At 33.9% G+C, this 61,423-nt stretch overlaps 4 protein-coding genes and 1 pseudogene across 4 annotated transcripts; 2 read left to right on the top strand and 3 right to left on the bottom strand.

Annotated features, from left to right (window-relative positions):
• The first annotated feature begins 6,425 nt into the window (after positions 1 to 6,425).
• LOC110683201 lies at positions 6,426 to 8,368 on the top strand. The gene is made up of 5 exons (XM_021859548.1): positions 6,426 to 6,889; positions 6,988 to 7,099; positions 7,294 to 7,656; positions 7,755 to 7,887; positions 8,013 to 8,368. Exons 1-5 carry the CDS (start codon positions 6,426 to 6,428, stop codon positions 8,366 to 8,368), a joined length of 1,428 nt encoding a protein of 475 aa, XP_021715240.1.
• A 14,376-nt stretch (positions 8,369 to 22,744) lies between these two features.
• On the bottom strand, positions 22,745 to 24,679 carry LOC110683154 (ethylene-responsive transcription factor TINY-like). Its single transcript, XM_021859498.1, has one exon. The coding sequence runs from the start codon at positions 24,302 to 24,304 to the stop codon at positions 23,531 to 23,533; it is 774 nt and encodes a 257-aa protein (XP_021715190.1). The 5' UTR covers positions 24,305 to 24,679; the 3' UTR covers positions 22,745 to 23,530.
• Positions 24,680 to 32,409: 7,730 nt separating this feature from the next.
• LOC110683153 lies at positions 32,410 to 43,243 on the bottom strand. The gene is made up of 4 exons (XM_021859497.1): positions 42,674 to 43,243; positions 42,323 to 42,421; positions 42,160 to 42,230; positions 32,410 to 33,826 (listed from the first exon to the last, which is right to left on the bottom strand). Exons 1-4 carry the CDS (start codon positions 42,833 to 42,835, stop codon positions 33,586 to 33,588), a joined length of 573 nt encoding a protein of 190 aa, XP_021715189.1. The 5' UTR covers positions 42,836 to 43,243; the 3' UTR covers positions 32,410 to 33,585.
• Positions 43,244 to 45,116: 1,873 nt separating this feature from the next.
• On the top strand, positions 45,117 to 49,023 carry LOC110683200 (zinc finger MYM-type protein 1-like). The gene is made up of 2 exons (XM_021859547.1): positions 45,117 to 45,406; positions 47,892 to 49,023. The coding sequence occupies exons 1-2, from the start codon at positions 45,117 to 45,119 to the stop codon at positions 49,021 to 49,023; spliced, it is 1,422 nt and encodes a 473-aa protein (XP_021715239.1).
• An 8,822-nt stretch (positions 49,024 to 57,845) lies between these two features.
• Positions 57,846 to 61,423, bottom strand: part of LOC110683152 — a 5,393-nt pseudogene continuing 1,815 nt past the window's right edge.

Here is a 61,423-nt window from a genome sequence, read left to right as displayed (position 1 = left end):
TATTTTCATGAATAACGAGGGTCTGAGCATTTTACAAAGTGAAATTTTTTATGGAGCACTAATCTATTTATACAATTTTTTGTCTTTTTATAATTTATTATACAATTATCTATCTCAATAGAGATACTAACTTGTTTTAATTAATGTTTGGTGATATTTGGAATTTTGGATATCGAATAGAGTGTATGTTCATAAACATGTTATTTATAACATGCATACATACCTAATTATAACTGTATTAGTTTTTTTTATTTTATTTTATTTTTTTTCTTAAAAAGAAAACGACTCATCGTGTAAACATCATACGCTTATAAATAATCATGATCATGAGTTTGATTTGATTTATTTTGAATAGTTCACGTTTTAAACGTATTCCATATATAACTATATCATATGTTATTTCTGTTTCGATTGATTATACATATTAATGATATAGTAATTTGAGCCAATAAGCTAATCGAGGACTAAATCTAGACAAAGAAAATATGTATTCAGAATTACTCGGAGTAACTAGTAATTTCCTACTTCGCATCAGAGAAGTGGCCATAAGGATTAAGGATGAAACTCAAGACTTCATAAAGCCATAAACATGATTAATTAATTAAATATTTACCGAATAGGATGATATTCAAGTGAATTGGATGGTTCACGTACTTAAGCTTGCGTACCACCCATTAATTGTACAAATTCGACATCCGATCCATACTTACCTATCTAGTAGCTTAGGCCAGTATAAAGCCAAGTCTATACCTAAGTGGATATTCAATACGACAATACCGTACCCTCCAATTACAACAATTTTGAGCCCTCAAGAACGTTGATTGTTGAGGTATAGTCTTTTCAAACAACACATCACATGTAAGTATATATCTCACATTGTTAAAAGAAGAGAGTTATATACATGTGCTTTATAAGACTAATTAAGGGGATAGATATTCCTCATATTGTCATGTGGTTTTGAAATGGATTTTTCTTAGACTTATAAAGTGGACTCTTTTTTTTATGGTGACAGGTGCGACCCCGTCCTGAATTTAACATGGTATTAGAGTTAGACCCACAATTAAGACCTTTAATGCATGGCTCGCTCACTTCCTATCCGTTGAAGTCATATCTATACGCATTTCAACTAATACAATCAAAGCAAGATTGCACTAAATCATACCTACTTACCATTAATTACAACATTATTGTATTAATATATAATTAGTAAACTACCATGTCTTGTCAAATTTTTTTTACCATGTCTACCATCACCATAGAATTCCTAGAAATATAGGAGGCATCATTGTTTCCACTTTCCAACTTTAGTATGATTATATTCTACATTATCTACCAAAGAAAAGAAGGACTAAAAAAAAGGAACCAACCTACATCATAATAATAAGTTGATTAATTGACCAAGTTTCCCCTTAAATTAACTTTGATGTGGGGGAGCTAATACTTTCATTTTCAACTTTACAAGTCTCATTTTCTTTTCTTTTTGTTAGGAGACAATTAGCAATATGCATTCGTATCTTGTGACATCATAAAATCCTTCAAAACTAGTATAAAATTATCACCTTTTCTAACTTTAATACTCAAATTATATATGAATGTGACTTTTCTATTACTGTATGATTAAGATTCTAGCCCATTGTTTCCTCTTTGGAATCAACCCTTTTTTTTTAATAGATTTTCTTAATCAAATTTTCTTTCTTGATCAATTGTTAGCACAATAATTGCACGGCCGTTTACTTTTTCTTTTTGCCCTTTTTTTTTTCCTACCGACTTCCTTTTTTTGGCTTGACTGGTCACACCTCTCGATGGTTTATGATTGTTTGTGTTTACTATTTTGGGAAATTATCCTTTTATAATATGCATATTGAAGCATAATTAACACACCATTAGCAAATAAATTAAGAAGGTTTACACCATAAAGAAACTATAATCGTTCCCTTCAAAATAAAAAGAAACTATAATTGTTTATTTAGCTATAGTTAATCTTAATTAACAAGTAGTGTATACTCACATTCCATTAACATTTGTTATTTAAAAAATATTAATAATTGGAGTGTATAATCTAAGAAACTAACACCTGAATCAATTTTTTATGTATATAATTTTAGTGTCACTTTCAAGACGAACTTATTGTCGTTATTGAACTATCAATAAAGACAACCTGGTCCATCCCTTTTATGAACGTAAGCGAAGTTTCTACAATTTTGATATAATATAAAACTCTATAAATAATACTCGTATTTAATTTAATTTTTTTTTTCTTAAAAAAAACAACTTTCATAATTCAATTCAATGATTGTTATCACATCATTCGTTAGTAGAACAAATGTTCTCTAGAAATTTGATGATACATATAATCAAATGTAAAACAAATTAAAATACATGATAGAATTTTGACTATTAATATCATTGTAAAAAGAGTGCATGTATGCATGAGAATTTTCTTATTAATTACGAATTTACGAGTACTTGATTAAAATTCAAGCTAAGTAAAATTTCTTACAACATTTAAAGTCGGATATTTTAATTTTCCTTCAATTCAGTTACAATAGCTCTTTTAAAAAAAATCAACCTTCAAAAATTGTATGATGAGCACTTTAACAAAAATTGAGGAAAGTTCAGCATATCCTTTCTATGCTAGTTTTTTTTTTTTTTTTTTTTTTTTTTTTTTTTTTTTTTTTTTTTGACAATGAAAACCTATACAATAATGGACCAATACCTATTTGAATTGAAACAAATTTATATGAGTCTTTTTAGGTTAAATTATCAATAGTCATTTGATTAAATACTTACTAGTGTGTCATTATTATTGAAATTTCTTAGCTTAAGGGTGTATTTTTGTCAACTTATTATTACTTATTTTAAAATTAATAAGTTCAAGCAAACTTAATGATCTTACAAAATTAGTCAAAAAGAAAAACTCAAATCAATACAGATATTTCAATTTTAGATAAATACATATTTTATATATACAGGTAATTCAAAATAAACCGAAGAGCAGTTAGCAATTTATAAGGGTGAAGGGCGATTTAGATCAAAAAAAATCTATTTAAGGCATCGGATTAAAAGGTCCTTAATTTGTTAAAGATGAACCCCACAAATTAAAAAAATGCAACTATGACAAGATTGGATAGATTTGGGTTAGAAAGAGAAATAGGGTATTGATAGATTTTTGACATGACTAATAAGTTTGAAGACATAGGGAACTTTAACCAAAATTTTGGAACTATGTGTTAAAAATTTGATAAAATTATTAAATCATGGAAAATGTATGTAGCACTATATAACACTCTATAAAGTTCTCTTTTGAGCCTTTTCCATTATCAATTTTGGGTCGTCAATTACTTATGTTTGTATTGCTAAAAGTTGATAATATTGAAGATAGGACCACGGGATTTGATATATCGGTTGTTTTTTGATATGACATTTCTAGAGCATCAACTTGCTTGGTAACGTAGGTGTAGACAAGATTATTATTGTATGCTTCGTTAGATAGAAAAATCATACTATTTAAAAATAAAAGTGGTGTAATATTTTTCCACGAAAAAACCTATATAATGTCGAAAAAAAACAAATTATATCAAAAATAGTTATATATCGGGGTCATATATACGTCATGAGGTGCATAATTGCATGATTTGTTTCCATAATTTTGACATTTTTGGTCACTTTTAAATTCATAAATATCTCCATTCTTATAATGATTTTCCCTAGATTTTAAATGAATATAATATATACACCACATATTATAACTTTTAAAAAATATTCTCCTATAAACCAAAAAGAGTTGTTTCCTCTTTTACTATAATTAAATATGCTAAATATTTAATTTAATATGAAATATCTTTAAATGATCTGTCACTTTTAATTTAACTAGGTTAGTTCACGTGCCATGCACGGTAATTTTCAATAACCATTATTAAACTACGATTATAATTAGTTTTTTTTTATAAACATTCTAAATATATAGTTGACAAATTATGATTATAATAAAGGATCACAAAAGATATGTTAGATATAAAATGATGTAGAATGATTAAAATTATGTTAATAATTTTTTTATAGCTATATAAATATTTGTGTTAAACATATGCCAAATCTTTTTTTATTTTCAGTAATTATATTGTATAGGATTAGGAAATTATTTTTGTATAAGATTTGTTTCTTTAATTGAATTTTATTCAGCCAAAAAAAAAAAAAAAAAAAAACACACACAACTAAGGACACACCAGAAGATGACACGTGTCATTGCTGGTGTGTCTTTTCGTGTGTGTGTATATATATATGTATGTATGTATGTATGTATATGTATAAACTTCTAACTTCTTTGTATTCGATCTCACTCTACCTGTTTGGTTGACAATAATAATAAATGGCCATACATCATAATAAGAAACTTGTATTTATTTGGACATCCCATATCAATTCCGTGGGGATGTAACTATGTAACTCTACATCAAGTTTCGACACATACAAATTTCCATTATTACAAGATAAAATAAATAATAATTAATATGAAGAAACACAAATACATATTTAGATTGAAAAATATAATAAACATATTATAATGTCAATCATGAGGCTAATTTGATGAAAACTTACTAATTAAACTCATGGACACGATGACCTATCTACAATTACCGCTTGGGAATAGCTCAATTGGTTAGAGCTTTCCTCCAGTCCCATGAGATCTAGGGATCGATTTTCATCCCCTGCTTCTGTGGCTCTTTATTAAACACCAACAAAAAAAAAAAAAAAACTACAATTATCGCCTTACTAAACATTGATGTTAATTAGGCGGTATGATTCATGTGTCAATGTTTATTAATAATATGTATACGTAATGCATGCTTTTTAATTTAATACTTACCTCTGTTTCTTTTTAGTTGACACGTATTCCTTTTTAGGAAGTTTTTTTTTTAGTTGATACATTTCCTTTTTGAGTAAGTTTTATACTTTGCATTTACTAGCTACCCCACTTGCTTTATCATTCTCTCTCACTCTCTCTTCTCTCCTTAATATGTGTGCCTAAATTAAACGTGTCAACTAAATAGAAACGGAGAAAGTATGTTAAGCTAACCAAAAACCCAAATTTCTGTATCATGGTTCGATTATTTAGCTATTAGTTTTCAATCCGAGATCGAGCTAAACATCTTGACCCAAGATAATCCTTGCCTGAGGTGACCCAACCCTAACTTGATATAGTCTTCAATTTAACAACACGTACCAAATGTCTGTATGATAATTTAATTTTATTATCTCTTAATTAATTAAGAAGAAATAATACTTCATATATATACTCAGTACATGAAAGATATGTAGAATACATACACACACACACAAGATCATTGTATGTATGTGACCCAAAGGCATGGATCACCTTTCTCACGGTTCTCTTTCCTCCACCTCACTTTCCTTAAGTCTGACCCAACTCTAGCTAACTAGTCCATTAACCACATTTCTCTTGACCTTCATTTGCTAGGCTCGAATGTAAGTCCCACATGATTTTTAAATTTAATCGCATAGAGAAACTCGTTAGTATCTAATTAAAAAAAAATATATGAATTTTGCATATATGTAAGTTTTCTCCAAATGGTTATTCAAAAAAATAAATAAATAAATAAATAAATAAATAAATAAATAAATAAAAGTAAATGGGTATTGATTTATTGAATAATCTAATTTCAAAAGCCGTTACTATATTTATCTATGTGTCTTTTTTTTTCCATAAAAAGCTATATGCATATCTCTAATAAAACAATGTAGCCGTCATTTGGATATAAATTAATATTAGAATGATGGCAATGATCTACCAACCAAAGAGACACATATTCTTTCTAAAGCATTAATTAGTAAAAAAAATATTAATTAAGAATTACAATAATTGGAAGAAAAACAAAATTACAACATATACAAAAAAAAAAAAAAAAAAAATCCAAACACTAAGATCAAAGTGGAAATGGCCATTTTTTTTTTGTGATCCCTAAAAATGTTATGGATATGTTTAAGAGTTGAAGTATTTTGGTGGGACAATAATTTTCTTATTGGTGTTAGGTATTGGCCCTAACCCCCAAGTGCCTTTAATTTTCTTGTATTGGTTGCATTTATTTATTTCCTAAATTATACAAGTATCATATTTTATATAGTCCACAAAAAATACAATAATTAAGAAAGCAACTCGTCAATTGTTTATCTGTTTGCCACCAAACAATGGTCTTGTTTTTATGGATACAAACAATATGAATACAAAACCTCTAAAAATTATAAATAAATAAATTTAGTCAAATAGAGGAAGTCCAAGTAGTGATATAATTAACTTGTATTATAATTAAGTTGATTTTTTGGCATAAAATTAGTGTATTTTATAATTACTCAATACTGGTAGACAATTTGTCCAAAAGGGCATATGGAAAAATCTCACAAGAAATATGATTAGTTTTCCTGACTTATTAAAGTCTTGTGGTACTATAGCAGATATCCTTTCTAGATTCGGGAAGGCGTCTGGTCAACAGATTAACTTTGCTAAATCCTTCATTAAATTTAGCCCTTCTGTGTCACTGAAGTTAGCAAATTCTTTCAAATCTATCCTCCGAGTTCCCATTATTGATAACATGGGGAAGCACTTGGGAGTTCCTATCGATCTATCTGGGAGGAAAGCTTCTTTCTTCGTGGATCTTGTTGAATGTGTTAAGAAGAAAATTATGTCCTGGGCTCACTGCAAGCTTTCGGAAAGTGCCAAGCTCATACTTATTAACTCTGTCCTTTTGGGTATGGTGGCTCATGTTATGAAGACCTGCAAGCTTCCGATGTCCATCTCCAACAAACTGGACTCCCTAATCACTAGATTTTGGTGGGCCAAAAGTGGAGAGAAAGACATTCATTGGATAAACAGGCAACGAGTTCAACTTCCTAAAGGCATGGGCGGTTTGGGGATACGCTCAATTCAACTAGCATTTACAATGAGGCCTTGTTATTTTAAAATATCCACAGAATGCATACGAATCCTCAACTACTTGCTGCTAGGATTTTTAATGCGAAATCTGACTGTATCCTTTGTCCATCTAATGACTTGTGTAAGCCACCTCCAGCTTCTTTTTCTTGGGTTAGAAGGACGATGCACTCCCTAGAAATTAAATATGGAAGGGTTTCGCGTGGAAAATTGGGTCTAGTAATAATGTGTTAGTTTCAAGCTCTCCCTGGGTCAATAATAAAGTTCCAGTGGTGAATTCGGACCAGAACCTCAGACAAAGTGCCTTATGGAAAGTAAGTGATTTTATCACTCCTACTCGTTCCTAGAATGTGGGAGTTGTTAGAGATCGATTTGAGTGGGATAGTGCACAGGAGATTTTAACTATCGATCTTCCGAAGGAAGAAGAGGAGGACTTCTTATATTGGCCTTGGCATAAAGCAGGAACCTATACTGTTAAAATTAAACAGGGTATGCCTTTCTTGCTAACCTTGGAGGAGGGAGAGAGTCCCCTCATAGAAAATAAATCTATGATTTCTATAGGATTTTATGGCACCTGGATATTCCCCCCAAATGGCGTATCTTCATCTGGAAGCTTGCTGTCAATGGAATCCCTCTCAGAGCTAATCTTCGAACAAGAGGAATTATCACTAACACCTTATGTGGCTATTGCGGTGTCAAGGAGGAGGATGGTTTTCACCTTTTTCTTGACTATTCTATAGCTCGGTATGCTTGGGACAATTGCCAAATTCCAAACTACAAGAAACCTACCGGTTCCAATTCTCTTCAGGATTGGATCCGAAGTCAAATTCTGCTGTTTCATAGCCAGGATGGAATCCGAAGTCACTGCATTCAGGCTCTAGTGGCTACTCTGTGGGCTATATGGATTACAAGGAATAAGCGTATTTTTCAAGGAGAAAATGGTACGTGAGATGTTACTTTGGAAATCTTAAAGAAGTTTTTCTCCTGTTACATGACTTCACTAGGTCGGATACTAGGCTGCAGGACTTGGGACATCCTATTGATTTGACCTTTACCCCCCCTCCAGGGTTTTTACAGGGCTCGTTAGGACAACTGGATCATGTCCTACTTTTTAACGACTCATTAGCTCTAAGTACTATACGAGTTGATGGCTCATGGCATAAGGCTAGTAAACACTATGGGGTCGGATGGACGATCGAGCTACAAAACCATGGTGAAATGGAGGCTGGAGGTTTCTCTGGAATTGCGGCATCAGCTCTGCAAACTGAGTTTTGGGCTTGCCTTTACGCTTTAAGGTGGGCAAGTGATAATGGCTATCGGTCAATAAAAGTTTTTACTGACTCTGCATTACTTGTCACGGCTATTAGAAACAAGAGTCCCTCAGATATTCACCTTTTTTTGGAATTTAAAGGAGATTATTAAGATCGGAAGCACCTTTCAACATCGCGTCATCCTCAAGGTTGATAGAGCGGAAGTCCATATCCCCCATCAAATAGCTATCCAGTGTCGGGTTACTTTGAATAGTTTCTCCAGTTCGGCTGTTTTTGATGTTTTTAAGTTGTTTTATTTTTTCCTTTGTTTCTGCTGTTATAAAAAAAAAATAAAAAAAAATAAAAAATCTAGTGAGATGATGATATGAGCAACGTAATAGTCGTTATATATTAATAATATTATTCTCTCCTAACATGTGCCCATCTAAATGACTCGTTATTTTGTAAGTTGAGTAGTAGATATTTAACGGTTTATTATTAATTATATATTAATTATATTAGCAAATATAATTATTAATTGTGTAGAAAGTTGACGAAATTAAGGGCTTTGAATCATTTCATGAATTTTCTTCACTAAGCTAGTTGAGAAAGAATATGTATGATCGACATAAAAATTGGGCGACTTTGGTTGATAATGCATCTATTAATTTGCGCGTATAATTAAATGTTTAGATTAGATTTAATTTGCTTAATTAAATTAAGATATTTGCATATTGCAAAAGGTTTATGTGGAACAATTGTGATCATAATGCATGGAGAAAATATTAATTAAGCATTGTTTTAGGCTAGGCAGAATATGAGACAGCTGAAAATTGATTAGCATGTCATGCAATGGATTAATTAATTAGGTGTTGTTTGGTTGACAATTAAAAACATGGGAAGTTGAAATTCCTAAAAATTGAAATTGTTTGGAGTTGTTTGGTTGACAAATTCATGGAAAGTAGAAATTCCCGTGAATTCCCACTTCCCACAAAATGGAGGAAGTAAATTACATAGGGGGACCTAGGTAAGTGGAACTTCCCATGGGAATTTCCACTTTACTAGGTGTTTCAAACACTTTTTAGAATTTTCTAGGAAGTTCAATTCTATGGGAAATCAAATTTCCAAGGAATTTGCAATTCCTACATTCAACCAAACAGGCCCTAAGAGTTGATCGTGACTATCTTAATCCGATCCGATTCATCTTTTTTTTTTCCCCCCCTCGGTGCGGGGGCTAGTTTCACGGGGATGCAACTCTAGCTACATGAATACACTCTCTCTCTTAAAAAAAATAATAAAAATAAATAAATATTTAAAAAAAAAAAAAAAACTCTACATCATGAATATCCTCTGTTTCAATATTTTTAATTTTTTTTTTTTTTTTTTTTTTTTAAGGGGACGCTTAAAATGGGGGTAATATAAGTCAAACTAGGTAAATTATAGTTGATTAGAGGTATTATTGTAGAGAGACAAGGTGTTTATGAATGAATTAAGGTTGTGGTGACATAAGGAAAAGAGAGGGGTGGAGGAATCATTACCCTAAAAAATGAGGGTAATAGGTTACCCCCCTAGTGTAATCTATTACCCCCAAAATAAGGGTAATAGTTCCCTTTCTTCACTTATCACCACACCATCACTTTATAAATCTTCTTACAATCACATCACCATTAGCTCCCCCTCTCCTATGTTTACTTTAATTTTGCTTGGTTTGACTTTTATTACCCCTTAATTTAATACTCCCAATCCAAACGTCCCCTAAATCTTAGCTTACAAGTATAGTATTACATAAATTCAAAATGGTGTTCAATAAAATAACAATATGTTCCTTTATTTTTAACTTCCTCTGTTTTCACAACATTATTGCAACGTGAGAATTATGTGTTTTTAGAAAGCGGATAGAAAGAGGGGTAACAAAATGGTGAGTAAAATTAAAGAGGAACGAACGGAGAAAATATTTAAGTTTAGATGTGTAGATTAAAACGTAAAATATTTAAGTTTAGATGTGTACATTAAAACGTTAACTATTCAATTGTGATTGAAACATGAACTATAAAATGAACCGAAAAAGTAATACTCCGTATACTAATGGGTTAATACAATCAAATTAAATTTGTCAATTAAATTAAGTTGATTGAGACGAATAAATTAAAAAAAACGTGTTGAATAATGCTATATGTAGCTCTTAGAACTAAAAATAAATATGTAATATCTTTTTTTAATTTGACATTAATTTTAAAATACATGACAAAATCATGCGTAAATCAATGTAATTAATATTACATTGTCATTTTTTTATTTTTTATTTTTAATATATAGCCCATGTATAGCATATTTCAAAAGAAAATAGAAAGAATTGAAATGGGAGAAGTAAGGTTAAAAGTGGACCAGCAGCAATGATATTTAAAAAGAGATGAATAAAAATCACGTTGTGAAAAATATACGTTGTTTAGCATGCAGTATATATAGCCCTATGGATAACGGAGAATGTAAGGAATTAAGGATTAACTCTCTTGTTTTTTTTTTTTTTTTTTTTTTTTTTTTTTGAATAAAACTATAACTAGAATGTACTTCCTCTGTTTCAAATTAGATAACACGTTTTGACTTTTGACACTATTCATTAAATTTGATTTAATTTGAGTAAATATTTGTGATTTATAGATATAAAAAAACATAATTATGTGGGATCTTGTTAGTATTTTTTACAATAATATAATCAAAGATGTTTTCGATTGAACTTTTACATTGACAAACGAGATAAAAGAAACGTGTCATCTAATTTGAAGCGGAGCAAGTAATTAATTATGTGAAAGTTTCCCCCATCAATTGAACATACATAGCACTTGTATGTTTAATGTAAAATTTGCATTATTTTTGTTAAGTTTTTATTTATTCCCTAACTTTATCTAAACTTGCTTGAACTTATAGTCTTGTAACCTGTATATATAAACTTATGTTAAGGGTGTAGTCTATTTACATCGATTTTACCTTTTTAAAGTTAAATTATATGATTTGATCTTAACTAGTAGATTTTACGAAGTTCAATAGTCTAGTGGTAAATTGATTTTTCTTTCTATTTTTTTTATTGAGACAATGGTACATTGAATTTGAATATTTATAGTTTTTATTCATTAAACAACGGACATAATCCTTGTCATAACTTATTTGATATCATTTTTTTTTTTTTTTGAATAGAACTTATTTGTATCATTATTCCTAAACTTTTCTTTTATTAACTTTTATCCCTAATAATCTAGACTTATTATTCCTAAAAAGAACCAAACAAAACTAACTTACTAGATTGAATTAAAAAAAAAAAAAAAAAAAAAAAAAGGTTTGCTAGATTGAATTGAACCAGGCTATTACAAATTTACAAGTAGCTCTTTTTAACCAATATTTAAACTTATATATTTAACGTGGACTTATCTTATATGAACTTTATTTCTCTTACAAAAATAAATAAAATTATGGTAAATGTTATGTGTAGGGCGTTAAAGTGTGCATATGTAAAAAGAACAACGAAATACTTTATATCTTTGTTTCTTTTTTAATACTCCCTTCGTCCCCTTTTGTTTATCACTTTTGCCATTTTGGGTGGCCATAAATGTTTGTCACATTTCATATTTTCATAATTATTAAGATACATAAAAAAAAAAAAAAAAAACCTTTTATACCCTCATTTTTTTTGTCCTAATTAAGTCCTCTTCCTATTTTACTCTAACATTTGCCATAAAAATTGTGCCAACTTATGACTAATTTAATGTTTTACACTCTTGAATCTCTCAATTTCTCTTTCTCATGTACTTTAATTACTTTTTTAATTGGAAATGTCTCTTTCCCATGCACTTTTATTACTTTATTGGTTGGGAATTTCACTTTCCTTTATACTTTCATTACTTCACATTCTCCACCTTAATTCCCGTGATTTTCCTTCAAAAGTGACAAACAAAAGGGGACAGAGGGAGTATCTTATTTAACTTTTTGCACAATTTCCATCAAATGTATTAAAACATAATCTTTATCAAATACATACATATCATAATTCATAAAAACCTATACAAAGTTAATAGCAAGTCATGCAAAATTAGTAAATTATGTTGGAAAAATACCTGTTGAAATCAAGAACGAAGACAAGAAATACCGTTATAATTGATCAAGATCTGTCCTCCTTCGCTTGTTCCATGGTTTGGAACCCACTGCCTTAGAAGCATAATACGCCACCACCGGTACAGATATCCAGTGACGCACGCCCCCCAAATTTTACACAACGACCTCCGCAATCCGTTTACCCGAACTCGAAGGTTGGAATTGCTCAAGAACTGTTCAGATCTTAAAGGGTAGGTTTGTGTTTTTGGTTTCGTATGAATGAATGAATGAAAGAAAGAAGATACCACTCGTATTTATATGAGTCCCAAAATAGGATACAATAAACAAATCGACCTTCCCCAGGAAAAGAGGCGCGCCCGGCCGGGCATCCAGCCACCCGGACGGGCCGAAGCGAAATCTCTCTCTCACAAGCAATCGCGCCGAGCGAGCCACCAGGCGGACCTTGGCCGCCGGGCTCGTAACTCTCATCGTTTCGTCGCCCGGTCGGGCGCGACAACACAAGAATTCTGGGTCGTCAGTTCGCCCGGTCGGGAGGTGCCCGCCGGGCCGGGCGCGAATGTACCTACAAAATGCGTGTTAAATCCGCCCGGTCGAGCGCAGCTCGCCCGACCGAGGCACGAGTGTGGATCGTAATGGCTTTGCAATTCATCCGATTGCATTACCATTTCCAACAATCCCCCACTAATGCAAGCGGATTGACGACATGAGATCTGAACAGTAAATGAAAGTCTTAGTACTTAAATGCTAGTATCCGAAGATTTTGACTAACACATTAGTGCACAAGGTTTTCAACACTTCCCTAGTGAGTATCCTAAGATTTGAACTCCTAGGAGCAAGGAAGGGACCTTGTAAACACATACCTTGACTTTAGAGCTTAAGCAACTCCGCAAAATTTGGCTACTCTTGGGAACTAATGAGTACTTCAAGAGAACCATACTTGTTCTCCCTAGAAGAGCGCCACTCTTCGTACTCACGCAGGTGTTGCCGTGTGAACCACTTCACACACTCCTGCAAATCCGAGAACTATTCATGCAAATATGTGCAGCTCACAGTACTTTGCAAATTCAAGGACTATTCATGCATCAGAATTTCAACATTAAGAACAATTAAGTTCATCCTCTTTCAATATTTTTGGTGCACCTATCCTGATCAGCGAGCCATGGACTAGGCATAGCATTAAAGGCTAAACCCAACCTCTTCTCTTCGGTATCTCTCACATTCCCTACTCAAGCAGTCTATAGTCCAGGTCACTTAAGACCACTATCACTCTCTACTCTTGAGTTACCGGATAGAGGTATTAAGAGCTATACTCAACCTGCTTCTTGAATCTACCTGGTTAACAACCACTCAAACAGAGTCCTTAGATTTAAACTAAATGTAAGTATAATCAATAAGCAATAAATCTAGCTAATTTTCTCAATCAAACAATAACCAGCAGGTTAGGATTTATTCCTATCATAACAAATTAAAATGTTTAATCAATACTTACAAAGATCACATCTGTTCAACATAAGGTTTCAAACCCATTCCTGTTGACGATTCAATTACCATTCTCTTGCATAGACCCTTTGTAAAAGGATCAGCTAGATTTTTCTTTGTCCGAACATAGTCCAAAGAAACAACCCCATTCACAATAAATTGTCTCACTGACTTCTTCCTAACATGTATGTGTCGCTTCTTGCCATTGTAGACACTATTTTTAGCAACACATATAGCAGCCTGTGAATCACAATGCATAGAGACCGGTGGTGTTGGTTTCCCCCACAGTGGGATGTCAGCGGATAAGTTTCTCAACCAGTCGGCTTCCTAGGTAGCAAGATCCAAAGCTATGAACTCTGCTTCCATTGTTGACCTGGCAATACATGACTACTTTGCAGACTTCCATGATATAGCACTACCACAAGGAATAAAGACATACCCACTAGTAGAGTTCACTTCATCACTGGAACTTACTCAATTAGCATCACAATACCCTTCTAGAACCAAAGGACGACCAACAAAGTCTAAACCCCTACTCATGGTTCCTCGAAGATATCTCAGTACACGTCTCAGAGCTCCCCAATGTTCGTCACTTGGGCAATGAGTGTACCTGCTAAGCCTGCTCACAGCAAATGCAATGTCTGGGCGAGTGTAATTCATCAAGAACATCAAGCTCCCTATTACCTTGGCATACTCTTCCTGAGAAACAGCTTTTCCCAGATTCTTCTCTAGAGTTATACTACTGTCACAGGGAGTTTGGCACAATATCAAAGCAATCAAACTTTTGCAACACTTTCTCTACATAATGAGACTGATTCAGAAAATAGCCTTTCTTAGTCTTTAAAACCTTAACACCAAGAATCACATCTACTTCTCCCAAATCCTTCATCTCAAACTTAGAGGAAAGAAATTTCTTAGTTTCAGTTATAGCACTCAAATCAGCACTTAACAACAACATGTCATCCATATACAAGCATATGATCACACAATGATTACCAAACAATTTAGAGTAAACACATGCATCACTACCATTGACAACAAAATCGAAACTAAGAATTATACTATGTAAAATTTTCATACCACTGCTTTGGTGCCTGCTTCAGTCCATGCAAGGACTTCTTGAGTCTGCAGACTTTATTCTCCATCCCAGGAACTAAAAACCCTGGAGGTTGTTCCATATAAATTTCCTCTTCCAAATCACCATTCAAGAAAGCTGCCTTGACATCCATCTGATGCACAAACAAGTTAAATGATGATGCTAAGGCAAATAAAGTACAGATAGTAGCAATCTTAGTCACCGGAGAATAAGTATAGAAATAATCAATGCCATATTTCTGAGTGAACCCTCTAATCACAACCTTTCTACAGTGCCGTTTATCCTCATTTTCTTCTTGAAAATCCACTTGTACCCTATAGGTCTGCTTCCCTTTGGCAAATCAACAAGTTCCCAATAACATTCTGCATGATGGACTCAAGTTCATTATCAACAGCTTCCTTCCAAAGGCTTGCATCAACCGAGCTCATTGCTTCTTCGAACGTTTTGGGATCTTCATCTACAACCTGAAGACGAACCATGACCTCATCCAGACCATCATCACCTTCCATCTCAGTTAGGAACGTCGTAAGGAAATCAGGGCCAAAAGTTGCTTCTGTTCTCTGCCGTTTACTTCTCCTAGGCTAAGTTAACTCCTTAGTCCTGGGACAAGTTTCAACCTGCTCTATAGACAAAGGAATTGAAAAAATATTGTTAGTAAAATCATTTTTCTTCAAAGGAAACACTTGTTCGAAGAACTCTGCATCACGGGACTCGCTAATGACATTGTCACCCAGACTCATAAACCTGTAGGCAGGACTATTCTCAGCATACCCAATAAACACCGCATCAAACATTCTCAAACCAATTGTCGATCGTTTGAAGGAAGGATATCCCACCTTTTCTAGACACCCCCACACTTTCGTGTAACTCAGATTCGGGGCATAACCTTTCCATAGCTCGTATGGAGTCTTGTCAGACCTTTTGTGAGTAACTCTATTCTGAACAAAACTAGCCTTTTAGCCCGTGCAATGCATGGATTATTTATAGGTATATAATATAAATTTCTAATTTATAATATATTTTTTTTGGAAAATGAATAGTTTATAAAGGAGAAGATCGAAGAGGTGAAAATTGAATGTAATTATAGAAGATATTAAGTTAGGGGAAAGTGAACCAAACATTCATACATGTATTGAATTAAAGCTAGTGTATTTTTTTAAATATAAGAAAGGTTAAATGAGGTGACATGTGGCATTGGTGAAAATTAAAATTTACATGTGGCATGATGAGGATGATGGTTTTTGTTTTTTAATACTAAGTATAAATTTGCTGACAGTATAGCTTCCCCCCCCCCCCACATGTTGTTTGGCAACCCAAAATTCAAGAGCATTGCATTCATCATCTCCTTCAGAATCCTATTTTCCTCTCTGCGATCCCATTTTGTTGTGGTGTGTTCGGACCTGAGACATCATTAATAATTCCCTCAAATTCACACATGCCCTTAAGGAAAGTTGAGTCGTACTCTCCTCCTCTATAAGATCAAACCCTTTTAATTTTCCGACCCAACTGATTTTCAACTTCTGCTTTATACACAAGAAACTTGGACTCAGCTTCATCCTTTGACCTCAAAAGATAAACCCTGCAGTATCTGGAGTAATCATCAACGAAAGTAACATAGTATCGTTTGCCACCTCTACTCTCCAAGTTCTTAAAGTCAGCTAATCAGTGTGAATTAGCTCTAGGAATGCAGTTTCCCTTTTTGTGACAGACTTGTAAGGCTTCTTCACAAACTTAGTCTCTGCACATACTTCACATTTTTCTTGTCCATCTAATGACATATTTGGGAGCAAATTTAAACGCTTCATACGTTTCAGTTTGGTAGCACTAATATGACCTAATCTAGCATGCCATAAATCAAAGGACTCAACAATATAAGCAGAAGAAGAATTCTTATTAATCGAAGATTCAGTTACAATATCAAGAACAAAAAGACCCCCACTAAGGTACCCTTTACCAACATATTCCCCATTGCGGGTTAATACAAGTTTATTAGCATCAAAAACTAACTTAACTCCTACTTTGTTAAGCAAAGCACCAGAAATAAGGTTCCTGCGAAGAGAAGGAACATACAGTACATTGTGCAGGGCCAGAGTCTTCCCATAAGTCAGCTTTAGAGTCACCTTTCCTCTCCCTAGCACTTTAGAGCTGCTAGAGTTGCCCATGTAGACTTGTTCACCTTCCTTGGCTTCCTCCATACTAGCAAATAAATCTTTGTTGGCACAAAAGTGTTTGAAAGCTCTTGTGTCCACAATCCATTCAATGTCATTCTCTACCAAGTTAAGCTCAGAGATTACCGCAGCGATCACATCATCATCCTCATCCTTAGCCAAATGAGCCTGATTCTTGAATTTTCCTTTCTTCCCATCGTTGGATTTCTGATCTTTCTTGCCCTTCACTTTGCAGTCCACAGCGAAGTGCCTTTGTCACAGTTCCAACATCTAGTTTTGGCCTTATCAATCTTGCTTCTGGGCTTGAGGTTACCCTTATATTTTTCAGATTTCCCCTTAATAGCACGATTGTTATCAGATTTCTTATAATTGTCAGAATTAAGTTCTACCAGATTAGCTTTCACAGCTAGCTCATTTTTCGACTTGGAGTTTGAATCCTTAAGACGATTAGCTTCTTCAACTTTCATGTGGCTCACCAATTCTTCGAGGGTAAGATCTATTTTCTTATGCTTGAGATGATTTCTATAATCAGACCAGGATTAAGGTAATTTCTCAATCAAAACATTAGCCTGTTGGATCTCACACATCTTCATGCCTTGAGCAAGAATTTCAGCAGCATAATTCTCATACACATAGACTTGATCCATGATAGTTTTCGAATTAACCAACTTAAAGTTCAACCGATTTCCGGTCACATACTTCTTTTTCCTGGCATCATCAGCACCATATTTCTTTTCTAAAGACACCCACATCTCCTTAGCAGATTTCATATTAACATACAAATCAAATATGTTGTTTTCTCACGTGGTTCAGAAGATGACCCCTAACAAACTTATTATCACGATCGATCAAATTTCTTGATTTCAGAGTCATTAACAATAACAGTAGTGGTGCTCTAGCTAGGGTCAGATTCTTTATTCCTAGCAACAGGAGTACTAGGAATTTCAATCATAGCATTGGTTTGAACAATAGGTTTTGGAGCATCATTAAACAAGACATAATCAACTTCTACTCGTTCAAAAGCAATCAACATTCTTTGTGACCATCTCTTGTAATTAATACCAACAAGAGACTTAACCTTAGACAGATCTAGGTATAAACGAGTTTGAGAATTGCTATTCATAATGTCAACAGATCTAATAATATTATTACGCTTCTAAATTGTTGGAAAAATTATACCTATTGAAATCAAGAACGAAGACAAGAAATACTATTATAATTGATCAAGATCCGTCCTCCTTCAATTATGCCGTGCGTGGTTTGGAACCCACTGCCTTAGAAGCGTAATACGCCACCACCGATATAGATATCCCAGTGACGCACGCCCCCAAGTTTTACACAACGACCTCCGCATTCCGATCCGTGTACCCGAATTCGAAGGTTGGAATTGCTCAAGAATTGTTCATATCTCAAAGGGTAGGTTTGTATTTTTGGTTTCGTATGGATGAATGAAAGAAAGAAGATACCACTCGTATTTATATAAGTCCCAAAATAGGAAACAATAAACAAACCGACCCTCTCCTGGAAAAGGCGCGTCAGGCCGGGCCTGAGCGAAATCTCCTTCTCACAAGCAATCGCGCCCGGTCGGGCCGCGATTGCCCGGTCGGGCAAGAATCTTTCACTCGACGCGAAATCCCGGGCGAGCCACCGGGCGGACCTCGCCCGCCGGGCTTGTAACTCTCATTGTTTTGCCGCCCGATTGGGAGAATCACCGCTCGATTGGGCGCGAGAACACAAGATTTTTGAACCGTTAGTTCGCCCGGACGGGCGGTGCTTGCCCAGCCGGGTGCGAGTGTACCCGCAAACTGCGTGTTAAATTCGCCCGGCCAGGCGCAGCTTGCTCGACCGGGCACGAGTGTGGATCGTAATAGCTTTGCAATTCATCCCATTGCAATACCATTTCCAACAAATTACACATCTAGGCAAATCAAATTGGACCTCACATGTGTACATGAGATTTATACTAAGTATATATATTTACCGAAAAGTATAAATTGTCATTTACAATATATAGAGTTGTTATATATATAGATTCCAAATTGAACAATTATAACATACTAGAGGATACGTATCATGATTTTTTGTCCTGTCTTAAAAGTTTGAAACAAATTAATGTCAATTTAGTTTAAAGATATTTTTCTTTTTTTAAAAAAAAAGGTGAGAAATTATGATTTTGTGGCATGATTGGCATCTATTAAAAACTTAATTTTTTTTTTTTTTTTAATGGCATAATGTTAAAAGGCAAAATTCAACAGTCATATTCATAGAGGTCGGCAGTGGAGGACCCCCCAAAAGCAATGTTCTGTCTGCTACTTTAATTGGGGTGTACCACCCTTCAGAGAAGGGAAATGTTACATCCACTAATATTTGGCCACTTTGGTTGTTTTTGTCAGAGTATAAAATCCTAAGTTATGATTTGTGTACTTTGTTGTTTGTCTTAGCTCTAATTATGACTAATTGAAGTTCTTTTTTCCCTTGCTAATTTGTAAGTAGTTAGGGAGTAGGCCATATCAAACAATGTTTAACTCAATCAATAAGGTTTTTATTTTGAAACAACACCTACAGATTTGGGGTTTAAATTCTATCAAATAAAGGTGTTTTTTTTTTTTTTTTTTTAATAATAGAAAAAGGCTCTAATCAAATCTCAACCATTATAGTTAAATGAAATAAATAAGTTAAATAAACATATGTTAGAGAGATAATATAAGTTAATTAACTTCACAAAATATTGTGGAATTCTGTAAAAATAATACGAGGAAAATCTACATAAACAGGACAAATTATGTTCCAAAACATGGTGATATATTTATATATTGGTTTTTTTTTTTTCTTTTGTATTGAAAATTTCATGCTAAAAGTTATTTTCTGATTGATCAAATGGACTTATGGAGGAGTAAAAATTTAGAAGGTACGAAAAAAGAGTTAGTTTTGAAATTTCTTATCAAAAAATGCATTGTTTGGATTGTAAATGTAGGAACGAGGTCAACAAAGTAACCAAGATATGTGATTACTCATAATTATGCTCAAGAATAATCAAGATTTGGAATATAAGATAGAAGTACATGATTTAGACAAGGCAAATCACTATCAATGTAAAACTTTCATAATTATTTTATCACACTATACATTGATAGTTATTGTTTATTGATTTTGTTTCACTTACAATTATTTGCAAGCTAAGCTAAATACTTGCTTTCTGATTATGTAAGTCATACTTTAAATGTTTTTTTTTTATTTTTTTTTTTATTATTATTATTTTTATTTTCACAATTTTTGTAACTAGTCAATTACTCGATGACTTTTAAAGTACTCCACACACTTATTTACTTTGTGAAATTAAGGAAATTTATGTATAGATTCAGAGTATAAGCTAAGAGCTGAGGTACAAGTTTTGTTGTAAACGATTATAATTTTATTGGACCATACAAAAGCTCACATCACAATATAGTCTGGTCAAATATAAATCCATTATATAACTTCATTTTAAAATAAGTTCACTAATCTTATAACACTATTAATTAGTTGATTATGTAAGATAATGTCGCATAAAATTTCTAGGCTTTAACAATTATTGTGTATTATTAATGGATGGGATTGATGAAGTTGAGCATATTAGTGGACCAATATAAAAAGATAATTTTGTTTGTATCATGAAAAAAAAGTTAGAAAAGTTGTCACTTCTGGAACCACAAATCTAAAATAGTAAAATGGCATACGTTGAGCTAGACACCAAATTACCTACACAATCTAAAATATCCTTAACTTTGCATTAATATTAGAAAAAAAAATGTGTCTAATTAGATTCCCCAACACAATATAAAGTAATGCCTCTCTAATTTCTGTTGTTAATTAAATTGGTTTTTTTTTTTTTTTTTTTTTTTTTTTTTTTTTTTTTTTAAATAATATAAAAAATGGTACGTCGTGATTCATGTTTCCTAGACTAAAATAGACTTTAGCATATACAATGCTCAATCACATTAGTGCAGTACTTTATGCTTATTACTGTAAATTATACATACAGTATCACTTTTGACAACAAAAAGGGCAATCTTAAAGATAAATAATAATTAGCTTTTTTTTTTCGTTTAATACAATTTTTGTCCTGAATTTGTTGTTGATTCTCTTTCTCAGATACTGCTAAGATTAATCACTGCATGAACAAGAGGGAGTGGATACTTAGTGATTGGATAACAACATCATATGTAACTATACTCAGGCGCTAACTAGAAAATCATACTTCCTCCGTTCTAGTAATATTGTAACAACTGGATTTTTGCACTATTCATCATGCTTGTTTGATCATAAATTATGATTTATACGTAAAGTAAAATATAGTCACGTGAGGTCTTGTTAGATTCGTCTCAAAAAATACTTTCACAGTATCAACTTTTATAATTTTTACTCTTATATAATTATAGATATTTAACATATAAAATGTGCTTTGGGATGCGTAATTTCATCCTAGTTGCAATACTTGTGGAACAGAGGAAGTATCATGGATTAGAATATAGTTATTTGTATTATTGTATTAGAATATGCCTTGAATCGATTTGTTTCTTGCGAACAACGCAGCATAGGATTTGCTAGGTCTTAAGACTCTTAACCTAGCCAATGTTGTAGATCAATAAAAACATCCGATATTCGTAATTGTTTGATGTAAAAGTAAATAATGGAGTGTTCATAAACTACGTATATTTAATGTGTGTATGTGTTCTTTTTTGTTGATCTTCAATAATCTTTACTTTGTTGCATCTCTTACGACATTATTTTATTTAGGTTATTTAATTTGTATAATTGCTAGCTCAAGAGCTTGTATATATTGAAAGATGGCATGCATGCATGAGCTGATTTGCCACCTAAAATCACATAATAAAACAATTTCGTTATTTTATTTTAACGTAATAATTTAAGGTTAATTTATCACTCTATAATATATTATAATACAATTTACAATATATTATTAGTAAATCATCATAAACAAGACTTACTACAAAGATAATTACTAAACAAACACGCGCGCACACACACAAAAAATGACTAAGGTTATGGACTTTATGGTTAGCTATTGCAAGTTGCTAGCTAGCATAATTGAAGTACTGAAAATTGATTTTGTCACACCCAAATTTAATTTTAACACACGTTTACTTTTCTCACATCAATTTAAGTCTTTAAGGTGTGTCAAAATTAATTTTCCCATAATACTTGGATAATGACAAATATGCAATGATGACATTCATGAGGATGTTATTACTCCGTAGCAATTATTTAGCATGTACTCGTACCAATTTTTGTACCTCATCAAACGTAATCATGGTAATTGATTAAAAGCTTTTAGGAATAGTTACAAATTTACTGCAATTATTCCCTGTGTCTGTTTGCAGCCGTTTGAATTTTTATCAAGAGTGGACATTTTGTCAAATTATCATTGACTACAGTCTAAAGTTACTACAGAAATTCTCCATAAAGAAAGTGCGAGCAGTAAAAAGTAAATATATTTGTAGTAAATATTTTGAAAAAAATATGACACTAAATTAACGTTTTTTTTTTTTTTTTTTGATGATGAACTTATATTGTTTTAAACAAATGATGTAATCTATTAATCTGTACTGTAATCTATACTTAATAATAAATTAAAGAAACAAAGGTGGTACTCCTTAATATATAAATGTATTTTTGTTAGAAAAATGTTTTTTTTTATTTATTTATTTATTTTTTTGGGTGCTTAAGTATAGTCTTAAAAGAATATAAGTATATTAAGAAGATTTTAGAAGATTTAATTTCATGTTTTTATTATTTGGTCCACCTGAGTAGGGTCAAGGTTTGAAATTTAGAAACGAACCATCTCGATCAAAAGAGTTAATGAAAGTGAGACATATGCAATATGGGGTACTAAAATTTTCAATTCTTACCTTTAACTGAAAAATAAATTGATTTTGATCACTTTTCTAAATTGGCTAGTTGAATACATCGACTTTCATATGACAATTAAACTAATTTCACGAGTGGATAAAGTTCGGTTAAACATAACATGTACAACTCACAATTAGTATAATTCACAAAATATCCTTCGCAACTGGTACCTTATTTCATCTTTCAAATTTAATTATATTTAAATTCCGTACTTTGCAGACTAAAAATTTGTGTATATACTAGTATAGTCTTCAATTTTCCATAAAAAAAAAAAAAGAAAAAAATTAAAATTAAAACTTCCATGAACGAACATCTAAATTTATTGAGAATTTTGGGAGGAGAACCAAATTATTAAAAAGGGAAAAGTAAAAGGAAAAAAAAAAAAAAACATAAGGAAAGTTCTAAATTAGCTCTCCAAACAAAAAGGGGAGAACTAATATGTTTTTTTTTTTTTAATAATTCACAAAGAAAAAATAAGAATTAAAGGAAAAAAAAGGAGAGAGAATTATACACACAAAATTCATCAAAATTCACACTTACAAAAGAAATAAAATAAAAAAAGCAGCTAAGTTAACAGTCACATATAATCCCACAACAAACCTTCAAAAGTGGTTGAAATAACATTTTCAGGCACCACTGCAAAATCCCCCATACACTGCATCATCCATGGTGGATTATGATATATCCAGCCATTATTATCCCCATTATCAAAATCATACACTAACTCGCTCCCCATCAAGTCCCCTGAGTTTCCTACCGGCCCGAGGCTCGGTAATTCCACTATCTCGCTCAACTCGTCCGAGTTCCCTATCTCCATTGCTGACACCATTGATGATAGGGACGAGCACGGTGATAAAGATGGCGACAAAGACAATGAGCTGGAAGATGAAGATGATGATATATTATTATTGTTAGTAATACAGTCGATGTTTTCCATAGCTGCTGCTTTAGCAGCAGCAGCTTGCACGTCACGCGGATTTTGTGACACGGGCCGGGGTAATAACCCGGCGAGTTCGGGGAAGTTTAGGATGGCGGAATCACCCTTGATGCTAAGAGCAGCTACGTCGTGTGCTCGGGCTGCCATTTCGGGGTTAGGAAAAGTCCCCAGCCAAATGCGGGACTTTTTCCTAGGTTCCCGAATTTCTGACACCCATTTGCCCCATGTCCGCATTCGGACCCCGCGGTATACTGGGTGTTTCCCGCCGGAGTCTCGGGCTCGCTTCGGCGTCTTCGCGGGGTCCGAATTCGGAATAGAAGTGGTAGTCGTAGTATCATCTCTACCACTTCTATTGATACCAGTAACATTATTATTGTTAATGTTACTACTCATAGGTATTTGAATTTCCATCATTTTTTCTTTCCCTTACCCAATTTCAACACACTTTGGGTACTATAATTGGTGTTTATGATCTTCCCAATTGGGGAAAAACGGAGGAGATTTATGGGTTCTTTTGATTACTTGTATAGAAGTGGAAAATAGAAGCAAGAAAAATGAGAGAGGAAAGATTTTAGTGGAATACCAAAACCATATAATTTGGCAATGACTATAACAAAATGGACGACGAGTTATATTATAAGGGGGTAGGGGAGGAGAGAGAAAGAGTGGGACCCAAGGAAAAAGAAAAGTGGGGCCAGAGTAGTAGGGTAAGCTTTCCTCAAATAGAGAACCACGCAACCTCCAATTATAAACACTGTCATTCAGAAAGATGAATAGTGACATCAATATTATGTCTTTCTATAATATAATTTTTATTTTAATCTCTGTCACTGCATGTTTTGCCGTTGGTTGTACTATTGAATTATCCTCCTCTTCTCTGCTGCTCTTCTTTACTGCTAGAGTACTAGTAGTAGAGTTTACTTAATCTTTGATTCATGCAATTATGCATTTTTCAACTTATGTCGTCTTTAAAAGATTGTCTCATTCTATAAATATGTGGACACGTGAGATTACAATTATTGTGTTATATGTACGGAGTATTATTATTCATCTCTTTAAATTTCTCTATAATTGATTTTGTGTAATTGATTGAAACTTAACGAGTAAAGGCAAACAATTAGAGACGAATGAAATGGTAACAGTAGACAATAGTAGCAGGATGTACTAGTGGGTATATAATCTACAATCTTAGCTTGAGACGACATTAAATTTGTACACATGCCCCTATGACAATGACCACTACTACTACCTTCCACCTCTTTGGTCTGGATTTCCTCCTGTTTTCTTCCATATTTGATGTACTACTGTGTGCTGCCTTAATGAGGTTGGAAATACAAGCCAAGGGAAAAACTATTTAGGATAATGTAAGTTTTTTTATTTTCTCATTGGGATCGAAGCCGGAAAGGTGAATTTTAAAATGAAAATCATTACTCTCTTGTATATCTATGTATCTGCATAAACTGGCGTGAAAAAGATTGGTAATTCGTTACGTACGTGATACTTATTTGTTTATTACAAAGTATACAGTACTATAGAAGATTTTTACAATTACTTTCGTCTTAATATATTGTTTTGAATTGGAGATCCTTTATAAAAAAATCGTTCAGTCTCTCATACATATACTCTGATCCACTCTTTTGAATTAGAAAGCATGAAAGATTTGTCGACAATTTGTCACCCATTCGTTCGAATTTTTCAATGATCATTCGGTCATTCCGCATAGTAGGAATATGCTTTGTATAGTGATTTAATAACTTTAGTCTTACTTTTATATGGGCTAGAGCTAGAAAGTAATTCCAATTAATAGGAAAATCACCCTCAAGGAGTGGAAAGATCCATAAGACACTCACCTATTAGAATAACCTTTTAACGCACGCAGTAGTAATTAATCTTCTACAGCATGTTGGAGAAAGAACTATTCAATTGAAAGTTAGACTAGGGCATACTGTTAGGGATAATGGATTGGAATTGAAGAGGGGAAAAGGGTGTGAAAGACTATATAATTTTTTTTTAATTCAACTACCTTATTGATCAATATGGGAATAGGAAGCCAATAGTTGATTTAAATAAAAAATTCAACTCACTCATACATCTCTATATATGTATCAAATTAATTAACTTGTGTCTTCGAAAGTAGATAATATAATCAATACTTTATTTGACTTAATTTGAGTGGAGTTTTGACCACAATTTCTAAATTATAGAGGGTGTTAGAGACTTCCAATGGCCCAATCAAAATAAAATAAGAGTATTAATTTATGCCGAAATAATTAACCACTATAATGATACATTAATTAAGTTTGTATCATAAATATTTATTTTAAGGATTGAACTATACATTTAAATTGTGAATTTTAATATGAGAATGAGAGTATGAGAATTATTGCTTCAACTATCACACACGCTATTATTGGTGTCTAGAATGTCTATATGCTCCTCGATTTCTCTCTATCGTTCTCTTTGTGTGTGTGTGCGCGTTGGATATATAAGTGTTTCTTCCTCCTTATATTAATTTATTTAGGAGAGTAATTAATTCTGTAACATGCTTTTGATATTTATATTAGGCTTTAAGTTAGTAAAGCAGCTAAAGCCAATCAATAATAATCAATTAATGATCGATTCTACATTTCTACTTACTTGGTGTGTACGTGACCTTGTAGATACATTGTACGAGTATAATAATAGCAGGCCTATTAACTTAGTTAAACCTATAAGTTATAATTAATTCCAATCAAAAATGTATAACCACCTAATAAATTAACGTCATTGGTCAAATATGTCTCACTATCTTTAATTCTATTCGATAATTGAGTTTATTTGTTCACATAATTCCAACAATTTAAACACATTTTTACAAATACAAAACTATATATTAGTATTACAATTTTATAGAAAGTATTCAATATTCATTAATTTCATTTTGCTAAAAATAGTGAGTATTGTCTCATATCTTTCCCATGCATTAATAACCCTCTTTGAGCCACTGTTGTTTTTGTCCATTGTTGCATTATATTGGCCCTTAATAAATCAACCTAGCTAGACATATACGGAGTAGAAGTTAATAGAGTATTTTAAAACTAATTACTAATATGAACAATATTGATTTACAACTTAAAACCCTAAGTCCCTAAGCTAATTAAGGCAACACCTTTTATGCGAATAAATACAAATATTTATTCAAAATGGACCCTCAACATTTGATATTTCCCTTAGAAGCTAGTGGATATATACATCTGGTTGGTATGCGAAATCTTTCATTTTTTCCGTATAAGTTTACGTATTAGACATAATCATTCACGATCAACAGTACCCATTTAGAATGGAGATACCTTTACCTTTCTCCTCCTCAAGGGACTTTGCTCGCTAATTCGGACTGATTTAATCTGTGAGAGGTTCCAATTCGGTAAGACGCTTTTTCCTGACATACCATAAAAAAATTTTAGTTCTCCACCAATAAAAATGAAAACAACACTCCTTGCGTAACAATATACTTTGATTAATAATCGTGTTTGATTAATATGTAATTGTGTTTAATTACACCTAAGTGTCAGGGCATCGAAGGGTGAACCGTTATATATTATCTACACATGATATTAGAGCCAAAAAGTTCTTTTCTACATCTGATAAACTCTATTACATTGCACACTTTTACATTTTTTTTCTTCATGTTTTTGTTATATATAAGTGCCAAGACTCCCGATTAGGATAAGCCATTATATTATCTTCACAAATCCAAATAACCCTTTCGGATGAAAAACAAATTCTTTCAAATTATACTCAATTTGAAACAAAAATTGTTGATATATATTCAGGCAGTGGTAAATAATGTCACCATGTCTCAAAACTTGAGGATTCCATAGATTGATGCTTACATTTCTAAAAACACCACGACAAATTTAGAGATTTTATCAAAAGGCACCTTAAACTTAAATAGGGACCATAGGGATGCCCTCGTGCAAACACATTCAATTATGTTACTTTACGGAACTTACAAAGTTCAATTTCATGGTTTGATTGTTTTTCTACCTATGGATATATATACCTTGTCACGATATGTGGAGAATTATTCTTTATTTGATTGGGATTATTATTATTAGTGGATTGCTAAACATCGCCCGCAAATCTCCACATAAAGCCCACAAACTTATATTGAAGTTACAATATTGCCCTTGACCTTAAAAAAAAAAAACACAACCTCAATAAAAATCAAAATACGGGGATGTCGAGGCTCGTGGCGGCAAGGTGGTTGGCTCGTGGCGGCAAGGTAGTGGTGGCTCGTGGCGGCAAGGTGGTGGTGGCGCCAGGTCCGGCAGCCACGTCCACCGGCCTGGCGTCTGGGCAGGACGCCCAGCCACGGTGAATGGCGTTTGGGACAGGCGCCAGTCACTGTGGCTGGGCGTCCTGCCCAGACGCCAGGCCGGTGGACGTGGCTGCCGGACCTGGCGCCACCACCAGCCACGGGCCGTCCTGGCCAGGCGCCCCAGCTGCCTTAAATTTTTTTTTTTTTAATTTTTTTTTTTTTTTTTTTTTTTTTGGAAAATCAGAAAATTTTTCTAATTTTTTTTTTAATGTGTTTGATTTTTTTTTAATATTTATTAATTTTATGTGTTATTTTTTATAAGTCTAGTATATATATTTTTTATAAAATCAAATAAAAAACATAAATTTCCACATCCTAAATCAAAACATAAATTTAATAAACATAATTTAAAAAAATAAAAAAAAAAGGCAAAAAAAAAAAAAAAAAATTAAAAAGTAAGGGCGGTGTCCAAACCAGACGCCAGTGCACTGGTGGTGGCGCCTGGCCTGGACGCCAGTGCACTGGTTGAGGCGCCTGGGCTAGACGCCAGTGCACTGGTTGTGGCGTCTGGCCTGGACGCCAGTGCACTGGTTGTGGCGCCTTGCCTGGACGTCCTTGCCATGGTTCCGGCGTCCAAACTAGGCGCCACCTCGTTTTCCGTCGAAGACGACGTATCTCCGGCGACCCTCGCCTCTCCGGCCTCCCTGGGCAACCCAGTACGACTCCACATTTGTTAGATCGAGATTTGTTCACTTTGGGTACGATTTTAGAAATGGGCAAAATTGTCAAACCATGTCTAATTTGTGGGCTTTATGTGGAGATTTGCGGGCGATGTTTAACAAATCCCTATTAGTGGATTATTATTATTATTATTATATATGTTATGATCAATTTTAATTAGCCGAAAATGAATTATCGATGAGTTAATTCATGGGTTTTCTTACATTAATTTAATACGCCAAATTGTTTGCGGCATCTATTTCCAAAATTGCATGTATTAAAATATAGAGAGTGTGATTATAGGACTACCTCAATCAGAAGACTAAGATGATGGTTGAAGTCCCATCATCAATTTTTAAATTTAACTCACCACCGAGCCTCCTTAAACCCAACTTTAAATATTTCACTATAGAAAGGAGGGGTAGATAAAATATAAACCCATGATCTTCTTGTCATACTTTTAAGGTAAGGAGAATGACCTTGACAACCCTCAAGGTTTTTATTTTTTTGGTTCAACATTTGTGCATAGGAGTTAGGAAGAATATGAAGTATATGAATTTGCATGAGGATGATGCATTTGATCGTAAGGGATGGAGGACAAATATTTTTGTCGATAACTACACGGAATAATCACTTTTGGTTCATACAGCTAACCCTACTTATGGGATTAAGGCTTAGATTGATTGATTGAACATTTGTGCATAGGATCAGATACTAACACTTAAAAGTGAGGGAAAAGGACAAGGAATCTCAAAACCCCCCCCCCCCCTCCCCCAACCAAGTGCCACAATTGGTAGGATTTGACAAGATTATTAGGTAAATCCCTATGCTTACTTGGTTAAAAAGTAGTATGCTTATGCGTATAGAATGATTAAAAACTCATTTAATAAATATATAGCCTAATGGATATTAATTAGTAAGTATAATTAATTAAGCTGTGAAGTAGCCAATTAGGAGTAAAGATTAGCATGTTGATTGTTGAGTGGGGGATTATTTGTACCAATTAAGTACCAACAGCATGGGAGCCACTTAAACGAGTCAATTCGAGTTAACCCTAGCTAAGCTAGCTAGCTAGTTAAGGACTTAGGGTCCACGCCAAGATATTAAGATTAAAAAGGACTAATCATTTTCCACTTGTTTACAAACAAATTAAAATTTACTAGACAACTAATTGCCAAAAAAACTGCTACATGACGGCTAGCTAAACTTAATAATTTATTTACTAACAATTTTAATATTTTATTACTCTAATCTCTTCGAAGGATCATCTTTCATGTATTGATTGCGACAAAATTTATCTCACATATAGTACTCTTTATTGTATGTCTTAACTTTCAAAACTTTAACCAACAGAATAGTTAACAACTACACAAACTAATTTAATTAACAAACAAACTAGGAGCACAAGAATGTCGTTATTTTCACAAAACTATAGCATCAATTACAAAGTATATTCTTCTCCACAAATAATGCTAAAAATCATCCTTGGCACCATTCCAATATGGCAATATCATACCAGAATATTTGTCACATTGCTCCATTGATGTTGAATAAATAGCTACATACCCGAAAAAAGGCAGTCCATGAATTAGTATATCACTTACACTTGTACTATGATCCAAAACAGTCAATATTTAGGTTTTAGAGTTATATAAATTAAACTATTTTTTCCTAAGTATAATAGTTTTGTTTTTATATGGTCCTTTGCTTTTCACTTGATATGAACATTAAGCAAGAATATAACAAATAGTTTTCCGAAAGGTGACAACTTTTGCCATACATCTTACATTAATACTCCGTATATCAGTATTGTATTTAAGGACTAAGACGGAAAGAGTATAATAAGTCGAGAAATAGAATTCGGACACTTGGAGTGAGAAAGACAGACGAACTGATCTGATGATACTCAGCGTGGGCAACGCGTAGGTGGCCTTACCTAGGTTAAGGGTACGTAGAGAAAGAGCTCAAAAATTCTCGACATTTCATTTTCATGAAGTTTTATTAAAAAAAAATGTATTGGACGTTGGAAGAATAAGATGTAAAAAGGCAAGAATAGCATTCATAGCCTTTCACTAATCACATCATTTATATATGATTATGACTTGGGACCAAAAGTGGATCAGCCAACAATTAAATCCTAGTACTATCTATCGCCCACTTTGCTGTGATTATGTTGGTTCAATAATTCACATACATAAATTCATTATTTTTAAAGTTTTTTGGTCACTGAAATTCCTTTCTTAATTTAAGTTTTGAAGTGTACAAATTAGTTTCTAGTTATATAGTACTCGTATAATAAAAAATAATAAATCATTAAAAATCTCATAAAGTTTTGCACTTCCTAGTTTTCCCCATAAAACTTTTCTTTAAAAATAATAAATCAAAATTTACAAAAATTGGATTAATAAATACTCTCCTCATTAATACATAGGCCATACTTAGTTTTTGATTGAGATCTTTCATATTCTTTAAACAAGTTAATATCATTAGTAGCCACGTGTTAATGTTTTGTACCAAGCAACAAAGTTGCAAACGAGCTGAGTTGAGCTAGGTTGTATTCTTTTGAAGATAAGCTTGATAAGAATTGTTAGTGTTCGAGGTAACTCAAGCTTGAGCTAGGTTTTAATTTCTTATCCGAGCTTAGCTTTTGAAAATTTTGGCTTCTTTAGGCTTGTTCGAATTTTGTTCACGAACATGCTAGTTATGGAGTGGTTCACAAACCATCCTCTTTTCGAACACCTTACCAAATATTTCATCATGTGAATTTAGTGTCCAGCAAATTCACTAACAGTACAGAAAACCACAAATACTTCCAATAGGAGTAATCGGGCAAGTTTTTGAGAGGATTATTATGAACATTTATGAGAAAAGGTACATCAAAGTTACTGGACTTTATGGTGAAATTTTTTTGTAAACCAAAGTCAAAATTTATATTCATTATTTTAAACATCCAAATTAATAGAAAATTCTAGAATTACAGTATTTAAGCCAAAGTGTTGAGTTGAGTAAAAACCTTACACAGGTCAGAGGAGACAACAATAAGAGGTAGCAAATTCTTCTAGTACCAAGATGCATATCAATGAATGTTAAGATTGGTTGAATTAAGTTTTAAAAAAGTAGTACTCTACCAAGATTTGAATCAAATCTCGTCTATATCACTAACTTATAACTCTTGATGACTCGATACATGCACAAAATAAAAAGAATAAAAAAAGAAAGATGTCAGCACTTGATACACTCATGCAACATACCGCCTTCTTTTAGCCATAAATGAATCTGGGCTTCCACGACCTTAAAGATGCAGAAAAGAAAATGCACAACTTGATACGAATTGCTTTTTACATGGGCCTGTCACATGATGCAACAACCACTGTACAACAATGGAACCACCAGCATAGCAGCACCTACTCGGCTACTCCATAAGGCTTTCGTGTATAACACGAAAGTAACAACTAGTAGAGAACGAAGGAAGTATTGTGACAGATACAAACATACTCCCTTTTTTTTTTTTTTTTCCAAAAGAACACACACTTTATACTTATCAGAGCCTATTTCAGCTGTAAATTGAAGTTGAGTAACCTTTATTCATCTGAACATATAATTTTGTTATAACTAGGTGAAAAAATCTAAAAGAATCATTTTGTCAAAAGCACAAATTGCAGCTTTTAACAAACAAGGTAACAGTAGTCAAAGTCCATATATTTTTTTAACTTGGACAAAATCTTAAATGTCACAATCACCTTAGACTTCCTGTTCCTCCTGAATGGCTGCAATTAAACCACATGACTTAAAAATTGTTCATAAACTTTGCTGCCATGGATGGAATATAACAGTGAATCAATAAATCATCACAACTCATAAATAATCACCACCTGAGACAGATATTTTTCATTGTTTTCGCGATCCTCGCTGCTCCGTCCACATGATGATCATGTGACACAAGTACACATCAATTGTAGGACAATTAATAGAAATGTAAAAGAGAAAAGTTGATTTTCAAGAATTTTTCTGAAAATCTGATAATGGAAACCACCCATCTAAATTAAGGCATTGTAGGGCACAGGAATCATGTTTTTCCCTTAAAAAGGCCCATACAGGGACCATCATGGAGACATTTTACTGACCTTACTATAAATGCAAATGCACATGGAATTGCTAGATTTCTCCTCTTCTGATTTTTAATTTTTTGGGTCTGTGGGTGAATTAAAGACTGATATAGTTAAAAATATACCGGGAACCGCTCGTTATTAGCATGCATTCAGATGGCCCATGAGCATTCAATAACCAACTACAGGTAAGAGTTTCAATAAAAAATACCAGTATGCTGAAATTGCTAAATGAAACTTTGATATAATATCTCAACAAGAAAGATGTTTTGAGATTAAGCACAAAGAGGACGCTTCAAATAATTCTGAAGAGAAACTAGCAGTCAGATAAGTAGAACCACTGAAATCAATAACACAGTTGAGCTGTATAAAAGGAAACTTGTATTTTATTCCTTTATTCTTGAATCTGACAATGTATATCAGTGAAAAAAGGACTTTAACTTATATCCTATAAGATTGTTACAATGCACTTTTGCTATGGTATTGTTCAGTATTTGAATGAGAAGGAAACTAACCTTATGGAATGTTCTACAAATTCATTTTGCTATGGAGTGCGGAGGTACCATATTTTATGCTCTCCTTCTTTTAGCATTCCCAATGACTTCGTCATCACTGTCTTCAACAATTTTTTTCTTGGCCTTCATATCACCGTTCTTAGATACAAGCTTTTGTCTATTTGAACTTTCTGGTCTACTAGGTGCAGGCGTTGATTTTATAGGAGTTCCCATCTTAAGTTGTTTCTGCTTTCGTTGCTTCCTCTCAAAGGCCTTTTTGGCTCTTTCAGGAGACAATAAACCATGTTCCATCAACCTGCAAAACAGCCATTGTTATTGCCTTCATATCACAATTATCATATTATTTAGTACAAGTCACATAATTGATTCCTATATTGAAATCGATTCATAACAAAAAAAAAAATATATATATACATTCTTTTTTTTTTCCCAGATATCTGCAAGAGTGAGCACGTCAATATATATTCAAGGAATTTTCACTGAAAATCGGGCGAAATAACTCCAGAAAATCCCTAACTGCAATAGTCCAAAGCTATGAAATAACATAATCTGGCCAACTAATTCCAAGCTGTATATCAACTTGAATACCACAAGAGAACATAATAAAAAATCAAATTGTCAAAAGCTAATAATCGTTCAGCAAAAAAAGCTCCAAGATACAACAATAGAACTTTGAAATGCAAAACCAACAATCCTAATTCCTTAGAAATTGTCGGAGAATAATATTGACTCACTCGTACTTCATTCTTCATAATCAAAGAAGGGGAAAAAATATGTTGTTTGTCCACTTCTAAATTCAGGTCCACATTAGTCTAATCAGGAAATGCTGAAGCCCACTGAATAGGTAAATTTCCCGTTCTCAAATCAATCTAGCTACATATAAAGTGAAGACTGACGTTTAGAATTGACATCTAAGCTAAGGCATGGACAAAACCATCCAATTTTCAGCACGAGTGTAATATCGTTCATTACATAAGAGAAGGCATTTATGCAACCTTTGTCCCATTATGACGCATAGCCAACATCCAAACGGCAAAATTTAATGCAGAAAGCCAGCCTGAGGTTAATGGTGGAATTGAATTATGTGAATATATATGCAGAGAAAACAACTTTATGATTCAATTATTTTTATACCAAGTTTTGCTAGACAAGACTAGTCGAAAGCCTAGAAAGTTAATAATGAATCTGTAGGAAGCAGGTCATTTGACATTAGCAGTACAGCAATGGAGCCTAGGTAATTCTCTAGAGATCTAACAAATGATTTTTAGCTCCCAAAAGGAAACTAGCTCAAGGACAAGTTGTGCCATGGGTAGTATCAGAAGAGCAGAAGTGCTGAAAATATGTGGTGTTTGCAACAGTAACGCTAATCATACATTTATTCACATCCACAAGGCTTTCAGAAGCATCATCAGGACATGTCATTAAGAATGAATATCAGAGTAGGTGAAAAGATAGGAAAAATCACATAGAATTTTTTTAGAAGTTGAAACAAGAGAAATGACTCCCCCTCAACATCGTTATCATCTGGGAAATTCCATATGATAAATGTCATAAACTCATAAATCTGTGTTCTGTAAACTTTTATACGGTGGAGAATAAATAAAGGCTTGATTATCTGGTCATGAAACAATTAATCTGTATAAAATTCCTAAATACAAGGTGGAAGGCACACGGCCTTTCAAATTCCCTCATTCACTGCAATCACCTTATTCTCTTTTTTTTATTTCATTTCTGGGTATCCCAGATGTTTTAATGGCTGTGGGCTGATAATATGGAAGAAATTTGATAGCTTGAGCATAGAGTTCAACTGTGAAGTGAGTATTAATATTATTAATTAAAAATTTAAAAGAATTACTGGCAAAGTTGGAAGCTTTATTGGTGGGGAATGGATAAGGAAGAGGTAACATTGGAGCTTGTTAGCTGCCATGAAAGGGGTGGGACTCTGAGAGAAATTAATGTTTTTTAAAAAAAAATTAACGAACATTTTCATTAATTTGCATTTAAGGTCACAAAAGTTAGTTAAACGATAACAAGGATCATTCAGAAAATCAATTTTTTTAAAATTTCCACCATATGAAACTTTAAAGAATGCAGAGTCACCTCATAAAGTTTCCCATATAATTTTTTGTTAGCATGGGTGACACACAACGTACCGTGTGAGCAATAGCTGCAATACGCCCCACTAGCTCAAATATTTAATACAGACCTCTGCTTTAACAAAGACTTCGAGGACTAACCCAATTTAAACATGCAAAAAGATAGTAACTTCAACATCACGTAACCAACACCAAAAGAAGTTCAGCTGATTATGAATAAAGCAAAGGATATGATAGTGGAAGGTCCACGCCACAATTGTATATTCTACTTTTTAATCAAAAGAGTCCTTTGTCAACTATTCAAGCAAAGGCTTTCATGATTGTCTCCATTATTATCCAATACCTCTGAGGCTCTGAGTATTGTGATTTGGACAAGTAAATAAGTAGCAAACAATTAAGCAGTTGAGCAAGCACATTCAATAACTATTAAGATGTTGCTCCTTATCGAATAAAAGAAGGTCAGGTAATTAATCAAGTGGGCTCTGCAAGTCCTTGCAGTAGTTGGTAGGTTTATTTTCACGGTATTAATCAAATAATATGGAATGAAGCAAACTTAACTAAAACACAGAGGATTAAATCAGATGAAGACAAACTCTACAAAGTAGCAAAGAAATTCCCGACTAGAAATGTCCTGATTGACAAACAAAGGACCAGATTCAACAATGAGTAGTCAATTGACGTTCTTAACCTGAGTGTGAAAAGTAATAGAGAGAGCTAACTAGACAAATTTGGTTACCTAGATGGTAGAGTAGCTTAATCTCTGAAGGTCTATCAGTAAACAAAATAGCTTATCCCAATCATATCCTTCCAAGCACAACACACGGTGATCCATACTGGGTTTTTTTGTTGTTATTCAAGGGAGGCAATCATTATACAAAAAAGGTCATAAGTTATTCACTCTGAATACTCATTACACTGCATAAGGGTATTATAAAATATTAGCTATTAGGCATGGAAACTTATTTTGAGGAGCTTCTCTATTGTGTCCCCAACATGTCATGAGACATTATTATACCACTGAGCATTGTCTCTGAGAAATAATTGGTGCTGAGTGGATTGTCAGAAACATTATACAGCAATACCATTACAGAGTTCCATTCCCTTGGATGTCAGCGTCACGGAACCGAAAGCATCATGCTATATAAGCTCATAATACCAATAGCAAGACCAACCACCATGAGTATGCTCCTGAATGCACTAGTCTACACCCAAGATATGGCATACAATTTTGTCCACAGGGTACGTCTCAATAGTCCAGACCACCAATAAATAAGCTTATCATCACTCACCAGCTTACGAGACAGTTCGCTGATGCAAATGGTGCCAAAGAAAGTAAGCAACTACAGTGAACCAAGTGTTAATAACTCTTGTAATGGGACTACTAAAGAAACATATAGGGATCTCAAGTCCAACTATATACGTCTAGTATGGGAGGCTGTGCAAATTCAAGTGCATTGGGGAGGTATGGCTCATCAACACTTTTTGATGAGTGGAACAGAGCATAGGCGTATAAGGTAGCACCATACTGACTTCCAGTCATCCCATATGAGCTTATAGCAACAGCCGCCAAACACAGGCACCAGGTATTTTAAAAAAGGTCTACTTTCATTAAAAAAAAATATATATATATACTCCTAAAATAATAATAAAAATAGAGGAGCACGAACAAAATGGATATATCCACTTCATAAACTAAATTTTGGTTCAAGAACTCAAGAAAACAGAGGAAGCACTAATCAGATACAAGAAGTCAAAGTGGAATACAAAAACAATTAAATGTTTAATGTACTCATTTTAAGTTTGCACAATACATTGATGTCTTCCTCAAAATGGCAAGTCTTGAGGAAAGACAATAATAGCATGAGAAGGGGAAAAAAAAAAAAAAGTTTGTGAGAAAGAAAGCGGACAATTCATAAAACATATAATCAGACATGTATCATTCTAAAACACAATTATACTATTGTAAATAAGAAGGTTTCCAACTGATGACTGGTGAGATGGGGTTTTGGTGCTACCCGAAAAGAGTCAAATATTAACACTGTATAAAGTTGTCTCTAAATAGAGAAATATGCTTTCATGGTAATTAAACAATTATTCATCTTTCTAAATGTCCTTTTACTTAGCCCCGGGAACACCATACAAGTGGGTTGAATGGTCAAGTCAATCCATTCTTCTCTGAAATATTTTTACCAGAGAATTACATCTTCACTGGATATTATGTCACAGGATAATAGGGTTTTTTTTAGGAAGAAAAGAATATTCATTAATAAGGATATCAAGAGCTACAATTCTACAAATAAGGAAGCAAATCAAGGGGGAAATCAGAACTCATTACACTGAAAGGAGACATGCCAAACAAATGCTCATGAGAATTTGACTGTAGTTTAGCTAAATAGAACACCAAATCGCATAACAAAGCCAAGAATACTATCAAAAACATTCCTCTCAAACCCAAGCACCCATATATTAGCAAACCCACCGCAAAACTGTGCGCCACTTTAGCCTCCCAAACTTCACAGGAGCATAAATGATCCAAAGCATTTAATAGGAAAACCCATTAACTCCCTACCAAACTACAAAGCCTCTGACATAGGTAAGTCAGTGCACCTAACAACCCAAAAACAAGTTATCCACAAGTCTCCCCAAAACAGGAAAGAAAAGGCACACATGAAGAGATGATAATTTGTTTGGCCTCCAGGCAGATTTTCAACAGTACTGAGTTTCTCAAACAAAAAACCCACACAATTTCAGCCAGCTCAGAGCCTTAGCCTTCCAAAGAATAATAGTAAGAGGTAAAGATGGTGAACTTAGAATTTTATGTAAATAATTATACTATAGAATCAAGAATGCCCCACTATTTAGTCAGCTCTCCAAACTCCCAATCATAAAGGGCTATTTAAAACGAAGGTTCCAACAAGACTTAAAACCGTTCCTCCCCAAAAAATGTTATTAAGTTTGATGGGTAACTGACAACAAATAGAGGCAAGACAAAGGGATACTAGAGAAGTTCCCACAAAATAATATTATCTTCATTATCCACTTTGTATTTGACCAAGCAAAAGGCGAGTGATGATAAACTCCCACAGGCTAGTATAGTGAACACTAGTCCTAGTTAACACATCCAAACCATCGTAGAAGATCATACACACTTTGAATCACTCATTTTCTCCATGCCAAAGAGAACCAATTTCATGCAACACCTCAACTATTATCCCACTAAAGAAATGCTTTTAGATACCAGCCTACCAAAATCCAAGCTTCTTCCTTAGACCTACCATTGCATTTTCTCTAACAAGAAGATCTCGCTTCTCTTCATCTACTCAAGGTCATAAGAAATCTCTCAATATCCTCTACAATCTCCTACTACAAAAACTTACTATTTTACAATTTATACATTGGCTAACCCAAAATTCTTACATAATACATCCCTGTTTAAATAAAATTACAATTCTTAGAGAATGACACATTTTTAAGGAAAGATATAGAGGTAAGGCTTCACCTACTCTTTATTACCCATATAACCTAATCTAACCCCTTTCCTCCCCATTCACTCCACAAAGTAAGGTCATTTATAGTATTTTTATTAGTAAAACTTACCAAATTTAGAAGTGTTGAAATTTTTTGGAAACATCTCCTTAGACAATTGTTGGAAATTCAAAGGATATCAATTTTTATTACTAAAATGTGGACAAATTAGAATATGTATATAACAACAATCAAAGTGTTGCAATTATTAAGAAACGAAGGATGTACTTAATAATATATAGACCAATAGACCTAATTCTTTAACATTCACTAATGTCAATCTCTCATTTTTATGAGCAATTCATCATCTTTCATCTCCTCTTCTCTAATCATACTCTAGTTTATTCTGCAGACCTTCAGAAGTACGTACTAATTAGAGCTGGTGAGGTGTCGATTTTGAAGTCTTAAGCTGATTTCTTGGGTTATGGGATGTAGTTCTTCCTTCAACCTTTGTGGGTCTTCTTCTTGGTGGTCAATTACATGCACTTTTGTTTATGTTCCCATTACTGTGATTAAAAAAAATAATAAAGCTTGGAAACCAAAGCTTTTAAACATCCTATCCAGCCTGCCTATTTACATTTTGTCCATGTTCCAATCTTCAACTCAAGACTCTTAAATATATTTTCTCCTATCCCAATGACAACATCATATACAACCTCCGCCCACTAAAACTTCATTTGACACCTAAGTTTTGGTCATTTTAGCTGGGTATTTTTCTTCAACCAATGGAAACTAAAAGTATTCTACACAGCCGGGGGGGGGGGGGGGGCATCTAATCTCCATACCCCGAAAGATTTGTGAAATCGCCACAGTGTGCACAACTTCAACTAAAAAAAAAAGAGCCTAAAAAATAAAATCCAATAGAGGGGGAGAGAGGATCAGCCATTTACAAAGTCCTTTAAATTTTTGGACAAATTTTATTCACCCAATTTGTTATAGACATGAAAATCAGATTTGTAGAAATGAGGAAGAAGAAAAATTGGGGGAAATTTGATAATTGGTTGCCCCTGCCAGCTAAAAGCCTTCCCTGTTTCTTGATTGGTTTAGCAGTCCAATTAAATCACCACTAAGATTACAACCTCGGATCTTTTCTTGGAAGTAAAATGAAACTCTCTCAAAAATTCTGCTTCCATTTCTCTAATTAATCTATCCTCCTCCTTCAATTGATTTTCCTTAACTAAAGTGCCCCTCCCCTTAAGGCAAGTCTTTTACACATATGTATCTCCATACTCATACCACAGTAGATTTGTTTCAAAAATACTTTATGGTGAAGTCCAAGGAATTGCACTCAAAGACTTTCTGTCTGTCTATTTACAATCTCCATAAGTCATATATGTATACCTAGTTTTTAAAAACACAAACCCTTTAGGGACAAATTTTGCTTCTTCCCATTCACCTTCCACCTTTAAGACTTCAATGTTCAACTTCCATTCCTCATTTAGTCCTTATATTCCTTCTACCTTCAAATTCAATCTCTCAGTTAATTATATTATGTTCACAATATTTTCTCCTCCATTTTCAACTTTGATTAAACTGTAATGAATTCAATTGGAACCTTCACATTTTCCAATAATGAATCAATAAGTGAAAGAGGTGAGCTTAAAATGATAGGATTTTGTACTGTTAATGATTTGTTATTAGATGAATCAATGGTACATCTAATTGTGCAGCTACATCTTAGTTTTCCTCCCTTGCCACAACCTTAATTCCTTTTTGGATATTTTATTATATAATGTGTATACCATCACTTTTTGATTTTAAATAATTCCCAATTTCCCTAGATGTAGTGAGTGTGTCACATGAGCCAAACACCTACTTAGCTTCCAAGATCAGCACTCTAATATATGACAATGACCTGAGTTACCTGATGCTATATGGCAGTAAATGATTACTCATATCAAAACTCTGGAATGCCAATGACAAATCCTGATACAGGCATGCAGCCATAAGAATCTTGAGGTTGAAATTGTATAACTCCATCTCAACCCATGTCTAAAATCAGCTTCTAATCATGTTATGTCATTATATACCATATCATGTAAAGCATTCCTCTTCCCCAAAGCCTAAGTGAAACAAAATCCATAGCCTGTTGTAATAACCGAAGTGCACGAAATTTTACTCCTAAGGTAGCTCAGAAGAGAAATATACGTAAAAACGCTGCTAACCCAAAGAGAATTTAGGTTACATGGTTCATAATTCAGAATAGAATTGCATCTAAAGACAGTTTAAACCATGGCAAATCAACAGTGATCCTCTTTATTGCCAAGAGAGAAGTTGAATTTGTGATCATCTATTTTTTTTTCATCCGTTGTTATGCTAAGGAAACCAGACAGTAGTTCAACAAATCCTACTTTTGCTCAACATTTTAAGGCCTCTGCTGCACTTTGATGCTGAGAAGACATGGCTGGTCATTTATGCAGGAAGAAAGAAAAAAGAAGCAAGCTGTATAATAATTTTTAGCTGAAACAGTGTGCATTGTGCAGTTACAAGTCATGCTACTTTATGTAGAGAAATGATGTATTAATGTTTTGCTTGTATGAGTTAAGAAATTTGATTGCACAAGAAGAGTTTTAGCACTCAAACCTTCCTCAAAGATGAGAGTGCAAAGATATTGATGCAATTTGAAGTGACACTTATGCGATTTTAATTGTATTTGGTTGTCTAACTTTTGTTCAATGATTATCAACTTATTTATTAAGTAAAGGAAGAGCAACAATTATTTAGATATTTAAAACATACGTTGCCAAAAACATTGGTTAGAAGACTTAAAACTAATTTCCACCTCAAGAATGCATGATTGACATGCACAGTGATGCTAATCAATCCTAATTCCAAAGTCCTAGGTCTCCTAACTCGGTCAGACAAGTAGCGCGATATCTCTTCTTCACATAATGCACTTTACATAATATCCCCATAGAATACTCATTACAGCAACAACCCAAGGCCGAACAAAATAACAATAGATGCACATACCATCACAATAAGCACAGAACTTTATAATGCTCACCAGAATTCCGCCATTTCGCTACTTGGTATCTGTTTTGACAACGATTCATAGAATATCCTCAGGGGCTCTCTCTGTCAGATAGATCACATATAAATAAGTTACACCAATGTGACAAGACATATGCTATAATGAAAAATTATATCAATAATTCAATCCATTATACCTCCTCTGGAGGGTCATATTTCTGTCCTGTCAAACTGAAAACCTTCTTCTCCCTTTTCTTCTTAACAGGTGTTGCAGGTACAACTGCTTTCCCTTTCTCCTTCAAATTCAAACAATGACAAAAACAATAATCAGCTGTATTATAGTTACGAAAGCCTATGTTACTCGGACTTTTCATTTCACGTCAAGTACCCATGTCTAGTCCTCCACACTCCAAAACAACAATAATCCACTTACCCACATGGATAAACAAACACCCAATAAACCAATATGTAAAATTGACAATTTATAATATAAAATTCATTAATTAATCCAATAGAAACAAAGAATCATAAAATCAGAAAATGGGTACCTCAGGTTTTGCAGTTTTTACTGGGACAGACTTATTAAACTTGGAATCAGCAACAGATTTTGAAGGTTCAATCTTTTTCTTTAAAATGGGTTTGCTTGAAGAAGATGAAGGCCCAGCTTGATTCCTGTTGATGGGCTTCATCTTCACAGAAGCACTTGCCATTGAAATCAAAAAAATTAAATCTTTTTAATGAATTTTTTTTTGTTTTTTAGAATTAAATTAAATTGAATTTTCAGACCATCAAAATAGAGTATTGCAATGGATAGATCTGATCAAAATCAGGGTTTTTATCATGTCTAACCCCTTCTCACTTTCTCTCTCCACCTCCCCTGTCTGGTAATGGAATTTGGTAAAGAAGCAACCCAAACAAAAAAAATTAAATAAAAAAGATAATAAAAATTAATAAAAGGGAAAGGGTTAATTGTGAAAATGGTGAAACTTTTTCTGGGTGAAAAAAGGTAGAAGGGGCAAGAGGGCATTGAATATTGAGTGGTTAATTGTAGTTTTCTGTTCATGATATCTGCCATTTTTCTTACGTTTCTCGGAGATTAGTGTGTCCGTATTGTAGATTCGTAGGTGATTTTTTGCATTTTGATGGGAAAGAGTATAAAGATTAGGGTTTTTTTTTTTTTATTTTTTTAAGAAAAAAATATAGGTTTTGTAAGAATTGTAAGAATTATGGACATTCACGAGTAAATTAAAGTATAAAGATATTATTGGCATAAAAAAACTTTGACCAATAATTAAAGGGTAATGTTATACATAGCTCTAAGAGCTGCATATAAGCATTTAATATATTTCCTTTTTTAGTTTTAAGTTGGGAATTTATCGACAATTCACGAGTAAATTGGTGTAATTAATATTTATTCAATGTCTGTTTTTCCACTTTTTCCATAATTAAAAATTAAAACAATTGAATATCAACAAATACGGAGGTAGTATGACTAGTATCTCAAAATGAGATGTTTTGGTTCATACCAATTACTCCATATATACTTTCGGGTGCTGGTAAAGTATGTGCACCAAGGGTGGTTTTTTTTTGCTCATTTGATAACTTTTTTTTAAAAATGAGCAAAAAAAAAAAATTACATCAGCAGAAAATACCCTTATCCGAACGTATAAACTTTTTTTTTAGGTTTATACGTTCTCAGAGCTATTTGATAAACTTCAACATGTACATTGATGTATAAGAAAAAGAAATATTAAGAACAATCTTTTGTTTTTTGAATACGAGTAATAATTATGAGACAAGCTTTTTTATTTTTTTTAAGACATGTTGAATTGGTTTCCAAAAAAAAAAAAAAAAAAAACATTGTTAAATTTGTATTAATGTGTATTTTTTTCAAGACTAAAATTGCTAAAATTTATAATTTACAAAGATTCTATTTTCATAATTTTTACAAATAAAATTTAAAGATAAAAAGTAAATTAAAATAAGAAGACTTGGTAGCAAGTCCCTCGAGTAGGGTAGAGAGAAAAGGCAGTTACTACGTGTTACTGTGGTCGAAGTTGATTATGTTGTCACAACTTCTGTTTTCTGTAGTTTGTGGATGCTAACGAATCAATTGATCAACGATGGATGAACAATTGGTGAAGGAATGGGAAAATTTAAAATTGACGGAAGAAGAAAATTTTGTTTTTCGTAATTCTGAGGAAAACGTGGATGAGAGGGCTTCCAATCCTAGAATTGCTCTGTCCTTGGTGGGTAAATTACTCACAAGGAAACCGTTTAATTTCGAAGCGATGAAGCGTGTACTTAAGAATCTATGGCGGATCGATGATAATGTCGCGATTCGTATGATTGAGACAAACCTTTTTGTTTCAGTTCTTCAATGAGGTTCAAATTCTATTACTGAAAGAAGTTCAGGCCAATGAGCAACCGTCCGATGGCGCAAGGATTCAGAGAACCAACTACAATGACCCCAAGGCCATTCGTCTGGGGCCACCTGGGGCTGCCCGAAAGTTGTTATTCTCGTCCCCTTCTGCGGACTCTGATCAATCCCCGAAAGCTCGTTCAATCAAACTGGTGGCTGTTCAGGATGAAACTGGTGGCTGTTGGTGTTCAAAACAACCCGGAACAACACTCTGATATGGCTCTGATCGATACGGATGTTACTAATAGAGGGGCGGATATTGTTGTTGATAAGATGTTACCTGGTAGCTTAGAGAAGGAGCCTTCGAAGGTTGCTGGTGGTGCTCGGTCTTGGAAGAGGGTTGGTCGAAACAATACGAGGGGAAATACTGAGACAGAAATGGATGTGTCAAAAGGAGCGGTTGATGATAGTATGTCAAAGAAGAGAGGTGTACACTCTGTCATAGAAAAGGAGGAGCAAATGGAGTGTGGTGGAGGAAAGAAAATTAAGGTGGGATCACAAAGTGGCAACTTTTATGAAACCGCAAACAAAGTAGAGGGTCTTGGTGTAGGCCAAGCCCTCGAAAAGAAATGAAAATCTTGAGTTGGAATGTCTACGGGATTGGCAACCCGTGGACTAAGAAGGCTCTCCAAGATCTTTGTTGGAGAGAGAGGCCAAACATCATCTTTATCATGGAGACGAAGATTGGTGATGGTAGATTGAGGACTATAAAAAATAGATGCGGGTTTGCAGATGGTGTCTGTATTAGTAGTACGGGTAGATCGGGAGGGATGGGATTTTTGTGGAAGGATGTTAGTGTGAATGTGGTGTCTTATTCGTCTCACCATTTTGTAGTTGATGTGTTGAATGAGAACGATGTGTCTGTTTGGAGGGCGATTGGGATATATAGATGCAATGGCCGGAACCATCGAATAAACATATGACATGGTCTCTTATGTCCACTCTAAAATCTGAATGCTCCATATTGTAACACCCCCAAATCTCCCTCTACGCAAATACTAGTATAATACGTATAATTATATCGTAGAGATAGACTTAGGCGTATTACCGCCGCTTGATTACGCAAGACTACTCAAACTTACTAACCAAAATCAATACTTTGCAGCGGAAACTTCAATACTTTCTTTATTAATAGTAATATAAATAGTAACCATAGTCATAAGTACTCATAATTGAACAAAGACCAACATTCCTAATCTAGGTGAAGAACATTCTTAGGACTCCCATATGCATAATTCTTGACTCCACCTGAAATAAGTCAACACTGCTTACCATTACGGTAAACAGGGCAAACCAAAACAAATAGGAAATACGGATTAGCAAAATATGCTAAGTACAATAAGTGTAAGAAAATGTAAACTCAATTTATTTGCAAACATGCTTCTAAAACTAATTCCAATAATTAATCCAATGAATTCGAAAACTCATGTTTCAAAACCAATTCTCAATAATTCAATATTTCGATGAAACGATTTATAAAACCAATTCCAATAATTCAATATTTCAATAAGCAATTCAATAAAACCAATTCCTCTTTTTAAAACCAATTCTTCACCCAAGTGTGCACATCTCCCAAGCTAGTCTCCTTATATTGCAAGTCTATTCTTGAGGAAAGACTCGGTCATACAAAGTCCAAAGTCTTATCAACCAAATCCGCATAGTGGGATTACTAATAACATGCTTGTAAAGCTTTAATAAATAATTAAATAAAATCAACCTTTATAATAGGTTAACTCAAAACTCCTTTTTATTTAATTCAACGTGCTTTCAAAATCAACCTTTTAATAAATACTTGAGAATTAAATCTCATATAAATAACTTTTCAAAATCAATAACTCTTCCTTTGAAAAACCTTTTTAAAAAAAACTCTTTAAAACAATCCAACATACTTTTTTTTTAAAACCAAATTCCTTTAAACATAATAAATAATTTCAAACCATTCAAAACATGATATTAAAATCAATCCTTTAAAAATACATTTATTAAAACAAATATTAAAATCAATACCTCCAAACATACTTTATTTCATAAATCATGATTCAAATCAATTTAATTCAATCACAAATAAAATCATATAAAACATGCTATTATTCAAACCAATCACTTTCGAAGGTATCTAGCCACCTAAACGTACCTTGATTCCGAATATCAATCAACACTTCGCACTTTCAAAGTTCAATCACGAATACACCTTGCAATTAACATAACCAGGTCATAAGGTTATCACAACATTTTTAGACATAAACCCAAATCTAATGTGCATGGACTATAAACTCTTTTAAAAATAATACTTTAATATAAAATTATAACTTTGAAATAGATATTTATATTTTAGAAAACTAACCGTGAAGAAAATAAAGGAATAGGATTAAAGAGAATTGAATTTGCGTTGGAAAGAATAGGCAGAACTTGTAGAGATCATAACTCCTTAATTTGATATAACTCTGAATTGGGTGATTCTTGAGCCTAACCTCAAGGAGTTTTTGAGAGGAACAATTTTCCGTGAAATAGAAAAACCCCAAAACTTACCAACAGTGCCCGAAAATTGGCTCCAAAAATATACGGGTTGATTTTCTTTTAGAAAAGAGGAGAAGAAAAGTAAGAAAAGATTGAGGGAAAAGAAGAGTAAGAGAGAAGAAGAGAATTGAGTTTTTGGTGTGAAGAATATGAGAGGTATGAGGGGGTATTTATAGGCTAGCTCATGCAAGAATTATGGTAGGAGAATGTAGGAAGAATTATGGTAAAAAAAAAAAATTAAGGAATTACTTGGAGAAGAGAATGAAAGAAATATGGAAAGTTTTGATATTAAGGTGATAAAGAATAATAGAATTAAGGAAAGTGTGTTGCCGTGAAAAATAATATGGCAACAGGGGCGGTTCTGGGCCAGCGCAAGGTGGTCAACGGAATAGGGCCCCCAAATTTGAGGGGCCCCAAAATCTAGATATATGTCATTAAGTTTTGTATAATATCATGAAATTGCAGTTGGTGTAGTGGTTAGAGCAATTGCATTGTGTATACAAAGTCTTGGGCTCGAGACCTACATGATACAATTATTCAATCTACTATTCTAATTCCAAAAAAAACTCTATATCTTCTAAACTCTATATTTTCTTATTTACTTTCTAACATTATCTTCATTTTCTTCAATTATTCAATTAATTTTCAAAGTTTTTCATCTCCCAAAATTATTTTTCCCCATATTAGTTCATAATTTCAACGGTTGAATCTTCAATTTGAAGATGAAATTAATTATTAAACCGTTGTTAATCTCCCGATTTTTCATCTCCCAAGAGACTATTGGATTTGAATTCTAGAGCTTTTTATTCTCCATGTGGTTGTCATAGTCTTAATTTAGTTTTGTGTGACATTGCAAATGCTTCACCTAAAGCAAGGGAATTCTTTGGAATAGTCCAACGCATTTATACTATATTTGTTAGTTCTACCAAGAGATGGCATATTTTAAAAGAAAATGTTAAAGGTTTAACTCTTAATTCATTATCTGCCACTCGATGGGAAAGTCGTGTTAAAAGTATCAAAGCAATTAGATTTCAAATAACTGAGATACTTGAAGTAGCTGATGCTGACAATGACCATAAACTTCAAAGTGAAGCTAGATCTTTAGCAAACAATGAGCTTGGTAGTTTTGAATTTTTGCTTGCTACAATCATTTGGTATGAAATTTTATGTGTTGTAAACTTTGTTAGTAAACAATTACAATCCCAGGATATGTTGATTGATATTGCCATTAGTGAGATTACAGGACTGATTTCCTTTTTTAAAAAATGTAGAGAGAATGGTTTTTCAAAGGCCATGGATATTGCAAAAAAAATAGCTATTGAAATTGGAATTGATCCTATATTTCCTCAAAGACGTATAATACGTAGAAAAAGACAATTTGATGAAATAGATGGTAATGAAACACTATTATCTCCTGAGGAATCTTTTAGAATCCAATATTTTATATACATTGTGGATCAAACTATTGCATCATTGGAAATAAGGTTTGAACAATATGAATCGTATGAGAATATCTTTGGCTTTTTGTTCAATTCTGATAAATTGCATTCGATGGATGATGAGAAACTTTTATCTTATTGTTTTAATTTTGAAAATGCTCTTAAGAAAGGTGAGGTTTCTGATGTTGATGGACAGGATTTATTTGTTGAGTTAACATGGCTTAGAGAGTTTTTACCCAAGGAGAAAATGGAAGCAATTGATTTATTAAATTTTTTAAAACGATATACTTGCTTCCCAAATGCAACAATTGCATATAGGATATTATTAACAATTCCTGTAACTGTTGCTTCTGCAGAACGGAGTTTTTCAAAGTTAAAGTTGCTAAAATCGTACTTAAGGACGACCATGTCACAAGAAAGATTAAATGGACTCGCTTTGATGGCAATTGAATCTGATCTTTTAGATGAAGTCGATATAGAGAATGTCATCGATGATTTTGCTACAAAACATGCAAAATGAGCTACTCTTTTTAAGTGATTTCTAGGATTTTAATTTAATTTTGACGAATTTTCTGATGTAACGAATTTTTTTATCAAATAAAAATTGGGTATTAAATTTATCGAGTAGAAGGCCCCATTTTAAAAAGTTGAACAGGGCCCCATAAATAATTTGCGATTTTAGCCCCGGCACTGTATGGCAAAGAGATTACTTGGGGAATAATCAAGGAAGATATAAGGTAGGAAAATAAGATGATCAAATATTTAGGAGATGGAGAAATAAAATTAAAGAAAATAAGATATTTTAAGGAGGTAATTAAAAATACAATTTTCCAAAATAAATCACCCAAAATTTGACCATGAGGGCCGAAAATATTGAGCTTCCATAGCTCAAATTTTCGGATCCTATTAGTATATTTTAGGGAGTTATTTTGCTAGATTTAAGGAATTAAAAATAATTGTGTAAATAATATTTCTTGTATAAAATAATTAATTAAAAAAATACCAATTATTCACTAGATAAATTAACCTAGAAAATTAGATTTTCCACACTAGGAAAATAAGAAAATCTTAGTAAATAATTAGGAATTTCGGTCCTTATTAATTAAATAATAAAATATAGTTTTTGCTTTAATTAAAATATCCAAAATATATAAATAATCCGGTTTTTTAAAATAAAATAAATGGATAATAAATCGTATCCAAAATCCAAAATAATTATTGAGTTTTAAAATTTATTTGGCGCCAAAATTCAAATATCATTTTGGCTCCAAAGCTCAAATAGTAAAATAAATTACTAAGATACCCTTTTTTGAAAATATTAATTAATTAATTAGAAAATACATTTCAAAAATACGGGGTATTACACATACCTTGTATTTTCTTTGGTGATTTCAATGAGATTATGAGTGAGACGGAGAAAGAAGGTGGGGTTCCAAGATGTGATAGACTCATTGATGCATTTAGAGATGTCGTTAATATGTGCTCTCTTCGAGATCTCGGTTTCAAAGGTAGTATTTTCACTTGGGAGAGAGGGAGGACGAGGCAAACTTATGTTAGAGAACGACTTGACCAATTTTTAGCTGATGTGGGGTGGTGCTCTATGTTTCCCGAAACTGAGGTGAGGAATTTACCCATATTAAACTCTGACCATGCTCCAATAATAGCTTCTACAATAGAAAGAAGAAATAATATGTGGGGTGGTAATGCGTTTAAATTTAAGCCTTTATGGTTGTCAAATAATGAGTGTAGTGGGGTGGTGTCTAAGGGATGGGCAGAGGGGGTTGACTTGGGAATTACTCAAAAAATTGCTTTATGTGGTGAAAAGTTGGGATCTTGGGCAGCGCTCTCTTTTGGGTCAGTAAGGAAGAATATTAAAGATAAGGAGAAACTACTTAAGGAGTTAAAAGAAGGGGGGGTGATGGACGGTCTTAAATTGGAGCAATGCAATACTATTATTTCGGAGCTCGACTCTTTGAAAATGCTTGAAGAAACTTATTGGTTTGCTAGAGCACGGGTTAATGAACTCCGGGATGGTGACAAGAATACCAAGTACTTCCATCACAAGGCTGATAGGATAAAGTCGTATCACCTAATCAAAAGAATTACCTAAGTCCTTTAACTAAAGCAGATAGGGAAGTAGGGTCGAATCCACAGGAAAACAAAGTCTTTCTATTCCTAAATAATTAAATATAATCTAAATAAGCAAGTAACCAAATTGTTTTGTGAGAATTAATCTAAGGAGAATAAATAAATTAAAGCAATTTAAACTAAGGAGAAATCAATAATCAAAGCCTAGGGTATAGGTTCACCAATAAATAATATTCTAGGGTAAAACACAATAATCAATCATCAATGCATCAATTAATCAGATCATAAAGGGCTTTTGCTACGTATTACAATCAAAGAATTAATCTACCGGCATTAAATCGCATCTCTCGAATCTTGACTTAACCATTTATAAATTAACCTACCTATTGAAACTAAGCCTAAACATCAATTCTCATCTCTCGAATCTCGAATCAATATTGCATAACTCATACAATTAAACCTGGCCAAATCTAATTGCATAGCATTAAATCAATCAATAGGAAATCAATCAAGCATTAACAATTAACAATAATAAATTACCCTTTATATTATTTATGGATCCCCACAAACCCTAGAAATAAAATGACTCACACATATTAAAATCTCAACCAAACAAAGCAATAAAACAAGACATGATTAATCAAAGCAATTAAATTACTGAAAATAAAAGGGAAATAAATCGTTACCAAACTAAACGGAAATAATGAATTGCATAAATCAAAAAGAGTTGAGAGAACAAGAGTAATAATCTAAAGTTTAAAACTAAAAATCTGGAATTTACTAATGAAAGACGTTGCAAATCTCGCTTAACAAAGCGTATTTATACTAAAGCTAAAAATCCTAAGCTAAAACAAAGATTAAAAATTGCTAAAAGATCCTCAGAAACACGCGCCCGGTTGGGCGCCATCTCGCCCGACTGGGCCTGCCTTCGGCTGGTGGACTCTCTCTCGCGCGCCCAGTCGGGCTCTTTAGGGCGAGGAGTGCTTCTTCTCTATCTGCCTTGCCCGGCCGTGCGCACCTCAAGACGAGGGTACCCTCAGTCGGGCGAGCATCCGGGCATCAATGGAATCTTCGATTGGGCTAATTTCTTGGCCCAATCCGGATTTCCTCTTTGGGTCCTTATAACTCGATACAGTGCCTCGGTCTCTTTTTCTTCACCGAGTCCTTAATCACCGGTTTGATTGCTTCAACGCGGTCTTGGGCTTCGAAATATGCTCATATGAATGCGATCCTAATCCAATGCTCGTAGTGGCTCAAATAAGTCTGGGAAAATGCTCCAAATCTGCAATTTCCTATAAAATAATACCAAGGCTACGAAAACACTAGAAAACGCATATTAGTAATAAAAGTAGCTCCATAGAGCAAAAAATATTCCAAAATATGACCAAGGGACGGGGCTAAATTACTATATAAAATAGGCATATCAGAGAAAAGCACAAAACAGAATTGAGGGGTTATTTGATGATAATGGTGTTTGGTTAAAGCAGCGGGTTGATCTCGATAGATTAATTTCGGCATATTTCTCAAATATCTTTGCCACAAGCTCTCCAACCGGTTTCCAGGATGCTTTATTGATAATGTTGTGTCGGAAGATATGAATGTCATTCTTGATCGTGAGCCGACGGAGGAGGAAAGTAAAAATGCTTTATTTCAACTGTTTCGGGGTTTTTTTGATGTGTCCTGCGGGAGAGTTACAATTCCAAGAATGCCCTTCGACGCCTGTGCCTGCAAAATCACGAAGACTCCTGGGGGTAGGAGCTCCGCCTCCGACGATCAAGTTAGTAAAGATACGGGAGGTAGGATGCACGTAATGTAGAAGTTACTTCTCGCGTAATGGGAGAATTCTGCAATTAATATTGCTCGGGGTAAGTGTTTTTCTTTTTGAGGAGTATTCAATGTGAATAATGAATGTTTCAGCTCTCCCCCATTAATGAGGGTCCTTCCACTATCTATAGTGGGGAAGGGATGGTTCCCCTTTTAGGGTTTAGTGGACACGTGTCAGTAGAGGATTGGAGCCCTGCTGACCAACGGCTGGGTGCCACGTGTCACTAGGCCATTGGGCCACGTGTTTAGGGTATTTTTACCCCAAACATCAACTGCACCCGAATAAAGCACCAGGGCCCAAGGGTATGCATGCTCTTCTCTTTCAAGGCATATTGTTAGTTCTGATATTACTGATTTTGTGAAAAAATGGTGGAGGGGGGAGGTGGATTTAGCGGATGTGAATAATACTTGTATTGTGCTTATTCCAAAATGCAAGGATCCGACTGTTATTTCAGAATTCAGGCCTATTAGTTGTTGTAATGTAATATACTAAATAATCTCGAAAACAATGGCTAATAAACTGAAGGGAATTTTAGGGGGGGGGGTTATTTCACAAAATCAGAAGAGTGCTTTTGTACCGAAACGACTTATTACAGATAATGCTCTTGTGGCTTTTGAAAATTTTCATTCGATGAAAAGAGGTGGAGAAGGGAAAAATGGTATCATTACATTGAAACTGGATATGAGTAAGGCTTACGATCGGGTGGAATGGAGTTTTTTGTTGAAGGAAATGGAGAAAAATGGGGTTTTCTAAATCCTGGTGTGACAGAATTTTGAGTTGTCTGCAGAGTGTGAGTTTTGCTTTTAAAATTAACGGGCAAATTTCAGGTTCGGTCACTCCCACTAGAGGCCTGAGGTAGGGTGATCCCATATTGCCATATCTCTTTCTGTTGTGCGCAGATGCTTTTTCTATGTTACTACGTAAGGCGGATAGAGAGAAGCAAATCCATGGTGCTAGAATATGTTATGGAGATCCCCGTGTATCGCACGTGTTCTTTGCCGATGACAGTATTCTTTTTGCTAGAGCTAATATGCGTGAATGCTCTGTGATAGCTAATATTATTAGCAAATATGAGAGAGCGTCGGGTCAACAAGTTAATCTCAGCAAAACAGAAGTAGCTTTTAGTAAGAAAGTTTCTGCTCACCGGAGGATTGAGATTGTGGATACTTTGGGTGTTAGAGAGGTAGATCGACATGAGAAGTACCTTGGCCTCCCAACCATCATTGGTAGATCAAAGAAGGCTATTTTCGCTTGTTTGAAGGAGAGGATATGGACGAAATTGCAAGGGTGGAAAGAAAAATTATTGTCAAAACCGGGAAAGGAAGTACTTATCAAAGCGGTTGCTCAAGCCATTCCGACTTATATGATGTGCATTTTTAAAATCCCGGACGGTCTCATTGATGATATCCACTCAATGTTTGCTCGATTTTGGTGGGGCTCTACTGGTACAGCTAGGAAGCTACATTGGCAAAAATGGGAGGACTTATGCAAGCCTAAGAAATTAGGTGGTATGGGTTTCCGTGATCTCCAGTGTTCCAACCGTGCATTACTGGATAAGCAAAGCTGGAGACTTCACCATATCAAGGTACACTTCTTCAGTCGATTTTAAAGGCAAAATATTTTAAACACTAGGATGTGTTGGATGCTTATTGTGGCCACGACCCGAGTAATACATGGTGGAGTATTTAGGGTGCTAAACCGTTGCTTTTGGAGGGTTTGAAGTGGAGGGTGGGGAATGGTTGTGATATCAATGTGTGGAGTAGTGCATGGCTGCCAGGAAACTCATCTGTTAGTGTCCTAACTCCCCTTCCAAACAGTGACTTAACTTTGAGAGTTTGTGACTTATTGACCACTCCACTAACTCTTGGCGTGTGAATGCTATTCATGAGAATTTTTGTGCATCTGATCAAGCTCTAATCCTGTCCTGCCTTTGTCTATACGAAATACTTGTGATACCATGTTTTGGTGGCCTTCGAAGTCGGGAGAATATAGTGTCAAATCGGGTTATTGGCTCAGCAAACAAAGTCACATGGTACTTACTGGACAACAATGCGATGACATATGGAGAACAATCTGGAACTTGCAGGGCCTCCTAAATTATGCCACTTTTTGTGGAGGGCAAGTAAGGGTTTTCTAGCGGTTGGGGAAAGGCTAAACTATAGTCATATGATTCCTGTAAAGGATTGTACGTGGGGTGATGAGGAGTCCATTATCCACTCTACCTTCGAGTGTTCTGCTGCTGAGGCAATCTGGGCACATAACAGTCTCAAAGACTTGGTGATGCAAGCACCATCGGTGAGCTTCACAGCCAGATTTATGTGGTTAGCTGCCAACGTAACTAGGAAGGAACTGCTCGAAATTGCTACTCTGGCGTGGGCAGCGTGGTGGTGCAGAAATAAAGCAATGTTTGGGCATGACCCTTTTTGCCCTGTTCTTGTGGCTTCAGGCTTGCTGCGTTCTGTCAGAGAGTATGGGGAGTATGCAGTGAAGGTGTTTAAACCTGGGCAAAGAAATTCTTCTTCGTTAGCGAACTCCTGGAGCTCTCTAGGGTCTGGTTTCGTGAAGGTGAATTGTGACGCTTACATAGGTGGTGTGACAGGGCTCGGAGTAGTAATTCGTGATAAATGGGGTACGATCCTTCTTGCTACTGTACAGCGAGAGTTTGCTCGATGGTCTCCTGCTTTGGCTGAGGCTGCTGCGTGCAGATTTGGGCTTCAAGTAGCTTCTAGGTTGGGCTATACCAAAATCCATATGGAGAGTGATGCAAGTAATGTTGTTGATGTGGTGAAGAGAAGAGTTGCTGGTTACGATCCTTTTTGTATGCTGTTAGACGATATTGCAAGTCTTTCTATGTCTTTTAATGCTTTTCGTTTGTCTCATGTTAAGAGGGCGGGAAATACTCTAGCTCACCTTGTAGCGAGGTGGGAAACTAATGGTTGTAACGAACGTGTTTGTTTGGGTCCTTTTCCCCAAAGTCTTCTCACTTTGGCGGAAATCGATCGTTCTTAATATATTCCCTTGCTGGTGGTTTCAAAAAAAAAAAAAAAAAAAAAGAAGACTTGGTGGTTTCAAAAAATAAATTAAAAAAAAAAAAAAAAAAAAAAAAAAAAGAGAAGACTTGGTGTGCTATGGTCTAAATTTACTTTGAGGTGTTCTAATATGGTTTGATTTTTACTTCTATTTTTTTTTTACAAGAAGAAAAAGGATTTCATTAACGAAAGATAGCCAAACAACATTTACAAGTTATAAACAATTCCTAGGAAATCTAAAATTTCAACACAAATACAAATCACCTTAGAACTAGTTACATTGCAGATTCGATCAACGATCGCCTTAACAAAAAACTTCATCCGAAACAATACAATCTGTGAGTTAGCACTAATTTAGCTTGAGATCCACGGATGAATAGTTGTTTGGGTGAAAAAAACTCATATGGCCTTCTAGATACTTCCGAATACTATGAAACCCTAAATCTTCAATCTTTGGCAGACGAACAAACAAAGAAATTAAACTTAATAAGATCAACACCATCATAAAGATGGGATCCATTTATCGAAAGCAATTAAAAAGTTTTTGGGGCTTACCACTGATAAAAACATCGGTGGAAGCCCCTACAAAAATTACAATTGAGAGCAGAAGAAAAGAGATGATAGAGAAAGAGAGAAAAGGAGAAGAGTGAAGGAAAACCTTCAAAAAAGCAGAAAAAATCTAACAATGAAGGCTAGAAAAACCCTAGAGGGAACCAAAAAACCCTCCCAAGGAGAAAACCTAGAGGGATGAATTGTTTTGTTGAGTTTCTTGATTTAATATGGTTTGATTTTAACATATAAATAATAAGAAATAAAAATAAGATGAAGAAAACAATGCCTAATGATTTAAATTACGTACTATTTTTTGAATTGGTCTAATATGATCAGATATGTGACCATATATCATATGTTAATTTTAGTAAATTTTGGTTGCATTTGACACTAAGTCACTAACCAATTAACTATATCTTATACACCCTTTATTCTAGGGCTGAAAGTTTGGTTTGCGGTGTGGTTTATAGCCCAAACCGAAACCAAACCATATTAATTCGGTTTGGATTTTTCAAATCGTATCGTACCATATTACTATTCGGTCTAAACCAAACCACACCATATTTAATTCGATTTTTTTTTTAAAAAAAAAAAAAAAACCAAACCAAACCGCAATTTTGGACCTAATGTTGTTTCGTACTATTTTTTGGGCATAATTTTTCAAAACCTGTGTATTTGGGCTTGATTTAATTTAGTTTTCCAAAAATAAAGCAAACAAATGTTATATATTAGGCTATTAACAAATTGCAAGTCCTAATGATGGCGCAAGAGTTTAGTTTTTTTTTTTTTTTTTTTTTTTTTTTTTTTTTTTTTTTTTTGGTTGCCTTATATATGAAGGGATTGGACTCTAGGCCGTAATTAGGAATCCTAAATTTCAGTTTGTAGTTCGGTTTTCGGTTTTTCTAAACTCAAAACTGAAACCAAACGACAAACCATATTTTATTTTATTTTTCAAAACCAAACCGCACCATATTAAAAAAAAAAACCTAACCATATTGCTTATTCAGTTTGATTTGCGGTTCGGTTTGGTTTTAAACGAAATTACTTTCACCTCTACTTTATTCTTATCTCTAATTGCTTTTTTGTCCAACTTCAAACGCATTTAAATAAGTACTAATAAATGTATACATGTATTATAAATTATAAATAATTATAATAAAGAGATAATATTTTGAAATTGCACGAGTAATTATGTTTTCTTATATATATATATAATTGAATATTTATATCAAAAAATCAACTTTTTAAGGTCCTGTCCACTTCCCCTTAAAAAAATAATATTCAGTTCAGTAAAAATATGTTTAGTTCAATAAATATAATTCCAGATCAGTATAAATAATTTCATTTCATTAAAAATCAATAACTTTAAAAAAGAAATATAATAGAGGAAATCAGTAAAAATAATTTAAGTTTAGCAAAAATAATTTCAATTCTATTAAAAAAAAAAATTAGTTCAATATAAATGATTTTGGTTTAGTGAAATAATTTCATTTCAAGAAAAGTAAGGTGAAGTGAATAAATTGAATATCTTTAGTTTAACAATATTTAAAATATGGAATATATGTTACTCCGTAATAACTACTAGTTGTATTATGGATGCTTTGTTAATTTTGGACAAATATGAGTGTGAGGGACAAATTGTTAGAGCTTCCTTCCCACTTTTAAGAAATTCTGGGATTGATTCCATTACTCGTCCTTATAAACTGTGGTTCTGTTTTCTTTTAAAAGAAAAGGGACAAATCTAATCACTTAATTCACTTATGACATACTCCGTAGCCATGTGTGAGATTATTAGCGATTCCCTCGAAAATCAAAGAATTCCGCCGCATTGTGTAGGACGTGTAGATGTGATACTATGATAGCATCTGGAGTACTATACTATACTATCAATGAACTCGATTATTTCAAGTTTACAACTACAAAGTTCCTTGCTCCTAACACAAATTATATACATAAATTGAACAAATAAATAAAGAATTAGCAACCTCTACCAAAAACATTACAAAAACAATACAAACAACAAACTAATGTTGGAGACTTTCCATACCTATTAACAAAAATAAATCATTTAGGTCTAAATTGAAAAACTCTGTTATACCAAATTGAGTGAAGAATCATATGAAACAAATCATACTTAAGAGGTTTAGGATGCCACAAGAAATGCTGCTGTACCTTTTTAACCCTCATATGCATTCGAAAAAATGTCTTTTCTGGTATTGAAAGAAGGATGTTCTTCAAATTTGGTATATCTTTCTCGGCCACAAACACAGCAAATGATTCCCAGTTCAATGTCTCGAAAAAATGGAGGAACGAAGTTATCTGATATGATCACCGGGACACATTCATAGAAAATGGCCTCGACAACTCGTGGGCTATTGACTTCGTATCCTCTAGGACAGATACAATACTTGCTAGTTTTCATGTAGTTGATGTAGTTTCTATTGTCCTTAGAACGTGGCATGCTACCGAATATTTTCATGCCGGGATCAATATTGTTTCCCCAAGATTGTAAGAGAAGTGGCCGGAGATAACCGTGCATATTTCCAGCATAGAAAGCTAAGGTTTTTTCTCTTGGAAGGAGGTTTTCCTCCTATGTCTCTTAAGGGATTTCGTGCTTTTCGTACATATGTTTCCGGGAGGGATACATCCTTGCCAAATTTGAATCCTTCTTTGACATCAGCATTGCATAAAGCTCGAATGCAATTAGCCATTATTCGCTTTGTTTCAGATGGAGCCTGTGAGGGAAAAACAATGAACTGATCAGATCAACACTCATATATGACCACACTTAGTAGAGTAACAATATAAGTATAAAAATAAAAAATTCTAATCAGTTCTAATCAAGATTCACCGTGGTTTCTATAAAATCCCCGTGCTAATATTGTCTAATTCTTATCAACATAAATGTATGTTTGGAAATCAAATCATAACCTATTTCTGTTTTAAATATGTGGGTTTTTTTTTTTTTTTTTTTTTTACACCGTCCTAAACTAGTGTATGTGACTATTATTTCCGATCTAAGAATACAAGTTGCATGGAAACTTTCATTGTCACAAGTAGTTCTAAGCTGACTAGCTAGTAGTGGATTTGAGATGCTGTGGTGTTTTAAGTCGGGAAAGCACAGGATACACCTTTAGGACTCTCTAAAGGCCAAAAACTAGAATTCCAAAACAAGTGAACCAATGAATCGTAAGCCAATTTAGGGTCAATCAATCTCAGGATGCATGCCCTACATTTTCCCTTTGAATTGGCACTTGGCAGTTAGCACAACATTTCCAAAGTAAAGCAGACTCTATAAGAAGTAAACTGACTCAAGAAGAAACATACAAGGTATGTTCTTTCGAAATTTTAGTCATAAAACTTAAGATAATAATTGATAAGGAAGCATACCCAATCATGGCAAGCAACAAAGAAGTGATCTGCACCCTCAGTTCTGTTCCAATAGGGGTACTTTGTGGATATCATACTCACATAGTCCCTTAAATGCTGTATAAGGTTTTTATGGCTATGTGAATTGGGCACATACAAAGCCTCCTCCAACTGCCGAGAACTGAAAGGAAGGTAAAAGAGGTGTGCTTCTCTGGGTCTTTTGGTAACATAATGCTGGTTTGATTCCATCTGTTTCATAAACCATCCTTCGGAAGCATATATTCCCTCAAGTGGTGGCCTGTGGAATATTCTCCTGTCACCTTCCTTATAGATGTAGACTTTAAGCATCTGCTCCATTAACTCGTAGCTCCTGTTGAAATGTCATAACATAGTAGCAAATAATGAATAGTTATCATTGTTAGTGATAAATTTTGCATTCCAAGATCATTAAAGATCAATATGTGTGCGCGTGATGGTTGTAATTAAACAAAAACTTAGCATAATGGTTAAGTCGCAAGAGTAATATACAATTCGTGATCCAAGCTTCAAGAATTCAATCCCAAATGTGCTGTTAAGCTTGATTTATGCATGGCTAATGAGAGTATAAAAAAAGGCTGAATATAGGCATTAGTGCATTACCTCTTAAACATGCTTGCATTACGATATAAGGGAGCATAGAGTCCATCGTTCAAGGGAGGTGCATTCTCAATCAGTTGTTTTGCAAGTACTAAATCCTTATCTACTTTTGATGACCATCGCGGTACCTAAAAATATTAGGAAATCAAAATTAATTAACACAATGAAATATACTTATGCGGACAATGTATGAATTCAGATAATCATACATACCATAGTAGGAGGTGACAAATAATTTTGGATCAACTCCTCACTCATGTCTGACAATGTAAGGACATCCTTTTCATATATTTTGGACTTAGGCTTCTTTTCTGAAACATGAACTAGAGGTGGCGGTAGCAGTGGCGGCGGAGTGCTTAATTCCATACTTAAATTAGGAGGTACATTATGTGGTAAACTTAATGGTGCAACTGAAGGTTCTATTGGGGCCAAACTAAGATTCCCATTATCCTCCGGTGGCAATGCAATTTCTTCTTTCCTAGTGTCAATGGATGAAGAATTAAGCTCAGTAATATTGCCAGGTTCAGGATTCTCCTCCAAGGTGAGAGAACCATTTCGGCCTTCATCAAGTCCCACCAAAGAATTGTTCCTGTCTTCAGATATAATGCTTGTATCTGTAACGCTAGGTGAACTCAAGTTGCTTGATAAGGATGTAGAGTTCTCACCAACGAGGCTAAGGTCTTTTGGCACGGGGACTTCACCCCGAGAAAATAGGGACCATAAAGCACTACCCTTTGGAAATTCAATAAACTGGAACAATATAACAGTTATAAACACCAAACCAATTAGCCAAAGCAATCTTCTAGTTTCCACTGGAAAGGCTTTTAGCAAATCAGCTCCCATATTATATTGAGCTGAAGCTCAGGCAAGAATCTACCACAGAAATGTACCAGAAAATTTCAGAACTGGTGTTCCACACAAAATTCCTTCGCTTTGTTTAAGAATGAGGAGCTCATGATGTTGCTAAGTATCTGAAAAAACCATATTGACAAGTCAGGCATTGGAAAACTTGGTTATTATGTACACGTACGTGCATATGTGTTGATGAATGTCCGAGGATGGATGAAGGGTGGGGGTCATTGATCAATTGTTTTCATTGGTACATCCAAGCAAGAAGAATCATGTCACTCCAATCAAGAAGATAAGACCCCAAAAAGAGCGCAGAAGTTTAAAAAAAAAAAAAACCATTACAATTGTACACTCTGATTGAAAATAACATAATCAAATGAAACATCAGCAGAAACTCTTAAGCAGTAAAAAGTTATACTTTGTTTTAACATACTCCCTTAGTCTCAAAATAAATTCATACTTGCCTTCTACATAAAATATCCTCAATCGTCCACACCCAATCTTTCTTTAACTTTCTTGGTGATCGTTTGGTTGAACATATTATTTATATTATACCTCCCATGAAGTTGCAT

This window comes from Chenopodium quinoa, unplaced genomic scaffold, assembly GCF_001683475.1.
Source record: "Chenopodium quinoa cultivar QQ74 unplaced genomic scaffold, ASM168347v1, whole genome shotgun sequence".
Taxonomy (NCBI): Eukaryota; Viridiplantae; Streptophyta; class Magnoliopsida; order Caryophyllales; family Amaranthaceae; genus Chenopodium; species Chenopodium quinoa.
This window is presented reverse-complemented; position numbering and strand designations above follow the sequence as displayed.

Coding starts and splice junctions, on each gene's coding strand:
- LOC110683200 (XM_021859547.1), top strand. CDS start 45,117: ATGAAAATCTTGAGTTGGAATGTCTACGGGATTGGCAACCCGTGGACT. Junction 45,407..47,891: donor GTGTTGAATGAGAACGATGT/GTCTGTTTGGAG, acceptor TGGTTGTCATAG/TCTTAATTTAGTTTTGTGTG.
- LOC110683153 (XM_021859497.1), bottom strand. CDS start 42,835: ATGGCAAGTGCTTCTGTGAAGATGAAGCCCATCAACAGGAATCAAGCT. Junction 42,422..42,673: donor TAAAAACTGCAAAACCTGAG/GTACCCATTTTC, acceptor TTGAATTTGAAG/GAGAAAGGGAAAGCAGTTGT. Junction 42,231..42,322: donor AATATGACCCTCCAGAGGAG/GTATAATGGATT, acceptor TCTATCTGACAG/AGAGAGCCCCTGAGGATATT.
- LOC110683154 (XM_021859498.1), bottom strand. CDS start 24,304: ATGATGGAAATTCAAATACCTATGAGTAGTAACATTAACAATAATAAT.
- LOC110683201 (XM_021859548.1), top strand. CDS start 6,426: ATGATTAGTTTTCCTGACTTATTAAAGTCTTGTGGTACTATAGCAGAT. Junction 7,657..7,754: donor CGGTGTCAAGGAGGAGGATG/GTTTTCACCTTT, acceptor AATTCTCTTCAG/GATTGGATCCGAAGTCAAAT. Junction 7,888..8,012: donor TATTTTTCAAGGAGAAAATG/GTACGTGAGATG, acceptor CCCCCCCTCCAG/GGTTTTTACAGGGCTCGTTA.